This window comes from Podarcis bocagei, assembly GCF_964188305.1.
Source record: "Podarcis bocagei genome assembly, chromosome: 6".
Lineage (NCBI taxonomy): Eukaryota > Metazoa > Chordata > Lepidosauria > Squamata > Lacertidae > Podarcis > Podarcis bocagei.
Genome location: NC_138130.1, coordinates 22,669,092 through 22,740,437, shown reverse-complemented (window position 1 = coordinate 22,740,437; position 71,346 = coordinate 22,669,092). Strand labels below are relative to the sequence as shown.

The following is a 71,346-nucleotide window of genomic DNA, read 5'->3' as shown; positions in this document are numbered from 1 at the left end:
TAAAACTCATATTTTTCCCAGTGGGAGTGGCTCCATTGACTCTACTAGACCCGTTCCAGTCTAAATGGAGATTGTCGCTTTATGAAAAACTGAGGGGCCTGGGGCTTTCCCCACAAGAACTCATAGCCTCAGGTTTTGAAAAGGCTAAAATGATGGTGAGACAGCGAATAGGAGATGTAGAGCTTCAGGACCATATGAGCAAGATAGATAAATACCCAGCTATCCAAGATTATGGAAAAGGGTTTAATCTAACCCCATATTTGTTGGACCTACAAATCGCAAAATATAGGCGGGCGTTTACCCTTACCAGATTTGATGTATTGCCATCTGCCTTACTAAAGGGCAGATACGAGGGCACACCCTATGCTGAACGAGTTTGCCCATGTGGTCTGAAGGAGGTGGAAACGGCTTCACATGTGTTGTTACACTGCGACCTTTACGGGGATATCAGGTTACTGTTTATCTCCCCTATCGTTCAGAAATTTCCAGGTCGATCTGAATCTCAGCGGCTGAAAATCCTACTAGGAGATAAAAATCCAGAAGTAACACTGAAAGTGGCCAAGTTTTCTGCGGCCGCGATCAAGCGGAGGGCATTAGCTGTAAAAAAGTAAAAGATCTGACCCCTGCACAAGCCCCCCCTTTTTTTTTTTAGCCCATACATATACTGTAGTGCATATGAGTATATATATATATGTGTGTGTGTGTGTGTGTGTGTGTGTATATGTGTATTGTTTTATGTATAATTTTACAACTTTTAATTGACACCATCATTCCCTCGTAAATTATTGCTGCCTTTTATGTTTTTTTCTTTTCTTTCTGGTCTATGACCGTAATAAATTTATTCATTCATTCATTCATTCATTCATTCACCCTGTTGCGGGGATTAGAACCGCCGACCTTCTGATCGGCAAGTCCTAGGCTCTGTGGTTTAACCCACAGGGCCACCCGCGTCCCACCTTAATCAGAGTCAGTACCAAAAGCTTCTGTTGCCCATGCCAGTTGCAGCATCCAGACCAGGGTTTGCCAAACTTGGGTCTCCATCTGTTTTTTGACTACAACTCCCCCCCCCCACATCACCCCTGACCACTGGTCCTGCTAGCTAGGGGTGATGGGAGTTGTAGAAGAAGAAGAAGAGAAGGAGGAGGAGTTTGGATTTGATATCCCGCTTTATCACTACCCTAAACAGTTTCAAAGCGGCTAACAATCTCCTTTCCCTTCCTCCTCCACAACAAACACTCTGTGAGGTGAGTGAGGCTCAGAGAGAAGTGTGACTAGCTCAAGGTCACCCAGCAGCTGCATGTGAAGTCCAAAAACAGATGGAGAGCCAAGTTTGGGAAACCCTGATCTAGACTATCAGAGCGACAGAGAAGTAGAAATGTTGTGGACAGTGTTACTGCCAGTAGAACTTAACTGCCATGTATAATGAAAAGGTTAATTTGAAACCAATCTTTTTGTCAGAAAAATGCATTTGCAATTGCTAAACAGACATTCTATGCAGCCAAGTGGAAACTCACCAAAAAGGAGAAAAATGGCAGAGAAAGCTTTTCCAAGTAGGGATGTGTAAAGGAAGAAGGAAGAACTAGTAAGTGGCCCACTGTAGATCCTTAAAAGAAATGGTGGAGTTGACTTCCAATACACTATTAGGGGCTCCAACTGGGATCTGTAAAGCTGGCCAGGAAACCTAGTACAAACCCACTTCCTACAGATTTGCATGGAGGTAGAGGAACCATTAAGATAGAAGTGAAGTAAGAGCTGTGATAAAGCAAGTATTCTTGCTCTTCTCTTACAGCATAAGAACCAGCGCAGCATTAGAGTGCCAAACAAGGGCCTGAAAGAGCAGGGTTCAAATCCCCACTCAGACATGAAGTTCACAGTGTGACCCTGAGCCAGTCATTGTCTCTCAGTAACCTACCTCACAGGGATGTTATGGATCAAGGCGCACCACCTGGGAGGAAAGGGTGACATAAATGTAATGATATGAATGAATGAATGAATGAATGAATGAATGAATGAATGAATGGAGCCCTCATGGGAAGCACTGGGTGCTTCATAGAGGCAGAGACATTCTCAGGGTTGGCTCCACACTCTAAGCAGCGAATAGACATCAACATCACTTCCTATGGAAGACGTGTTTTAGATGACATACCTGTATCTTGGGAAGATGCATCAAGGAATGACCGACCCACAGCAATTGCTTCTGCCATGTAAGTATGAAGTAGAAAACAGATTGCAGAGAGGTGTAACTAGGGTCAACAGGCCAAGCTGCCCCAGAATCCTCTGCAGTGAACAGGGATTGTATAGCTGATCAGCAGACGTTTGCAGACCATTCAGAGGACAGCATGAAAGAAGGTTTCCTGGTAGTGAGAAGTAATGAAAGTGGTAAGGGCAAAAAAGTAGGAAGGAAATAAGAATTATGAAAGGGGTACTGGAGAGTGCAAAGAGTACACCTCAAAGTCTAACTATAGTATACTTATGTGCCAGTTGTATCAAAACCACAAATAAATTATATTGATTCTTATGACTACTGTATCAAGGCTGTAGGTTAGGAATAACTAAAAACCAAAAAAAGCAAGGAAATGTAAAGTTGACCAATTCCTGATTCAGTGTCCAGCACTGTATTTGCTTGCTGGGGAAAGGGTGTGTGAAGGAGGGAGAGAGAGTAAATATGTTAACAATTATGGGTGATAGAGCATCTGATATTATTATTACTGTTTTTATGCTTCTACAACATATTTTCATAGCCCGGTTTTCATAATAAAGCCTTATAGAATGACACATTTTCAAATTCAAAACAATAAAAACATTTAATATTTTAACAGCTTAAACTGTCTTTGCAATATTCAATAGACAAATTCCAGTTAATTTTGAAAGTATTCCTCAAAGCATTTAGCTATAGGTAATTATTGCTTTACTTTACCAGAAATTGTGCTGGGAGGCAAATATAAACCCACTTCTCTGCTTTGGGGGTTGGTTTGTTTTGTGTTTTTTAAGTATGAAAGTTGAATCGGAATTATGGGAGTCTGCAATTCTTAAAATAAAAGGAATATACAACATGAATAAAGTTGCTTACTAGCATAGAATGAGGTACTCCATCTATATTCACATCACTTGACAGGAAATCCCATCCATAGCCGTGAGACTAATTATTTTGGAACCTAAGGGAAATGTAGCCTAAATAAGAGAGTGATCTGCAGTTAAGGATCAGTGAGCCAGCTAATGGTCGGTTAGTCAGGAGAGAACAACTCTAGAATGTTAATAAAACATGTCTCGAACCCAGTACCTTAGGGACCAGACTGAAACACTGTGTGAGATGAATGAAAGGAAAGGTACCTGTTATAGGTGGCAGAATTATGATGCAGGCATATGAAGAAGCCTGATGATGAAAGCATACCAATAAAAGCTAAATTCTCCATAGGTGACTATACTTTTAACACCAAATTTGCAGGCACATTAGTCCAGTGTAGACTTTAATGCTGGTTCCAAGTCAAACTCAGAATCATTCGCTACCTCCCCTTCCCTCTTTCCCTCAATGAAAATTCTCTTGTAAGACCGCCCCCCCATCACAAGTGCATCAGTGCTAAGCATAGTTAATACTATTCAAATTCCCATCTTCCCAGGGTTTGTATACGCACTTCATACATTGGCTTGAAATTCTGGCTATAAGGGTTTCACTGATTAGTAGTGACCATGGTCGCTATTATAATCCCAAGCTTAACCATGTCTCTGTGTGTATCCCTCCTGGTGGTTAAATGTAAACAACTACCACGCAGATAGCTACATCTAGCCCTGCAAAACGAAGTTATTTGTTGAGCATCCACATCTCATAGGCCTCAAAGTTTTGCCTGGGGACAAGCAACTGAAAAGGTTAGCCTGTTCAATCCACTTTGAAAGTTGGGCACAACAATAATACCCAATGACAAAAGTAATAATAAAAATACTACATGGCAGGACAAAAACATTATACATACATATTCTTCCCCAGTCCCTTTCATTTCAACCCATGTGAAACACATTTTCCTATGATTCCTTCTGACATTTACCAACTCTAAATCATATGGGACTTTTAAGCCAATAGCAAATGTGTGTAGCTGAGGAGCATGTGCCCCCCCCCTAAATCAAGTAAATAAATAGAAATACTTAACTAACTGACCAGTTGTATCACAGATATATTGGTTCTGCCCCACCAACATAAAGCTTGCCCCCCTAAAATAAATCCTGACTACACCCATGAATAGCAATTAATGTCTGCAGCTTCCTCAAAGATGCTCCATCTGTATTCTATCAGGTGGAGCATTAAGGAAATGTTATATGGGCCACAAACCAATCCCCAATTTATCCAAGTAGGGTTGGGAAAGACTTCTATCAGAACCCTGGGCAGCCACTGCCAGTTAATGATAACAGCATTGGGCTGGATGGACCAATGGTCTGATTTGGTATAACTTTCTGATCTCATATAGCTACAGTGCCCTCTCTTCTCTGAGTCTTAAATGGCACTGTTCTTCTTATTGTCATAAGACTTGCATAAGCATAGGAACCATTTCCCCACTTCTCATTTCCTCACCTCTGTAAAACCTACAAGCACAAACCATCCTAGAATCACAATGCACAAAAGGAGTCTTCTTCGTTCAACTGTTGGCATAAAAGATGTCTGTCTGCCCTTCCTGTCATTGCTTGTAAGTGTTTGCCATTGTTTGTATTTTACCTAGTGCTTCAGTAATTTCAAACGTAAGGGTTACAGCTTTTGACTGGCAGATTAATCAACTTCAGTGGTACCTCGGTTTAAGAACTTGATTCATTCTGGAAGTCCGTTCTTAACCTGAAACTGTTCTTAACCTGAGGTACCACTTTAGCTAATGGGGCCTCCCGCTGCTGCCGTGCCACCGCCGCGCAATTTCTGTTCTCATCCTGAAGCAAAGTTCTTAACCCGTGGTACTATTTCTGGGTTAGCAGAGTCTGCAACCTGAAGCGTCTGTAACCCAAGGTAGCACTGTACAACTGTAACTGATTAATCAATTATAATTAATCAGTTACATTGTTAGATCCCCTTCCTCTTAGCTGTGGAGGCCCATGGCTCAATTTATAGCTTGATTAATTAGTAAAAATCACATTAATTGTGTAATATTATTTAATTAATTATAAGCTCTTGTTAATAATCACGCTCCAGCAAATGTATCTGAACTTGTGCTATCCACTGTCTAGTGCACCTCTGGGAACATACCCTTTCAAATCACAGTCAACTCCAAGCATCTTGCATTGCAGGATGTTGCCATTTCCAGTTCAAACCAAATAAATCTGCTTCCCTCTGTGGTGCCACTTGAGTTTTCTGTTCTTACAGGCGTATATAGCTACTTGTCTAAATTAGTATTCTCGCCATTTTAGAGAACTGGCACTCTAGCAAAAGGTTACGGCTCTGAAATATAGGGATGGAACTAGGGCGTCCTTCATTCATTTTCCTATTCCAACCATAGCTGACTCTTGTCTAAACAGTCTCAAGTTCACATTGGAGCACTCTTGTCTCTGTCCACTCAGCCACAGATGCTCTTTAAACTGGGTCATGACCTGACTCCTTCCTGACCTCCATTGTACTACAGGGGAAAACAGACCTCCAATGTAGTTCACTGGTCCTGAGTCAAAGATGTTAAGGCATACACTGGACTGCCTCCACCCCTTCCCTATCAAGGAAGAGTAGGTTCGAAAGTGACATTAAAGAGGAGCAGGTGAGGCACCAATCAACTGGCATTGATTGGCCTCCCTAGCCCCTAGCTATGCATCTCTTTTCATAGGTGCATTGCTAATTGCACATCTACTCTTAATAGCACCAAGGAGAATGTCTGCTATATACTCCTAGACCTGATTTTGGGGGGTTGGTTTGCACCATTGTCTGCAATGCAAACTTGCAATTCAACTCCCAAACGCCTGCCCCCTTCACAATGCTCCAGGAGTTCCACGAGTTACAATTAAATCAAAATTATATTCTTTACAACAGAAATATTACACTAACAGGGTATGATGTTCTGCTGTCTTGGTTCATGCATTTCAAATTTTAGTAGGATTTTTACAAAGCCACATGGCATCTCTGAAGTATTCCAATCTCTTACTCAGCTTTAAAAAATTAAAAACTAATCAAGCTAGTCAAATCCCTCTGCGGGATACTAAAGCAGCATTATGAATCTGCCAAAGGAAAAAATATATACTTACTCTAGCATACACGTTTTCAAATCTCACTCAGTTTATATAGTATGTGTATAAATAAAAAGACCAAACCAAAAATATCCTGTTTGTTCTTTCTCGAATTTCAGGTCAATTTTGTACCATGTTTTCTTCATTCACACACAACAACCCATTAATATGTTCCCCACTTCTGCAAGCACCAGAACAAAATGCTCTGTAAGTGAACTGAAACTTTAAAAAGACTGCTGTAGATTTGCAAACATCAGCGTGGCTGATCTATATTTGTGAAGAACTGAAAAATATTAAACGCTAATGAATAGAAATATTTTCTAGTGGGTGCAGGTGGTCAAAGTTCATCAGGTAAGCATGTTTTACATTGCGTTGCACACCAGATGGTAGCCTTATCGATTTTCACGTCTGCTGGTACACAATCTGGTGGAAAAAAACAAATGTATTGCAACAGGTATGAAATATGAGACAGCAGCCTCCTGCTATGGTCCTCACACTTCCCTTAAACCTCTTGTGTTACAGAGGATGAGAGATTACTATTATCATTTTTTTTTAGAAAAACAAGGGCTCTGGGGATTGATGACATCTTTCACCAACATCTGTGGAACTGTGGTGGTTCTGAAATAAAAGGCATACAATGAAGTGAGCTCGAGTCCACAAAACCTTATGTTGTAATAGAATTGGTTAGTCTACATTGGTACCACAAGATTCTTCTTTGTTTTTGGTGCATCAGATTAACACAGCTGCCTCTCTGAAAAATGCTGTGTTATGGTGATTATCTGTAGCATAAAGGTGTTTCCTAGAAAACTGGGTTTTGGTCCATTTAAAAGTCACACAATTAGAGAAAAGGGAGGTCCTTCTTCACAGAGCTTGTGCTCAGAAGTACCATTTCAGATGATGGTATGGTTGTGGAAGGGAAATTCTCAGCAAGGTTTTTTAAAAACCTGTTTGGAGGTATACGTGGGGCTCCTTGGAGCAAAAAGGCGATATAAAAATAAACAACAAAAATAATTCAATATTAAGTATAAAACAAAAAAGCAATGATGTTAAGAACAAAACAGTAGGGCAAGGAATGCAAATGAATCCTTTACACTCTGATATTCCTTGCCATTTTTCAAGGGTAATTTCAGCGGTGGGACTTCAAGCAGCCCCTGTTAGTGAAGTATCTGTAGCATTCTGCTTGCAATATAGGCAGCAGTCTAGACATTAATATTCAGCTTATACCACAAGCCTGCTTTATTCTCTCTGAAAGTTTGACCTTATGGCCATCAGGCTTTTTATCCTTTAGTGTGTAGCCAAGCAGGCTGTTCCAACCAGGTGAAAGAACTGCTAGAAACTTAATAGATCTCTATTCCCCAATCTGCTCCAGAAATGATGTTCCAAAGAAGTGAAAGAAATGACCCTGGAGAATGTAGAAACACAGCGATCTGGGATGCCTACAGGCAGAATCAAGAAGGGTCAGCCAAGACATATGTCCATACACTCTTGAATAACAATTAGGAAAGGGAATCAGAAACCAATGTGCTGTGCTCTGCCTTATAAGTTTAATCAGAACAAATACCTTATTAAATATTTGTGCCGTATAATGAAAATGGGGGGAGTGACGTTTGCTCCATAAAAACCCAGAGTGTGTTTTTCCCATCCATCCACCTCAAAACTGCAATCTTGCTCTCCAGGTAATGCCGGGATCGAGGGCAACCATAACTGAATTGATTTTAAAGGGTGTTAAAAGTTGTTGCAAGTGGAATGACTGCTCTGTACCTAATGCAGAGTAGAAATGAATGAGTTTCAAAAGTTTTACTGTAAAACTGTCTTAGGCTAGTTACAAAATAAAACATTGCAAAAATACAAAGTAATATATTGCAATTTAACAAACTAGCAATGTGGCCCAGTCTTCTTTTTAGTCATCATTACAGTCCAAAAACTCTCCTCTCTCTGGTCTCAGAGAGAGAGAGATCCTATCCAAGCATCTTGCTTGCTCAGGATCACTGAGATGAGCTTCTGCTGCTGCTGGCTGAAAGGACTAACTAAAACACTGAGTTCTCAAGTTTTACCTTCCTGCTGTGAGAGATCCCTTGGGTTTCCCCTGCAATCATTGATTAGCCTAAAGACTGAAACAGAAACACCAAGCTTGCCTAATGCAAACCTCTCTGCATAGCATTTTAACTTCAATGCGTACAAGCATAATATTTTAGGCATATTAAACATATGTCTTTAACAGAGGGGATGTTCTTTAGCACAGGATCTCCCAAGTCAAATGGCTGAAGCAGGGATGTACTATTTCATTAACAAAGCAAAGAGAAAAGCAGGGGCAGCCTTACCATTAAACATACAGCAGAAGCTCTAGGGCAGGAAAAGCCAACATGATGCCCTCCATATTTTGCTGGACTACAACCATTATCAATTATCATTGGACATGCTGGCTGGGACTGATGGGAGTTGGAGTCCAGTAATATCTGGAGGATATCACCATGGATAACTCTGCTGTACAGCAAGAGCTATATCTCCTACACCAGTCTGCTGCTCTCAGGTGTATGGAGGGGCACTATCCCATCACCAAATTCAACTGCCAGTCCAGTCAGTTTCTGTACATTGGGAGAGCTGTGGGAGGGGAGAACGCCATCTTGTACTTTGTCTCAGGAAGCAAAATGTAATGGGTTGGCCCTGGACAGAAGGCAAAGATTTCAGTATGTTGGGCAATGCAAAGGCTTCATACTGCCAGCCAAACATAGGGACTGATGTTATGCACCCCATTCTTTTCTGAAGAAGGATTTGAGCCATGAGCAAGCACAGCAGGTCATCTCAATAAGGTAGTAAGAAGATCCTGTTGGCCTATCTAGTCCAGCATCCTGTTCTCATGGCAGCCAACCAGATGCCTATGTGTAACCCAAATGCAATGTGTGAGGCTGTGCGAAAGGGTTGAGTACTGAAAGAGTGAAGTAGATCACTGCTAGCACTGCTATTGTAGCCTTATGAGGCTTTGCCCTCGGGTGGGAAAAATATTGCCCCCGGGAAAGGGAAGTGGGAGTCAACAGACACTCAAGGAATAGTTTCGGAGAAAAGGCTTTATTTCTACCATCCATGAACTGGTAGAAGGAGCAAGTGTGATAGTTCACAAAAACTATCACTTCCATAACCACTGATCCACAAGTGAGCATACGTTCTATAGAACTATACTTACATAGTTACTTAAATTAATATAAATGATTACATTATATTTTAAAAGTAAAAACAGAGCTATTGGAATTTTGCTGCTGCTTAACTAGATAATGGGTGTCCATTTTGTATTATGGGTGTCCATTTTGTTTGTCCTGCTCCAAAGCAGACAGATTTTTTTTTAGGGGTGGCTGGGAGTGTCACATCAGGATTGAACTTTATGCGTCACCAAGCACCCTCAATTATATATGAGCAGCATGAGAATTTTTGCTGTCTCAATTGTTACTATAGATGCAACTGGAAAGCATTACATTTCTCTGACAGCAGAGAAGATACAGATACTGAAGATACAGAATTCAATAAATGGTGACATCTTTGCTGTTTCAGAATGGACTGAATTTATTTCCAGATTTTAGATACAGTAATGTACTTCAGATGTTCCAGCCACTTCACAAACATTAACAAACTAATGCCCTGTAAGATAGGCTATATTATAGATAGAGGTAGAATCCGAGAGGTAATAGTTTGACTAAAAAGGTTGCAATCCCAGAATTACCCACATGGGACAAAGCCCCACTGAATTCAAGGATTTCCTTCTTCTGAATAAGTACCGTATTTTTCGCCCCATAAGACGCACTTTTTCCCCTCCAAAAATGAAGGGGAAATGTGCCTGCGTCTTATGGGGCGAATGCAGGCTTTCGCTGAAGCCTGGAGAGCGAGGGGGGTCGGTGCGCACCGACCCCTCTCGCTCTCCAGGCTTCAGGAAGCTCTGCGCAACCCTCGGGAGACCGGCTCCGAGGGTTGTGCAGAGCTGCCTGCAATCCCGGGTCTACGCCGCCATCCCGAGCGGTGCGCTAAGTCCTGCCCCGCTCGGGATGGCGGCACAGAGCTGCCTGCCGTCGCGGGACTGCAGGCGGGTCTACACCGCCATCCCGAGCGGTGCGCTAAGTCCCGCCCCGCTCGGGATGGCGGCACAGAGCTGCCTGCCGTCGCGGGACTGCAGGCGGGTCTACGCCGCCATCCCGAGCGGTGCGCTAAGTCCTGCCCCGCTCGGGATGGCGGCACAGAGCTGCCTGCCGTCGCGGGACTGCAGGCGGGTCTACGCCGCCATCCCGAGCGGTGCGCTAAGTCCTGCCCCGCTCGGGATGGCGGGGCAGAGCTGCCTGCCCTCCCGGGACTGCAGGCGGGTCTACGCCGCCATCCCGAGCGGTGCGCTAAGTCCTGCCCCGCTCAGGATGGCGGGGCAGAGCTGCCTGCCCTCCCGGGACTGCAGGCGGGTCTACGCCGCCATCCCGAGCGGTGCGCTAAGTCCTGCCCCGCTCGGGATGGCGGGGCAGAGCTGCCTGCCCTCCCGGGACTGCAGGCGGGTCTACGCCGCCATCCCGAGCGGTGCGCTAAGTCCTGCCCCGCTCGGGATGGCAGGGCAGAGCTGCCTGCCCTCCCGGGACTGGTGCACTTCTCCCCATCGCCAGCCCCACAAGCTCGGGGGACAGCGGGGAGGCAGAGCGTGCCTTCCCTCTGTTCCCCGACCTGGTTCTTCCAGCCCCGCACCTGGGGGGGGGGGGAAATAATTTTTTTTTTCTTTATTTCCCCCCAAAAAAACTAGGTGCGTCTTATGGGCCGGAGCGTCTTATGGGGCGCAAAATACGGTATATGCAGAAACCAGGGACTTCTTAAACGACTCTTAGCCTGCAAGCTATACCAGTTTCCTACGTATTATTTTCAGTCAACACATCAGACCAGTGCTTTTGTTAAAACCATTACATATTGTTATAGTTATACACTGGAGAGGGCAGTTACATCATCATCATCATCATCATCATCATCATTATTTCATTTATCCACATCTAGAATTATTTAACCATAATTTTAACATTTTCAACTTTGACTCCCTTCCCCCCTTTCTGCAGTTCCATACATTTCTTTTCCTCCTTTCCTGCATACTCCAAATTGTCTTAACTTACTCTTTTATTAAAATTTTCTTGGTCTATATACATTCACTACTTTAATAACTGCAGGGTAGACCCTGACAGAATATCTCATTATAATATACAGTCACCATACTCTAATCAAATGGATGCTTCTTCACCTTTTTCAGGGCAAAGTAAAGTATAAACCAAATAACCTAACTAGATACTGTACCGAGGAGGATTTCACCCTGTGGGTGATAGACATGGCAGCAGGTCAAGGCCTTCACCCCCTCTGGCCAATATTCACTCCACCTCAGACAAAGGGGGTTCTTTACCTATAATTATCTGCAACCCTACACTACTTCTCATTCTCTGTGGGCACTAGAAAAGTAGCACGCAACTCTCATAGCCTTTTCCCTGCTCTGTGTTTAATTGCCTCTTCACAGAAACAGCAAAGGCCTCACCCACCTCATAACTTCCGTAAGGCAGCAAGGCCTGTAGTATCCCCATCGCCTTTCCTCCCTGCATCCCTGCCCAGCTGCTTCTGGCTGAGATGCTCTTACCATTGCCAGGACAACTTTGGGATTTGTTGGGCCGAAGAGGATCAGCAGTTGGCTGGTCTTGTGGCTTTTCCCTGACCTTTGGCTTCTTTGTCAGGACGGCGATCCTTTATCACCCACAGTTATTGCAGATTTGGAGACCCATTGACTCTTCAGCTCAGTTGCCTTGCCAAGGATATATTTCAGGGCCTCACAGTGTGTAGGAAATCCACAGTGAACATGACTGATAAGATAACGCTTCAGCAGTTCTGGTACCTAAAGCCTTCCCCCTCCCTTTATCTGAGAGACACAGATTGCACTGTCATCATCAGGACCCACAGGAAAGGAGGCCTGTGGAAAACCCCATTAAAACGTTTTTAACAACTTCCCCACCAACAGCAACAATCAGAGGCGAGACCAGTTCCCAAAACAGATTCACTTGCCATCTCCATGACACAGCTGGGCAACAGACTTCACACTGCTTCACTCCAGAAACTGGATTTATCAAATAGTCTATGGGCCTTTTAGGGGCCCCACAACAACAGATCAAAATAATATTGATTTGATTTCGAAAGAAAATTACAAAAACTTATTAGGAGATAACTTGCAAGCCTCTCCCCGCCCCGCCCCAACATTTCAACTGCCATGGGGCTTCCACAAGGTTGAATTCAGCACTGCTGACTGTCACATATATCTACACCCATGGTTCCCAAAATGGGGCACATGCCCCACAGGGGACATTTTTATTTGGGGGGGGGGCAATTTGGAAGCTTGTTTAGACCAAGTCAAAGACCTTTTATGCTTCCTCCATGTGAATAAGAGTTCACTTTTTGAATAATATGAAGGCCCCATTAGCTAAAGTGGTGCTTCAGGTTAAGAACAGTTTCAGGTTAAGAACAGACCTCTGGAACGAATTAAGTACTTAACCCGAGGTACCACTGTATTAGGAGCAGGAGAATACATTGCAAAACAAACAAAGGGCATCTTGACTGAGCCCCTCCTCCTCACGATCACCACATACTCAGTAGCCTGTGCCTCTAGGAAAATTCCAGAAGTCAGTCTGGAAGAGGAGGAAGAGGGCCTTCTTCACAGGAGTTTGGAGGAGGCCTGGATGTTTGTTTTAAGTCTGCTTTCAATAACTGAAGATTTTTCCAAGGTTCCTGATCTACTGCACGATATTGTTACAAAATTTTAATAACCAAGAGGAAGGAGAACAGGAGGAGAGACAGAAATGGCAATGAAAATGCCTTGGACAGTAGGCCCATCCTCACAGTCAGTTTCTTTTTATAAAATGGCTCTCACAAAGCTACAAAGGCTTATCTAGGAGAGGGGCGAACTCAAGGGCTAGGCCCTAAAATGAAACCATTATTTTCCTAGATCTCCATAGGCAACACTGTTACAGGACTCGGCAGCACAGTCTTCTGCATGTCTGCTCAGAAAGGAGTCTCTTGGAGTTCCACAGAGCTTATTTCCAGGTTAAAGACTGTGGCCTTGATAACATTGGGGACTCATTAACTTCCTCATCATGAAATATTCTGTTTGCCATTGAGGGCCAGTAATGACCTTCTGCCACCTGCAAGCAAGAAACCAGTCAGTCTCCAAGCAAAATAGTAAATGGACAGAAATCTAACAATAGTGACCATATTCAGAAGCCAGTGGGAGAACATTTCAGTCTCCCAGGATATTCCGCTGATGATCTCAGAGACATTGTCCTTCAATAAAAAAAGGCTTCAGATAGGAGCTCCAGAGTGAAACGGCTGAAGCAGAATTCATTTTTGAATTATTTGCAGTTTCCAGTGGGGTACACATTGACTAGGCCCCAAGCAAGCAGGGGCCCCAGACTCTGAGCTTTCATTTAAAACAATAAATAAAATGAAGGTAAATCGAGCATTTCTAAAGAAAATTAGAAAACAAAACATGGAAGCACAGTTCCAAGATGGCAGATACGGAGAAGCTGCTGTTGCTAAGGATGCTTAATCAGTGTTGCTAAGCAATCAGAGGAAGGAATGCTGACCACCCCTCAGAAGGGAGGCCTCTTAGAGAAGCAGGAAGAAACCAGAGAAATCTTGCTGCTGCTAGCATGATGCTGGATGGAGGAGAGTCTGCCTTGCGGTATGTTTGCCTAAGCACTTTCCACCTTGTCCACATTATTTCACTCACTCCCCAAATGTGCTGCTTGGTATGCTTTACTTGGAAGTAACTCCCTTGAAATGAATGGTGCTTCCTTCCTACTGAGAAAAAATGGTGACATTTCAATGACCTGTTCCGCGCCGCCGCCGCCCCGCTCCAATTTTCATGTCCCATCCCTATCACTACTTATTTGCTTGTCATCACCAGGCTGTTATTTATTAATATACAGTAAAGCAAAAATATAAAATGCAAAATGAATAAGCAAATACAGCCAAAAAAAATTAAAAGCACCTTACAACTGCAGCAAGTTACCATAAGTGCCCTATAGGCCAACTTTAAAGCAGTGGTGCTTTTTTATTCAACAAAGAGAGCAAAATGTTGTGCGTTTGTGTTTTGCTAAGAGTTGTGAAACTGCACACTCTTAGAGTATTTATCACCTGTTGTTGTATAATTACGGTATATTTTGCTTCTCCCACTCCACAAATTCTCAAAGCTGTGTATGTTGCCTTCCCCTTCCCGCTTTTTATCTTCACAACAGCCCAGTGATGTAGACTAGGCTGATAGTTGGTATTTCTGATGCCAAAGTTGCAAATGTGCACATACTTAGAGTTTGTTTTGTTTGTTTGTTTGCTTGCTTGCTTGCTTGCTTGCTTGTTCATCAGAGTTGGTAGACTGGGGGGGGCGTATTTTGTAGTAAATTTGACTATGAAACATTGCAGTAAAAGCAAGGTGGAGCTGCTTTTCTGGCTTTGTCAGTGGCGTAGCGTGGGGGGTGCAGGGGGGCCAGCCGCACCGGGCGCAACATCTGGGGGTTAGGGTTAGGGGGCGCAAATCCACGGGTTAGGGGGCGCAAATTACTTGCCTTGCCCCGGGTGCTGACAACCCACGCTACGCCACTGGGCTTTGTGCATGTCTATTTTTCTTCACGTGATTTGTGATATAGTAGATTTGTATCCTGCCTTTCCACCCAGGAGCTCAAAACTGTGCATCTTAAATGCACCTCTCCCTTTTATATTTGCAACAGCCCTGTGAGGTAGGCTAGGTTAACTTTATTTAACCACCAGAAACAAGTATGAAAATTGCACCAGGTTCCTAGGTTCAGCCTTTCCTGAGGTAAAGCTAGATCTTGCCAATAGATTGTGGGTGGGTATATGTAGGGGGCTCAATCCATTATCAGTATACTGGGCCCAGGAAATCCTGTTGGCATTGCTGGTTGATTAATTCAGATTTAATCAGAGTTTTGGATTCTTTCCAAGCAGAATTGAGCAGTTGGTCCATAGGTAGAACTGTCTCTGTACCAGGTGTATGTAGCTCTGTTCAGGTGTCCAATATCTATGGACACCAAACACATGAAGGGGTTAATGAAAACCTGTGTTCAGCGTCAGTCTAAAGGTGGCCATGTGTTCACACGCATAGGGCTTCTTCCGTGAGAATGGGAATCCTGGTCAATCAGGGTTTCCATCCCCATGGAGGGAAGCTTATACATGTGCATGCATCTCTCTACAAACTGATACTGAACATACAGTGATTGGGGAACATGCTTGATATATGCATTGGCAGCTGAGAAAGGGGTTGGCCCATGTATTCTTCCCAGCCTCTTCACATATTTCTTATTGTCAGGGAATCATATGCCTGTGTGTTTATGTGAATAAGTACATATACATATATATCAAGAGTCGAGAACCATTCTCCACATCCTACCCCACCCCAACCGCCACCTCAGATGTTGCTGATCTACAACTTGGCCTGGGGTGATAGGCTTCATAGGTATCTGCCAAGTGAGAATAATGTTTCATGGATCTGATGAAGTCACACAGATGTTCTTGCTATAATAAATCAGTCTGTTAGTCTCTTCGCCACAAGAAGTGTTGTTTTTGCAGCAGCAGACTCACATAGCTACCCCTTTGGTGATATTATACTTCATTCTACACAGGTATTTAGCCAGCAAGCTTAATCCTTCCACAGGTATTGGTTCAAATACAATATTTTAGTACATGCATAGCTGGGTGTACTGGACGCCAATTCTCTGAAAAAGAATGTTTTTATTACTGTTGTTAGTATCATTGGCTTCGCAGAGAGACTATACAACAGCGTCTTTGTGGAACACTCAGCAGAGATATTTACTCTTCTAAGGGCTGTTTCCTGTGTGGGAGTTTTCCCAGTGCCTTAGAAAACATAATCCGGGTAAACAAAAATTAAAGAAAATTGAAGTATGAGGACTCCTTAATATTACTAAGCCCTGGAGGTTGAACATAAACATTGGAACAAGGATACTACTATTATTTGCTTGTTTACCTTTTCTTGTTTTCCCCCCTTTTCTTTTTTTGTCAAATCAAGGCCAACTTTCCCAGTCATTGAAACAAAATCAACTTGCAAGTGGAAAATGGGACGTTCCCATGGGAACTAACAACCAGCCTGATCTACAAACCAGTCATACTATGTAATAGAGTACAAACCAGTATAATATTGCTTAAGTCAATGGGACTAATTATCTGATTCCAGGATCTGCTGTGCAGGCCCGGTAGTCTATAGAATAAGACATATGGGGTGGAAGCTGAAGCCATAAATCAGGCATGGGGAAACTTTGGTCCTCCAGATGTTGCTGAACTACAATTCCCATCAGCCCCGGCAAGCATGGCCAGTGGCCAGGGATAATGGGAGCTGTAGTTCAGCAACATCTGGAGGGCCAAGGGTAAGGGTTAGAATTCCCCCCTCCCAGACTAGGTGGTAGGATAGACCTCTGTCTGAAGCCTTAGAGATCCTTTGCCAGAGCAAACAGTAGCCTAGTTGGCATACACACTATACCTTTAAAGCACATTGGAAACACATTATTTCTCTGCTTCTTAAAAGTTACCATTCCCAGCAACCCTTTACAAATTACAGTACTGAGGAGGGAAATGAGCATAGAATGTGCTTTAAAGTATAGTCTGTATGCAACCTTAGATGGACAAATACTAGTTTAAGGCAGCTTCCTTTGTTGTGCCTTAGGCACAATGCAGCAAAAACAAGTGGCTGTCCCTATCCCTGATAGCCATACTGTATAAGAATCTTTATTTTATTTGTTTGTTTGTTTATCAGATTTCTGTACCACCCTTCATCATAAGACCTCAGGGCGGTTCACAGAATAAAATACAGGATAAAAACAAGTGAATAAGTAAAACATAACAGCAAAACAAGAAGTATGCATATTAGAGCCTCGGTGACCTTTTCTGCACAACTATTCAAGGTGCAGAAGCCCTGTATTATTTTTTTATCTGACCACCAATCAAGCAGGTCTGGCCCTACCATTAGGCAGAATGAGGCAGCTGCTGGAGAAGCAGCCATTTCCCACAGCTACTTTCCGTGAGCCATTTTCATCTTCTTGATGGTGCCATTCCAATCAGATTCTTTATGTGTAATGGAGTGGAGGCCACCAACTTATCCATTACTCACACAGGAAAATGTCTTGAGCCGGTCCTGACATTAAGTCATTGTTCTGCATTGGTTTGAGTACACCAGGAGGTGTTGAGACTTCATCTCCATCCTCCCCCATTATTTAGCATCCAGGAGGTCCAAACCCAATAACAGCCTTGCTAGATCACTCTTAAGGCCCATCTGGTCCAGCATTTGGTATCCAGCAGCAGCCACCCAGGTGTCACTGGCAGCTTAGAAGCCGGGTGTGAAAGTGGTGTCCCTCCCCTGTGCTTGGCCATTACCTCAGCATTTGGCGATCTTCTTATTCCTACAGTACCGCAGCATAGTTTAGTGTGACAGCTTTCCTGAAAAGGAAGCACGGGAATCATTGTGATGCTCAAAGAGAAAAAGCATGTGAAGAATTCAAGTGACAGTTCCTAGTGAACTCATTCTCTGAGTGGGGATCCTTCTGTAGCCAAAATGGAAGCATCACACCCAAAAGCAGGGGGACACACAGATTTGTGTGATATTTGCATGTGCTAATTTATACATATGATGCAAATTGAAGACTAGTCTATAAATTTAATTAGAAATACAGTACTTTACACCATACTGGGAAAGACTTGAGATCAAAGTAATTTGTGTGCCTGCTTATTCTACTGTCCAGGTACTTACTGTTTAGATGGGCAACTTCAAGGCCCCCAAGACAGAAGTACTGTTTTTGGGGGACAGGAGGCGGGCAGGTGTGGAGGATTCCCTGGTCCTGAATGGGGTAACTGTGCCCCTGAAGGACCAGGTGCGCAGCCTGGGAGTCATTTTGGACTCACAGCTGTCCATGGAGGCACAGGTCAAATCTGTGTCCAGGGCAGCTGTTTACCAGCTCCATCTGGTACGTAGGCTGAGACCCTATCTGCCTGCGGACTGTCTCGCCAGAGTGGTGCATGCTCTGGTTATCTCCCGCTTGGACTACTGCAATGCACTCTACGTGGGGCTACCTTTGAAGGTGACTCGGAAACTACAACTAATCCAGAATGCGGCAGCTAGACTGGTGACTGGGAGCGGCCGCCGAGACCATATAACACCGGTCTTGAAAGACCTGCATTGGCTCCCAGTACGTTTCCGAGCACAATTCAAAGTGTTGGTGCTGACCTTTAAAGCCCTAAACGGCCTCGGTCCAGTATACCTGAAGGAGCGTCTCCACCCCCATCATTCTGCCCGGACGCTGAGGTCCAGCGCCGAGGGCCTTCTGGCGGTTCCCTCATTGCGAGAAGTAAAGCTACAGGGAACCAGGCAGAGGGCCTTCTCGGTAGTGGCGCCCGCCCTGTGGAACGCCCTTCCAGCATATGTCAAAGCGATAAACAACTACCTGACATTCAGGAGACATCTTAAGGCAGCCCTGTTCAGGGAAGTTTTTAACGTGTGATATTTTATTGTATTTTTGGTTTTGATGGAAGCCGCCCAGAGTGGCTGGGGAGGCCCAGCCAGATGGGCGGGGTATAAATAATAAATTATTATTATATTATTATCATTCTTGCTTCTGGTGGTTGCTCTTTATGTATAAACCAGACATGAAATAGCCCTTCAAATAAAGGAATGAGGAATGTCCTCTGTAAATCAGGACATGTGGCCACCTTACAGAAAAGGTACTCATCAGCAGGATTGGGGACAAGGTTTGCAGAAGTACAACAGATAATTGGAGGGGGGAAGCCTAAAGGGAAGGGAACCCAAAATACCCCCATGAGGAGGACTCAGCATGCTGTGTAGCCACATAATGATGAGTGCCTATTGAGGAAGGGGAATGAAACTGAATAGCTTGGAATTGGCAGAGCAGTCTGGAATAGGGAGAGCTGACTGGAAGCCTGAACAAAATCACTAGACTCGTAATCTGGGGAACCGGGTCCGCGTCTCCGCTCCTCCACATGCAGCTGCTGGGTGACCTTGGGCTAGTCACACTTCTTTGAAGTCTCTCAGCCCCACTCACCTCACAGAGTGTTTGCTGTGGAGGAGGAAGGGAAAGGAGAATGTTAGCCGCTTTGAGACTCCTTCGGGTAGTGATAAAGCGGGATATCAAATACAAACTCTTCACTCTATGCTGCAATATTCTCTCACAAGTCCCTCTTGGAGGTTAAGAATCTCCACGGTGCATCTGGGCACTCCCAAGTTTAAACTTTGGATCCATTGGTTTCACAAGTGATATTTTCCCTTTTTTCTAAAAACCTTGTCGGTCCTAGCTGCAAAGAACATCAAAGCTCGTATGACCAGTTAGTTATGTGGACTTGAGCATAGCTATTGGGTTTAGGTCTGGTGGTGCAGAATGTAGCTGCAAAGCCACATGCTCCAAAACAATGCCAGTGACTTCACTGGAACCATTCTGAATTACGTAGCTTGAGTTCTGCATCAACTGTGATTTCTAAATAGCATTCATCTTTCTGGGGTTGATTTCTCAGGCTGCTCTGATCTTAAGGTAGTGGGACCAATAGAGAGTTAACACAAAATGCAGGAGGTACTTGGGGAGGGTTGTGGCCCTGTTTAAGAGTTTCCCACAGGCATTAATCTGAAAACAGAATTATCTGCTCATATTTGGTCTGATATAGCAGCCTGTTATTAAGTTCCTATCTATCTATCTATCTATCTATCTATCTATCTATCTATCTATCATCTATCTATCTATCTATCTATCTATCTATCTATCTATCTATCGTCTATCTATATCTATCTCTACGGTATTTATAACACACCTTTAACCAAATGATTATGGTCTGACTTAGGCTGCACACACACCATACCTTTAAAGCACATTCACTCCTGGGAGCTATCGTATACTCTTAAAGGTAAAGGTAAAGGGACCCCTGACCATTAGGTCCAGTTGCGGACGACCCTGGGGTTGTAGCGCTCATCTCGCTTTATTGGCCTAGGGAGCCGGCGTACAGCTTCCGGGTCATGTGGCCAGCATGACTAAACCGCTTCTGGCAAACAAGAGCAGCGCACGGAAACGCCGTTTAACTTCCCGCCAGAGCGGTACCTATTTATCTACTTGCACTTTAACGTGCTAGGTTGGCAGGAGCAGGGACCGAGCAATGGGAGCTCACCCCGTCGCAGGGATTCAAACTGCCGACCTTCTGATCGGCAAGCCTAGGCTCTGTGGTTTAACCCACAGCACCACCCGTGTCCCCTATTGTTTACTCTTACAGAGCTACAATCCCCAATACCCTTAACAAACTACAGTTCCCAGGATTCTTTTGGGGAACCCAATTTATAGTGTGTACACAGGCATAAGGTGATTCCTACTTCTTGAAGGGGATGTCAGATGAGTGAACTCTCCCCTCCTCACGGACATGCCCTATTAATATTAGTAGTAATAGTTCAATGTGTTTTTAAGGAACATGGATGTGAAGTTACAAGAATATATGAGAAGTTGGATATATATCCCTGCTATTTATTGGTTAATTAATAATGTTTACCTACATCTTAAACAATATAATCCAAAGAAAAGGAAATGGACAGGAAAACAAAATAACTAGGGTTGTCAATGGATGTTTTGTTGATTGTTTCCTTCGTGTGCTGCAATTTTATGCAACTGTCTACTCAGAATTACGTGCACATTGTGTACTCCTAGGAAAGTAGATACGGGACGGCATCATTAGGGAACAACCCTCCAGCAAAATCTGCTGGGATGAGTTAGTTAGGATCTAGTGGATCTCCAGCTGATCCAGTAGGTTAACTTCCTCCTCCTCAGCTCAACCAGAGCTACACTAGCATATCTCCACCAAGCCCAGTTGGTGTAAATTGGTGTAAACCCTGAAAAAGGGATGATCAAGGGGACATTCCTGTTTGTGGTTGGGGCAGGATCAGAGAGGGGAGACAGACTGGATCCTAACCTGGTATAAATTAAGCCAGCAAAAAAGGATGGTGTAAGTCAAACACTATTTCAGTGGCTTGTTTTCCCTCTGCCAGGCTTAGCCTGGCTCAGAAGTCCCACTCCTGAACAGAGTTTGGATCTGGTGTGACTTTACACCAGCTTAACAACACTGGCTTGCTTCTTGCGCATAAAATTGTTCCTGTTATAGATTATCAGTTCATGAATATATAAATGCTGATTTGCACAATACCAAAACCTCAACACATATATGCCTTTCTGAGACAGTTGTGTAAGGCAACTCACAATGTAATTCAACAAAAGCTGCCAATCACTGCTTTTGTGGAAATGTGCCTCTATTACAATAACACCCCATAATTAGGAAAAATAAACCTGCACCCTTAATCCCCAGTCCCACTAATTGAACCTTCTCCGTCGGTGAAGTCAATTGTCTCTCTCCACTAAATGAGCAAATTATTTGAAAATATAATCTGAAATGGCTTTTTTAAACGGAGCACATGATGAGAGTGTGCATTTCTGAAGACACTGTGCCTCGCACAGTCAAGGCGCATGCATGCTGGTTGGTGGCAGGAACGATGCAGCCTGGGAGGAGCTAGGGATATCCTTTCCTAAGGGCACAAAAGGGCACTATGTGTGCCAAACTCCCATGGGGTGGGGGCAAGGTAAAAAATAAGTATTTTGGCTGTACTTCCATGCCACCCTACGCATCCCATGACCATGGGGGGGGGGACGGACCTAGGACTCTAGCACCTGTAGAGCCCAGAAAGTGCTCACAGGGTGAGTGACTGCTCGTTCTATATCCTTTCCGATGCTTGTGAATAAAGTCTTTCCTGGCTTATTGGCGTCTTTCCAAGGTAAGGCGCAAAGAACACGCTTTCCCCTAAGAAGGCCAACGGCAAATCCCAAACCTGGGAGGCAGCGAGCTTTCTGCAAACTGCCCTTAACTCCGCGCCCGCGCCTACTCGCGCGCTGCTCCAGCTATGCTTCTAAACTGGTTGTGCTGAATAATAATAATAATAATAATAATAATAATAATAATAATAATAATAATAATAATAATAATAATAATAATAATAATTTGCTGCTTACAAGAGAATAAACGAACAAAAATGTGTTCTGGACGCAGCGCGCTTATTTCACGTCCCCGCGTCCATAGAAGGTTTGAATTTCAGCGGGGCAGTTTTAAATACGGCGGGGAGGGGCATTTAGACCCCTTTAAGTTCGAAGGTGGAAATATTCCTGATCCGAAGTGGGTCTGGATTGCCCCCAAACTGCTTAGGATCGGAGTGCCGGTCTTTAAAAATGTATTAGTACAGAACTACCCCAAGCTTTTCAACTGCTCGGTCCACAAGCCAGTTAAACCTGAATTTTTAGATTAGAGGCCACTGTCACCCCGTCTCCTAAACACGTTCAGGCTTGAGGCAAGACTTGCGAATTTAAATTGCCCGTGTCCACGTGTCCGTTAATATGATATTTATTTTTGGCAAGCTAACATGTATTCCTTCGAAATAAGATTCTTTTTAAATTAATGTGGCGAACCTTCCGCGTAAAGGTGCTTGGAATCGGGTTGTAAACCGACAATCCCTCCAAACCGAGGTATTAAACCAGTTCAAGATGTGGCGGGAGCGTTCTCACGACACAACATTCACTTTTCCCCGTTAGCTCCTAGGACTGGAAGAATGGGTTTATTTGTAAGTGTAACCACTTCCCATTCCAATCGTCGTTCAAGATTCTTTCGAACAAAATGGTTTTTAAATCGACGTGCAGCTTGGAAACGACTCCGGAGTCACCTTCTTTGGAAAATCAGCGGCGCGCTTTCACACGTGCAGCTGAATGCGGTTTCTTGCTTCAGGGGGTCCTAATGAGGGCGCGAATAAAATGCCCATTGTCCCGGATGCGCATTCCATTCTCAAATATTTCTCTCCCCCACCCCGGCCTCGTGGACGGGATTCACACGCGTGTACAAAAAAAGAACGCGAGACAGTGGGTCAAAGACGCTTCGGGGCGTCACGTGTGAAAAGGCCCTTTAGTATTCCGGGCATGCGCCCCCACTAACTTGCCTTGACAAGGCAACAAAGCCTTTTAAAAAGCAGCCATGCAAGTTCCCTTTGCAACTTGCCGCAAGAGGCTTCTGCAGGCGAAGAAAACCCCAGCGGCTAAAACGGAGAGAGGGAGGGGGTGCATTTCCTAATCAAAACAGCTTTTCCTTTAGCTAATTAAGCCCCCTCCTCCCTCCAGATAGGGTGGGGGGCTACACGGAGTCGCCTCTCTCTCCTCCCCTCGCCAAAGTCTTCCTTCAACGGGACACCACTTGAACTTGAGACTCCATTGTTTCGGGGGATCCTGAATGTTTTTAATTAAACACAGCTCTCCCCCTTTTCTGCTCAGAAAATATCCCCATAATAGGTTTGGTTCTCTCTCCCTCTCTCTTCTTCTTGTTCTTTTTTTTTAGTTGTCCTGGCAGCTGGCGCTTGTTGGCTGTTGTGTTTGAGCAACGGACTGTTCAAGAGCGGCCCGAGAAATAGCTCCACGCAGCCTTAATAGACCTGTCGGGACAATGAAGGCACCTTGGAAAGGAAACAAGCCGAGCGCAGGGCGGCCGAGGGAGCCGTGGCCAAAGGCGCTGCAGGGGAAAGAGGAAAGGCGGGCTGGGAGGGAAGAGGGGACGTCCTTCGCCATCCTCCGAGATGGAGCGACCCGCGCGCAGCCTCCCAAGCCCAGAAACTTGGGGAGGAAGTTTCTTTGTTTTCCAGGGGGAACTGACTTCCAAGGAAGGCGGCAGCTCTCCAGCGCGCTTCCTCCGCAAAGGAGTCCCCTGGAAAAAGCCCTGCCAAGTAAAGTGAAGCTTTGGATCCTGGCCCCACGCCTTGGACGCACCTCGATCCCAAGCAGAAAGTGCCAAAACTCAATGAGCCTTTCCAACTCTCCGTGGCGTGCTGCATTTATTACGAAATAAGCCTTCCACTTCCGCAGATCCGATAAACTTAATGGGACTGACTTCTGAATAGACATATAGACACGGAGATCTGTTTGGGTGCAACCTGGGGGCGTTTTATTGGGAGTAAGCCTTACTGAACGCTATAGGACTTGCGTCCTAGTAAAAATGTATAGGGCTGCGGGGTGAAAAGGGGGACAGCTCTGAAAATAAGTTCCAAGTCGTGTAACTTCCTAGGTAATAAATTTAAACGCCGGGTCTTAATTTCAGGGAGGATGTTTCCCAAATGAGGTACAAAAAGCGTAAATGGCACTATCGTCCTAATAATTCATGTTATTGATAATGTTAATCGCGAAAAACACCATACAATATCATAAACTTTATTTCTAACTAGAAAAGAAAATCGTACAAGATCCGGGGAAAAGTGACCTTTCCTGGCCTTGTAGGATCGAGGCGCGGGTCCCATTTGATAAACCAATATAGGGGCGGTTTTCACAAGTGACTATGAGATGCGCGCCTTCACTTGTGAATGTTGTTAATGGGGACAAACGAAAGCGAGAGGTGGCCGTGGTTCCTGGTTTTTTAACCTGAAACTTAACTTATGGAGAATATAAGTTTTAGAAAGAAATTGAAGGCAGGAGAGGAAAGCGGGCCGGGAGTGCGGCACCAGAAGTGCAAATATTTGCGTGCGCTGCTTGCTTCCCCAGTTAAATCGAAAAGCCTCCGACGCAGCGCTGGAATCCGGTTTCTGAAGGCGCCCCTCATTTTACGCAGTTAAATCTTTCCCGGGTTTGGTCTTGCTTGAGTTCCGTTCTCTGTACTTTCCCTTGGAAAAGAGGATGTCCAAAATCCACGCCTCGAATATCGCTTTGCCTTTTCCACCCAGTCCACCCCTACACACACACACACACACACACACACACACACACACCCCTAGGTACGTATCCAATACTAACATACGGATTCGAACTCGCCACAAAGGTCCCATTCCGTTTCCAAAGAGTAGCTGTGTAGCACCGCTATCTCTGCCGGGTGTTTTTTTTGACGGGGAGCGTATTATACCTAGTTTTCCACGGGATTCTCTCCCGAGCAACACGCGATCCTAACCGCGTTTAGCTAGAAGCCGCCGCGCCCTTGGAGTCAGTAAGATGACAATGGTTTAGGATCGGAATGGAAAGCGCGGCCAAGAGGCCGCTGCTTGAATGAATTAGATCAACAGTCCAGGGACCCTTGGAGAGACCTCAGAACTACCGAGAGAAGGCTAATTTATTGCCGGCGTTGCCTCACTCCCGGTGGCCACATCCCCTTTTGGCTGGAGTCAGGTCAGTTGCACAAAATTTTAAAAGGAAAATAAACGTCTCTCTGTAGGTGGGGCGGAACGCTAGAAGAATATTTCTGCCAGGAAACCTCCGCCAATAATTTTTTTAAAAAAATGATTGAAGGATACTGGCCAACCTAACCAGACTCTGAGAGGTCCAAACCGCAGCCAGTGGAAACCGTTTCTGCCTCTCATCGAAGCGTTATTAGTATCAGCCCCGGCTTTTCGCGTTTGCCCTCAACACAATCCACATGGCAAGATGTCTCACTGATGCCAAGCGACTTTCTTCCTTTTATTTTTTGAGTCGAGAGGTATGTTTAGCAGACATAGCCAATGCTAGTCCTGCTCAGAGTAGACCCATTGCAGTTAATAAACACGATCAATTCAGTGGGTCAACTCTGAGTGGAACTTAGTGGATGATGATGATGATGATGATGATGATGATGATGATAGTGTGCCGCCCATCTGACTGGGCTGCCCCAGCCACTTCCAACATATATAAAAACGTAACAAAACATTAAATACTTCTGCCTTCAGATGTCTTCTAAAGGTTGTATAGTTACTTATCTCCTTGACATCTGATGGGAAGGCGCTTCTATAATCCATAAGAAGGCTCTTTCCGTGTGGAATGGTACTTAAGTAAATTTCTTCACCGTCGCTCCGGATCTAGACTTTACAGCGTATGATCCCTGAATTCAACTAAAAGAGTCTTGGCGCGATCCCATTACAGGTACTGGGAAGCAAGGCCCTCTGTCTACAAGAAGGCTTGCTCGTGGGAAAGTTTGCACAGGGTTGTTTCACCTAAAAGTGCTTTACTTGACCAAGCCCTGCTCCAGGTGAGCATTTCTCTGCTGGTGTGAGACTGCGACCCCCTAGATGTTTACTTCGAAGTGCATCACCGGGTTTTTACACAACCCGGATAGCATTGCAGCTTGTGGATGATGCCAAGTCCTCTTGTGAATGCTTGTTGGGCCTGCTGAGGGCAGTGGGTCTCTCTCTGTCTAAGATCTTTCTTCTTGCTCGGAAGTGGTCTGTTTACTTTGAGTGGTCTCGACTTCCAAGCAGGCGTGCTTTAAAGTCTCGCCTCTCCCCTCCAGTCCTAAACGGGATCTTTTGCAGCTTGATCTCAGATGAGCTTCAGTTCACCTCCGCGTTGATGATCCGGGTAGCATGATCTGGCCTGAGATGGCGGGTTTAAAAAAAAACATATAACAATCGGCAGGAGTTGATGTTTCGCAGGGCAAAAGCCGACGATCTGCGGCGTTCGTACTATTTCGAAGTGGCACGCTTACCTGGAAGTAAACGCCACTGAAAGAAATGGGGACATACCTCCAGATAAAAATCACTAGAATATGGGGTTTATCGATACTCCCATGTGAAGTATGGAGGGCCATACCATAGGCAGAAAATAAGCACATTGCCACAGGGGTCTGAAATCTATGTACTTGCAAGCCAGCGCTATTGGTTTCAGCGAAGATCGCTTCCAAACGAGGCGTTTAGGCGTGAGTGAACCAGCTCCCTTGACTTGGAAGTGCATTTACTTTCGCGTTGAGTTCAGGGTATCGCTTTTCCTCCCGAAGTATGATGAATGCACTTTGTCTAAAGTTTCTTGACGCCTCTTTAACGTGTGCCAGACGTCGAGGTCGTAATTTTTACCACGTGCCCACTTTTTGATCCTGAGTCAATTCGACTACCCATTTCCAAGGATAAGCGTCTGGAGCAAGTGGAGTGTAACGTCGATTTCAGCCGCACAGAGCCTCGATCCTGAGTCAAAGCGGGGAGGGAGGAAAGAGACACAGCAGGGCGAACTATAATAAGCCCTAACCCTGCACTGACCTGCTTTTAAAACGTGGGAAAGCGGCGCTCGGGTCAAATAAACGGTGATTCTATGTTGCCTAGAAAGGGACACCTCTCGACTTGTCTCTACGGTTGCAGCCCTAAGCACACTTACAGCGCAATCCTATACAAGTCTACCCAGAAGTAAGTCCCATTGAATGAAATGGGCCTTGTCCTCCCAGATAAGTGGGAATAGGACTGCAACCTTACTTGGTGTGTAGGTCACGTTCAGTGTAGTGACACTCAGCGAAGGAAACACTGAATATTTCTCTACATCTAAGGAAAACTGCCTAGGCGCATTCCACCAGGAATCTGAGGCGTCACTTTGGTTAAACCCCAGTTTTCTATTCCAAATCTTCTTTAGCAAGTAGGAAATGGAGGGCTTTGGAAATGATTTGTGGGCGGGGAAGGAGACAGAGAGAGTTTCAATGTGTATCAAGTGTATATTATTTGGAGGGAATGACCAGAAAGCACCCTTTGAGATGTCAGCAAAGATGGGAATGGGCAAAGGGCAGGTCAGCAGCGGCCAGCAAGGTTTATTGCAAAACTTTTCATTTCACTTCAGAATTAAAATGAAGGAAATGAAAAGGTCAGTGAAATGAATTGAGAGATGGACAGACAGCTATAGGCATACCTGCGGCGTAAGCACTGAGAACACGCGTGTACTGCATCTATTTGCATGTAATTGTACGAATCTGTCTAATTGTTCCGATACTCGTAAACAGCTCCTCGGTCTTTCGCTGTGATCGTTTTTTATGCCTCATAATAACCATAACATGGATTTAAAAACAAACACACAAGCTAAATTATCATCCTTTATCAAGCAAATGTGTCTTCAAGGCATACATTCATTTCAAGTTTTTATAATAATATGTAGTTCGGTCAGTTAGTTGGAGAGACTTAGGTGTTTCTCAGGAATAATCACGTGTTGTCTGGAATCAGCAAGGCCGATCTCCCGCTTCCCTGAGTTCAGAGCTGTGCTTTATTTCTCTTTTCTTTAAGATTTCCTCCCCACACTTTTTTTAGTTCTCTATCCCTTTTTCTTGCGGGGATGAAAGGGAAGTTTGTAGACAGTATTGTACCTCGTTGGTCAGAGGTACATTTCTAGCCTTCCGGTATTTTAGACAATGAGTGAAAAGGAATAACTGATAAGGACTTTGCAATTTTATATAGTTTCACTGTGTGTTGTTAATTCTTGGCACAATTAAGTAAGCATCTTCGACTTCCTGTATTTCCGTTCTGGCAATTTCGCTCTGGTTCATGTCTTCAGGCCTCCTTGCCAACACAAAATGCTAGAAGCCAGACGAGGCCCTGGTTGATTGAGATACAGTCCCTTTAAAAAGAGTGACTTACTAGCAGGTAAGCAAATTTAGTTGCTTGGATATGGATTGCCTGTAAATCGAACTGTTTGTATTTAAGGACGTCAAACCTGCCAGAATAACCACGAATTCTTAAGGCGGACCCACCTGTAATAAATAGAAATCCACGCCTCGCTATGGTTTTTTGGGGGAAGTTTAGGGAGAATTCGAAACCGTTCCTAAAGGCGGACTGGTCTGGGAGTCTTCATATCCCCCAAATATACGCACTTGATAGCAGAATTCTCAACAACGAATAAGACAGGGAAAGAGTCCTTAGAAGCTGGTCTTTGGAATGAAAAAAATTGTTCAATTTTTCCAAATACGGATCGCAGGAGTATACAGTCAGCCATTTATAGCAACTCCGGGTATCCAGTTTACAAGACCATAAACCCTCCCCAGCATTTATCTAGAGAAATAAAAACCCTGGAATGGTGTTTTAAAATTAAGTTGTGTTCAGCTCGCTCCAGATCCCAGTTCGGTGACTGTTCTGCTCCCCAGAACTCAAATATTTGAAGCCACTTTCTAAGGGAATTTATCTCCTTCTCCCCACCCCCACACCTTCTCGCCTTCCTCTTCAACTTGAAGGGGCAGAAAAGGTTAATAAGTTAAAGAACTGTTCTGTTCCGGATTACTTAAGTATCATGCTTCTATGAAGCTGTGATCGAATAAGAATGGGTGGAAAGAGGAATGAAGCACTTCAGGGCATATGAAATCAGGGTGGGGTTGCGACGGAGGGACCCGCGTGGATTCATACTTTTATTGAAACCAGAACTCCTGGTTTCTCCTGAAACTGTGGGGCAGTTACTTTGCCTCCCTGGTAAAAGTGATGTGTTGGTGTTTTGATACCGCAAAACTTTGCAGGATTGAGAGCTGTAAGTGTGGCCAACACCTTGGATATTCCTCAACAGCCCTTGATATTCCAAAAGGTTTGATCCACTGAGGACCTGAAGGGGTTTCACCTATGGAATAGGCTCCGGCACCAGCAAGGAACAAAACATCTCACCTGCTGAGACCTCTCTATTGAAAAGAGTCCTGTAGGGGCCTTCTGGAGATGCATTCTTGTTCCTTATTTCTGTAATGAGCCCGACTTAAATAACATACTTTCTTCCTTTCATTCTTTATTTTTTTGCGGCCTGCCTCCCAGTTTCCCTGTTTTTTTATTACATTGGGCACCGTCCGGGCACAGCTTCCCGCTGAAACCTGCTGTTGAGCGAGTGAGCAACCCTTTTGCCCTCTCTCGCAAGGACATAAACTCTACAAACGTGCTTCACTTGCCCTGGATCGAACCTGTTGTGCCAGTTGTTTTATGGTACAGTATATATCCTAAGCTGTTTCATTCCATCAAACACTTTGTGCATTTTCTAGCCTAATGTATATACTCTCTCTCTGCGTGTGTGTCTCCTTTCACAGTTCACACGCTGTATTCTATTTAATTGTACAGGATTTTTTCTCTCTCTGTCTCTCTCACACACTTCCCTGAACATTTCTTTTCTCCCCCCCCCCTTTCTTTTAAAAGATCTCCCCCATGCCTGACTTCAGTTTCCAGGGAGTCGGCTTGGGAGAAGAGATGCCAGACTAAACAGTCTCTGATTTTGCCGCCGCCATCATAGTCGGTCATTTTGCCGCCATCATAGCTGGTTATTTCAATTTTGTTTACTGGAGACGCCCCAAAAGTGCCGGGTTAATTTTTGTTTAATGGCTGGAGATGAGGGGGGCACGAAGTGCCAGCTTCGTTGGGTTAGGTTCCGTGTTTGTTTGGGGTGTTGTGCTCCCTCCCTCCCTCCCTCCCCCCCCACTACCCCCACCCCTCAAGGTCTAGTATGAGTGGACACGTCCCCGCCTTCTCAAATCCGTCGCGCTTCCTCGCTGCGCCTTTGATCCCGGAGGAGAAGGAAGCGCGCGCGGTGGAGGAATGTGCGGCGGCGGCGGCTCGGCCTGAACTTGGCGCTAGCCGCGCCTAGCAGCTGCAGGCTTGGGAAACGGGTTGCGCGGTGGAGAGAGAGAGAGAGAGAGAGAGAGAGAGAGAGAGAGAGAGAGAGAGAGAGAAGGAAGAGCGGCGGTGTCAGGCGGAGGTGTTCCGTCTAATAACTCCAGCCGTAAACTCTCCCCGTTTAAATTACTTCCATCATAAATCAGTGCGCAAATGGCGAGCGAGCGCAAAGACTTGGGGCTGGAGACCTGCTGAGAACCACGTGGGTGTGGAGTTTCTGTGTGTGTGTGTGTGTGTTTTCTACTCCCAGACGGCTCCCCCCTCCCTCTCCCAGCCATCGCCCTCCTCGAGGATTCCGGATTAACAAAGAAGTTGTTGGAAATGGGTTTGGAGCAAGAATGGTGCGTCGCTGCACGAGGCTAGGCGAGAGCAGCTGGGAGAATGGGGAAGTCCTGGCTCGCCTCCCCGCTCGCTTCCATCTATGCCAGGCAGAAATGGGCAGAGGGAGAAAAAGGCAGGCGAGGACTTACTTTCGTTTTCTTCTACCCCCCCCCACTCCCAGTGGTGCACTATGGTAATTTTAGACCCGGGACAATGGTTTTATTACTCCCCACCCACCCACCCCCCGCCGTTTAGAATGATGGCCGTGTGAAGTGCCACACTTAGTCTAATACGTGGTAAGCGCGCCCTGCTGTATCGAGGAGCCCTAAGTGGGGCCCCTGAACATCCGTCCATCAAATTCTGCCCCATGGTACCACCCTTCCTCTCCACCCTCCCCAGAGCAACCCTGCAACCTAAACGCGTAAAGAGCTCTGTTGACCAGAGGCAAGGAAACGGAACAGCTGGCGGCTGGGAAAGTGGCAACGCGTACTTGGAAGTAAGGTGTCTTGGGACAGTTTAGCTGCTGCAACCCCAGAAGTTAATCACGTGCCAGTGGGGGCTTCTCCCTTGAGTAAAGTGGTTTTCTCCGTCGCTGCGATGGGCGCTGTGAATACTTTGAGGATCCAGAGCGAGCCTAAACACGTGTATCTGGAAGTGAGTGTAGCGGCTAAATCAATTAAGCTGGCAGTCTACTAAATGTTTATTTAGGAGTAAATCTGGATTAGTTGAATGGGATTGAAGAAGGTAGCTTTACAAGAGCATGTTTACTGAGGAGGAAGTGCCACTCTAGTCGATGGGGCTTTTTCCCCAGGGGACAATGCACAGGATTACAGCCTTAATACCGCGTCTGGAGGATTGGGTTCTCCAGAGGCTGCGAGTCCAGTCGCACTTACCTGAAAGAAAGTTCTGTTCACGGGCCTTAATTTCGAGTAGACCCATTTAAGATCAGAAGTAGACAAACTTCTAGGGAAAGTTGCGATCCGGTGCTTCCTTTATCTGGGGAATAAGCAGCCTTGAGCAAGTGAGATCTCCTGCCGTAAATAACAGATGCGGAAGTCCACACTTAGAAGTAAAGCCTATTGCTTGCAGTGCAGTTTATGAGTAAGCGGGCGTCGCTTTTCTTAAGGAACCTTTGGATCGGGGCAGGCAAGCTGCGTATCACCACTGCGGGCTTGTGTATCTGAACCCGAAGCGGGCTTACTCCGAAGTAAACAACGGAAGTAAGCCCTGAAGCCTCCCATTGGTACTCCTTTCCTCTCTGACTGTAATTTGGGCCTAAAAGTCGAAATGTGGAAGGCATCTATTGTCCAAGGAAAGGTTTGTTGTTTCGTAGAATCATAGAACGGTAGAGTTGGAAGGGATCCCGAGGGTCATCCAGTCCAACTCTTTTGCCCAATGTGGGACTCGAACCCGCGATCCTATTTGTTTGTTTTCAGAAGAGGGCGGGGCCTGGAAGGACGCCTGTTTCCTCGGTGCTCGTCCGCTCCTGGCCCGGAGTAGTAGCAAGTCAGGCCGATCCTCTTTGGCAGGAGGCGTCGCCACGCGGCCAGCAGGCAGTCTCGCCTGGGCAAGACGCGCGTAAAATATTGCCGAGAGGAGGAGAAGGAGAACGAAGTGGGGGAAAGTCAAGGCTAATTAAATTCTGCAAACGGCTCTCATTAGTATGCATGACACACCGGCTTTCACGTTGATCTTTCTGGGCGGATCAATACCCCGCAGCATAAATGGGGGGGGGTGTCGCCTGGGGGTGACCTTTCCCTCTCGCCCTCCTGTCGCCCAGCTGGCCCCAATGCCACCCCCTCTGGGGTCTTCATCTCCCCACCACCGATACAACCCCGCTTCAGCCCCACGACTTCTCGGTGGAGAAGGGAAGGGGCAACAAAATCAAGCGATAGAGGAAGGAGGTGCAAGAGGAAGAACAATTCTGAGCAGGTGTCATCCTTGCCAGAGCGCCCCGCAAACCACCCCGCACGCAGCAGCCATCTGGCACGCCCAGATCCCGAGCACGTGCGCTCCGAAGGGGCGAATTCCCTTGGGATCTGAAAGGGAACCGCCTAGGCCCACAAGGCAAGCCACCTCCCCAAGGCCCTTGCTTCTCTTGCCAGGGTACCCTGCCTGGGTGCTGCTGGAAATCCTCATTTTCCACGGAGCAAGTGGAGGGGACCCTGGAGTTTTGCACCCCAGGACAAGATGTCTGGGTTGGAGGGAGGCGGCCTTCCCCCAAGAGCCGGCAGGAGAAAGCGGAGGAGATTCCTTGTGGGAAGAGGGGCCATGGAGAGAGAGAGAATTATGTTGCTGAATTATAGTTGTAGCGCTCTGAAAAATGCAGCGTGCCATCCTCGCTGAGTTGGCGGCTGTTCTTTGGATGACCTCATAAGCCAGTCGTTCCTCACAGGGTTGTTGTTGTGGGGGGGGGGCACTCCTACTGTACGCTGTCCTGACCTACTTGGAGGGGGGTAGGATCTTGTATACGTACCTAAACAATCAGCTTACTCTGAACACGACTTTGAGCTGCCTCGACTCCTGTTCCCTCACATCTATCTGCGTTTTGCTGCCTTGGAACACCCAACACCATTTAATTATGGAGTTTATAATTATAGACCATTTTGCAAGACGTCGTCGAAGCGGGGACAGCGCCAACCTCAATGTCCTGGTCGCGTGTTTAGGATCGGGTTGGTAATGGACCCCGGTGTCTTACCATGGGTGGGGGATTGAAATTCGACTCCCTGATCAAACACTGCACATTTTAAATATGCCCACCGCACCCTAGTAAACGAAAGACACCTCCCCTAATCTTCAACCCAGGAAACAATCTATATATTTTATCGATATATTTATAGGGAGATATTTCTTATCTCACTGTAGACGGATGAACAGATCACCCTATATAGTATATAAAATTATTATTTACTTATCTCCTGTGAGCTCATGTGTGTGCACGAGACCGATTCCTTGTCGCTTCTGAGAGCCATAAATTGTCGTTGCTACCAATGCTACCAATGCACTCAGTCGGTGATGGAAAAGGTCTCGTCAGTCACAGGTTTTCTGCTTGGAGTAGGGGTGGCAGAGAGAATCGGAGTCGGCCCGGTTCCCAGGCAGGAGCACCTCCAAAGGAAATAACCGGGGCCAAGGCGTTTTGTTTTGGCTTTTCCTCTCTATACTTGTGAGGCCTTTGAAGTGACTCTCTCTCTCTCTCTCTCTCTCTCTCTCTCACACACACACACACACACACACACACACACACACACACACACAACCAGTCTTCCTTCTCCAGCCCTTTTCCTGCTGTGGGCGGGGAAAACCGACCCCGTCTTTTGGGATATAGCCTTCGGCTTGCATATGAAGCGTTAAAAGCGTATTTACTGCATATTTACTCAGAAGCAAATGCTATTATTTTAAAGAAGACCGACTCCCAAGTGCGGACAGAACTGCCGCCCTGGAATCGAAACGGAGCAAGTTGCTCCACTGTCTTCCCTCTCCCACATCCCACTGGCCCAGCCTTGCAAAGCCAAACGCCCCTCTCCCCTGCCCACCAGGTATGTTGCATTTTCCGTTTGTGCAGCACCTTGGCTAAGCTCCCTCCCTCCCTCCCTACCTGGGGGTTGTGTTCCTTTGCAACCCACTTGCTAAAAAGCCCCTCTGGTTTCCAGGGGAGTTTTCTTTCCAGTTAAGTCTCAGGTTGCAGGCTGAAGTATACTTTTAATGAAGTGGAGTTTTTGGAAATCCCTTGGCAAGTATCTTCCAGTTCAGCCTCCTCTCCGAACGTCTTGTGCGCAAGCCCTTGCGAGTCTTTCCAGAGGGGCTTGCGGAGGAGAACGTCCTGGAGGGTTCGCTCTTTGGAGCACTGCCTGTGCAGCACGATTCGAGGCGCGTCTCCTCGGAAGCAAGTCGCGCTGGGAAAAGTGTAGTGGCTGGAGCGGGTTTTCGTGCCTTGACGTTGTAGCAGGAAGGAAAGCACTTTCCTCCAAAGAACCACTGAGTAACAGCCGGATCCTATGCACCCTATCTCCTTCAGTGTTTAATATCAGTGGGATTTGCTCGCAGGTAGGCGTGCCGAGGATTGCAGTCTTTAACCGAGCGAAGGAAGCCTTAAGAGAGAAGCTGCGTTAAAGCTGTTCGCCGACGTCCACTTACTTGGGAATCAACCCCTTTCATTGCTGAGGATAGGGTTGCTGTCTACTCCGGCTGACCTTGACCTCCATTTATCCTTCGCCTCTCCGTGGCTGGGCAGGGGGCAACCTCCGTCCCGAGCATCAGCGGGGAACCGACCATTAAGTAAGGTGTCCCCGGCGCGGCCCCGTCCATACAAAGCGAAGCACTTTCAAGTCCCATTGGTAACAGTGAGGCGCGTGTTGCAAAGTATCTCGATTTTCGGCTGGATCGTGCCCAACTTCCGGAGGGAAAGCTTCTGTGTCGGCAGCGCAGCTGAGCAGGACAGCCCAGGAACGACCAAGCGAGCAGTCCCAAACAGCATGTCCCCACCAAAAAGCAAGAGGAGGTTTTCTTCGACTGGCTTGAAAGGAGAGAGGTCGAGGGTGCTTCTTTGGTGGAACTCGGTCCCGCCGAAATCCACCTTCCCAAGTCAGTGTACTCAATAGCAGAAACGGATTTCCCGCAACTGATAAATTCTCCTTCCGCCTTATTGAAAAGGAGGCTGGATTGGACCCCCTTCGACGAGTTTGTCTTTAAGGTTTTCGAAGCCTGCCACCCTCTACACACTTGCTGGTGAGGGAACGGTCCCCGATGGACACAAAGGCACTCCCTCCCGAGGAAACACGCGCGGGATTGCGCTGGAAGAGAAAATGTTAAACTAAATTGTTTCAAATCAGGCCATTTAAAACTGGGATTCCGCAAATCGGTTTAAGTTATCACTGTGCCTGCTCGCCAGTTCAGGTCTGGCAAGGCGGGTAAAGTCCTCTATCCTTCGTACCTTCCTGAGAAGTTCACATACACAAACACTCACACAAACCACACACCCCTCACTGTTTTTAATCGAGCTGCCTTTCCACACACAGTTCTTTGGGGCTGCTGTGGTTTAGCAACCGGTTTCCACTGCATCGGTTACGCGCGCGCCGGTTCTTCAGGTTCCCTTTTAAAGATGAGAGCGCAAAATGCCTCTACTAGTCCTCATTCAACTACTTAAGTTGGTATTGCATACTTACAACTTACATAGTTTGACACTGCCGCATATTTACTCCTAGCACGCAAGAGCACATCGTACTAGTTGTAGCACTGCTGGGTAATCGAACACGGCGGCTGCTAGTCTAGTTAAATGTTGTTGCAATCATCACAAATCATAATTAGGAAACATAAACGAAACCAAAGGGGGGGGAAATCTTGGCAGAACCAAAGCTGAAAGACAGACTCAAACCTGGGCGATTGGGGAGAGCTGGAATAGAAGGGGAAAAGGGGGAAATGTAATAATAATAATAATAATAATAATAATAATAATAATAATAATAATAATAATAATACATAATAGTAGTGTATTCTAGTTTTGTAGTCATTTCTGGATATGCATATCCGTTTGACGACTCCGGGTCTGCAATTTTTGTAAGGACTTAGCCCTGATCTCTACCGATGTATACTCGAAAGTAAGTCTCGTTGAATCCAAGGAGACCATTTCGCAGGAGTCTGAAGGGATGGGCAACTTTCGGGGTTTCCAGCCGGACACAGTGGAGGGGGGGCTGCCTCTCTCCCTCCACCAGCTTTTTTACGCAGCTGACTTGTATTATTTATAGTGCGTTCTATTACATACATCTTAGACGTATGTTCTCTCATGCATTATACAGGAGAGATAAGTATTGTAGCTCCCTTTTGCGTGATTCATACGGGCGTCCGCCATGTATCTGTATCTGTAAACCTCCATCTCCTGGGCAGGTCTCTATTTCGCCTCGCCATCCGTTTCTAAAGCTGCCTGGGTTCCCTCCCCGTCCAAGATGCCGAGTCTTTGTGGGTGCTGGCTGGCAAGACTAGGGCGATGGTGGCAGCCAAGGCCAGCTCAAGTTCAAGTTCAAGGCTAGCCTAGGGGGAAGGGGTGGGGAGAGAACAGTCCCTCTCCCTGCCCTGCCCAGGGGCCTGAAAGGAAGAGAAGGCTGCTGATGTCAGGCAGGGACCCGGACCACTTCGTGGAGAGCGCAGTGCCCGGGCGCGCCCGAGGTTTCTCTGTTTTCTCAACCCAGCATTGCCTGCAGGTGTGGGTGGGTGCCGCGGTGGGACCCGAGGGACATCGGGGAGGCTGGGGAACGGGCGAGGACCACAAAACTGCGGCGTGTCATTTGTTGATGTGGGTTGGCCGTGATGGAAGGCGACTCGGACGGACGGCGCTTGCTTCCTCTGGGGAAAGGAGAGCCGAGGAACCCACAAGCCTAAGGCCAGCAGCACCGCCGTCTCTGGCCCGAGCCTCTTCCGGAGGGATCGAAGGGATCTTTCTCGCTGACCCTTCAGCCGGGGATCCAGGAGTCCCCTTTCTCCAGGTTCTGGGAGACACAAAAAACCAGGAACAAAGCCGTGGTCAGAAACAGAAAAGGAGGGAGCAGAGACGTTCCCAGTCTTTCCCCTGCGTTCAACTTTAAATCAGACTTAATCTGGTGGAGGCCATTGAATGGCGGGAGGGAGCGGGCGCTGAACAACGGATTCCTCTCTCTCTCTCTCTCTGTCTCTCTCTCTGTCTCTCTCTCTGTCTCTCTCTCTCTCTCTCTCTCTCTCTCTCTCTCTCTCTCTCACACACACACACACACACACACACACACGCAGCCAATTTCAATCCAGTGCTCTTTGGGGCCTCTCTTGCCATTCTTCCGACCGTGCCCTGTTGTAGTTTCCCAGCCAGCGAGATCTCTCTCTCCCAGGGATCAGCGCCATATGCTAATTCCTTTAATAAAATTGGGCTGGGTTTCTCTCTCTCTCTCTCTCTCTGGCCTAATATTATTAAGGGAGGAAAATGAGATTTTAACAGCCATTTGATTACTTCGGGGCTTTTACATTATGCAGCGGAGAATGACTGAATGAATGAATGACTACGAAGGAAGAGACCGCTCCAAGTTGGGGAGAAAAGGAAGCGTGCCAGGTTGTGTTTTTTGGACCGCAGCAAAAAAAATTTTTTTTTTTTTTAAAAAATTGCTCCCTCAAGGGCATCCTCTTCCAGGACCAAGCGCGAATCTATCGTCCCTGTTCCCCCCGCACCAAACATCAGGCGAAAAGCTTGCCCCCAAAATGAAATTTTACTCGGAAATAGGTCCTACTGTGATTAGCGGGACTTGCTCCCGAGGAGTTGGGCCTAGGACTACAGTCCAAGGCTCTTCTCTTCCCTGCCAAAGAGGGATAGTGTTGCTAACATAAATTCCAAACAGGGTGGGGGGTTTGGATGGAATGCAATGAAAACAAGCGACTGGGCTGGAGAGGCAAATGTATCGTTTGAGCGGTTTTTGGCTGGCGCTGCGGAGTTTTGTGAGAGGAGTGCCAGGAGCACACTTGCACGGGGCTTGGAAAAAGGGGGGAAGGATGCGTGCCTCTTTTGGGTGCCCAGGTGGCTGGCACTGGATTTTGGGCAAATGCCAGGCTTTCGAAGGTTTTTTTGTAGGCTTCACAGTTCAATTCCACATCCTGGTTACTAGAAAGTGGCTCATAAAATCAAAGCATGTCCAAAGCACTGATTCTGGGTTGAAGTCAAGAGGATGGAGGAGAATCTACAATCTTGCAGACAAGCAAAAGTTAATTTAGGTCATCATTCTTAATTATATACCTATTTACTCATGTAGAATATTATTTTAAATTATACACACATACACCAACCAACAAACACACACGCACACTGGTAAATTTGGGGTGGGGAGAATAATTTTGTTAAAGCCATATCCAGCAAATTACACAGGCCCTAAATTTTTTGTTTTCTTAAACATTGCATCTTTAACACATACTGTCACACACCAAAGTCATGGTTGTACAGTTCCCCAGCACTACAAAGAAAAGAAAAGAAAGGGGGGGAATACTACTTTTTTAAAGCCTATCTGATTCATCTCTTTTTTCCTCATCTTTGGTGGAGGGGGAAAAATATATATTAGTACAGATAAATGTGCAAAATAAAAAGCATAAGAACTATTCTAAACAAGGGAAGAAGTGTTTCCAACTTTTAAGGAATCCAGATTTTATGGAGAAGGATTTGGGAACTACTCCTAGATTTAAAAATAAATAAATTGTAAAGCATGTGAACAGTGCTTAAAAAAGAAACTTAACATAAGTACCAAAAAAATCCAGATTAAAAATGGGACCTTTCATAAAAGTAAAAAAGAAGGATAAGGGCAAACTACAAGCAATAAAGGTTTTGACAGTCTATAAGGGTAGAAAATTGACTTGAAATATAGGAGACTGGCAGAATTTGGAAGACTTTTGTTTTTTATAGGGAAAAAGGTGAAACATATGCTTAATTCTTCCACTGAAATGGCCCTTAAAACTACTAATCTTTGACAAGATCCAGCCCTAGAGTTGCAAAGCCCTGTGTAGTTAAATTCCACACATATTTACCCACTAATGTCTTCAATTACGGTAAATTTACTCCAAGGTAAAAATGCACAGGAGTGCAGCCTAGGAGTATCATTTTTGGTATGATATTGGCTTTGCAAACCCAGTATATTAAGATAGGATGTAGATTTGTTTTAAATACTTAAACTAATAAAACTTAAGTTTTTGTATAAGTTGTGCCCTCATGTGATTTTAATCACATATCTAAAACATTTTGCAGCGTATAGCGAATCTGGCCTTTCTTAAGGCACACTCTAATCAACATAAGAAAACCCTTGACATACCAAGAAAGAAAGGAAAGGAAAGAAAGAGGGAGGGGAATGTCAGTCACTGCAGTTTCAACACATTTTATTATATTTCTGTATGCATTACTCTCAAAAAAAAACAAACATATCACAAGAAATGATGAAACCACATGAACCTTCAAATAAAAAAATTCTGAAACAGTTTATGCTCACAATTGTACATATTTATAGTTAAGAAACATTCTTTATAAATACTGTTTCCTCTGTAGCAAGTTAATACCATAATTTAATTACAAATGGATAAATATGGCAACAGCTATTTACACAAGGAAGGGTGTTATTACGGAAAAAAAAATCCCTAACGGCACTACGTTTATTTCCCCCTCCCCACAAACTTCCAAACAGGAACTAACAAATAGAACTTGCAAAATGCACTAAAACATCACATGTAAATCCAGCTAACAGAAAATACATTCACAAGCATTGGAAGAGGAGGAGGAATCAATCTGGGTTTGTTTCGAAGAACGGCATGGAGACTTTGGCACGTGTGTTTTTTGTTTGTTTTAAAATCTTTCCAGTCTATAGCTGAATGAAGTTTACAATCAAAGTTGCCTCTTTTTTTTTTAAAAAAAGAACACAATATTCAATACCACAATTACAAAAGAAACCATTTTGCTTCCACTTTACTTTTCCCCCTTTCCCTTTAAAAATGGGTGAATTTAAAAAAGAGAGAAGGAAAGAGAAAGAGAAGGTGGGGGAGCTAACAAGAGAGAGAGGACAGGAGGCAGAGAGAGAGCGAGAGAGCATCACTTCTGGGGGAGAGAGAGAGAGAAAGCGCGGGGCGGGAGGGAAGAACCAAATCCATAGTTCACAAAGTGGACCAATTTCTATACACCGAGAAAACTTTATGATTACCACCTCCTTGGCGGAAGGAGCGAAGACTCCTCTATGTACACAGAGAGTCCGAGGGGGATGGAGGCGGTGGTTGGGGGCCGGCTGGTCCCAGGACCGACGGGTCCTCCCTCCTTGTGTCTGATCTTTTGTTCCCAAGGCGCTGGAGGCAGGAGGGGCGGCAGGGGTCCCCCCCCTCGCCGGCAGAACTGAATGTCCGCAAGGCTCAGGAGGCAGCGGGTGTCCCGTGGCGGGTAGAACCGCTTGGGCTGCTTTTAATCCTTCCTTTTCTTTCTTTCTTTCTTTCTCTTTCTTTCTTTCAATAGATTTTATTTTCTCTCTCTCTTTCTCTCCCTTCTGCTGCTTCAAGATGTCCCAGTCCAAACAAAAGGGGGCGGCGGGGTGGAGAAAGAGAGAGAGGGAAGGCGGAGAGCGACTTCGACGGCGGCTTCCTTCCTTCCTTCCTGCTTTCCTTCCTTCATTTTCGAGGCATCTGGCTGGAGCGGCGGCGGCGGCGGCGGGGCCAGGAGGCCTCTTCAGACGTACCACTCGTTGAAGTTGGACGTGAGGCCGCCGTGGCTGGCGCTGGCTCCGCCGCTGCCCGCTCCTCCGCCGCCGCCGCTGCCCCCTCCGCCGCCGCCCGAGCTGCCCCCGCCGCCGCCTCCTCCTCCCGCCCCGCCGTTGCTGCTCCGGTGCACCGCCGAGACTGCGGCCGCAGCAGCGGCGGCGGCGGCAGCAGCCGCGGCGGCCGCTGCAGAGGACAGGTTGCTGGCGGCTGTGCTTTGGGTCTCTGCGCTGGGGGACACCAAGCCCGGCGGAGTGGACGACTCGTAGCCGGAGCTGGCCGCGGGCGACGACTCGGAGCCTTGCGGGGAGGATTCGTGGACCTGCCGGGCCAACAGCGAGAAAGCAAACTAAGCAACTTGCGTTGAAAGGACACAGAAAAGGCTCCCAGATCTCTCCCACCCGTTTCCTTTCCTTCAAGACGCTCAGTAAGGCTCAGCACCGCCGCCGACCCTTCCCCCAGTGCTGAAATCCTACATTTAGTAAGGTTGCATAAATCCCCCTGAGTTACTAGCAGATCAGGAGCTGGGTTGGAGCCCAAAAGGTCCCTCTCTTCCGGCTATACACAACATTTTCTTTGGAATTTGGTTTGAAGCATGTTTATTGGGAAACCACTCCGGTTTGAGCGGGACTTGCTTCCCAATAACTCTGCAGCCTGGGGCTACAGGAACAGTAGCCCCGTCCTGTGTGTGTCGCCCCCAGCCTCCCCCGTCCTGTGTGTGGCCCCGTCCTCTGCACCCCCTTCCCAGGCCCTGTCGCGCTTCTCCGGCTTACCTTCATGTGTTTCCGCAGGGAGCTGGGGTGGGTGTAGGATTTGTCGCACATCTTGCAGAGATAGGGCTTGTCCGAAGTGTGGACGTGCATGTGCTTCTTTCGGTCGCTGCTGTTGGCGAAGCGTCGGTCGCAGCCCTCGAATTCGCACTGGAAGGGCTTCTCGCCTGCAAAGGAGGAGAAGGGGGAAAGGCCAATTCGGCGTAAGCGCGTGCGAACGAGTCGCCCGGCTGGCTTCTGTTCCAACCCACTTAGCAGCTAAAAAGCGACCTTTTACCAAGAACTATACAGTAAAACAAACAGTGCGTGGCTGTGAGATCTTGGAAGAAACTTGAACATCCTCGGAGGTTTTTTTTGGTCAGCTAAAGGAAAGCGATCTCCTTTTCGTATGTGCCTCTTTTCATTGGCATCTGATCTTTAAATGTTCGTCTGAGAATTCCGCAGGAGCTCAGTCGAATTTAGGATGTGAGGGAAATGAGTTGGGTGAGTTGTGCATGGGATTACGCAGCTTCGGAAAGAAATACCGGGCCAGGGTCCCAGCTAATACAAGGAAAACAGGGGAATTCAAGAAAGTCCTCAGGTCTGTGGTCATTGTTTTTAAAAGCGCGATTCCCCAAGGAACCCAATAAAGAGATTTGTGTGTCTCTTTCGGGATCTCTTTCTTTTGTTTTCATTCCCACTGGTGTTTCATTTAAAAGCCAGGCCAAGGAGCCTTTTCCAGTTCGTGCATTTAAAAACAGCCACCGGACCAGAACCAAACCCCCTCCCCCAGTTTAAACAGCGTCAAGCCGCAAACGACTCCAGATCTGAGCAGGCTGCTGTAGTATTTTTCTCCCCTTTCATGCTAGGACATTGGAAGTCAGTTCTCTAAATATCCGCTGGGGATGATGGGGGGGGGGGGCGAAGAGGGCGAGAGAAACCGAAGCAAAAAACACATCCACAACCCTCCCTTGGAATTTTCCTAGAGCTTCTTCGCCCCTTCGCCAGATTTCCGAGCAATTTGCAGGTGTGAGAACTCAAACACAGCCACCGCCGGATCCTTCCCCCGCCCTTGAAATCGGAGGTGGGAGAGACGCGCAATTTAACGCGAAATTCCATTAGCACCTAAATTGTTCCTTAAAGACATCCGCTCAGAGCCCCCCCTCCCCGCAAAACGCGGCCATCTCCATGCAAATCAACGTCTCGGATTTGCTAAACCTTGTTAAAGCCCGTCTCGCACCTAAACCCGTTCTTAGCACTTCAGCAACACAGCCAGAAAGGCTCACAGAGCTTTGCTCCTTTCTCTCAGTCAACACTGATGCCCGGAAATTGCTCAAATATTTGCTGGTCTTCTTTTTTTCCCGGGGCAGGGTAGGGTGCGGAACCCCCAAAATAAAAATAAAAATGCTCCAGTAGAAATCTGGCCGGCTGAAGTAGAATTATCTAGGAGCCTGGGAAACGCAGTTGTTTGATTCCACTACCTGGACTCACACGATTTCTATCACCCAGAAACGCGGCCTCCTTTCTCCCCCATTAGTCCTCATTTTGGGGTGGCAGCGTTAGGAGCGGGGGGAAATCCTACCCCCGGAAGTTTATCAACCTTAAATCCTCTGTTGTTTATTACATGTTGCTTTAACAAAAATAATAAACTAGTGGAAAACCGTCTTCCGACGCCCCAAGTCAGACTTTCAAAACACTTTTGCAAATGAGAAAATTTTATGGTCCCGCCTCACTCCATTTCCATTTAATGGAAAGCAGTCCCTGAAAAGCGCGGTGAAATGACCAGGGGGGCGGAGAAAGGAAAAGAGCTCCCCCTTCCCTCTGAAGGGTAGTTTTTCTAGAATGTCTAAACCAAACCAAACCAAATGTCTAAAATACAAAATGTAAAATTCAGCTCTGTTTTAGATTCCTACCATCACATTTATAAAACGGCACAACTATGCCTTTTTAAACTACCCACTTATTTACCCATTTTCTGGAAACGCGGCGTTCATTGCAGGAGCTCCTCAGACCTGAGTATATTTGGAAATGAAGCCGGTGGATTTCAAAGGAAGAGATTTCCTAGTCAGCTGCTCAGCTTTACAGATTTCCTTAAAAGTAGACCATGCCGACAGGAACAACACTCGCTTCTCTTCAGGATTAACCTGTAAGGTCCCTTCGTATATTTCCAGTTATCTGCTCGGGCGGTTTTTGCTTCTTTGAAGGGAGCCGTCCCACTCTGAAGGAGTGACTCCCTTGGCAACTCTGACTGATGCCAATGTATTTTACTTTCCTCTAAGTATCTGATCCCATTGCATTTCCCCTAAGTATCCCGAGGAGCCCGGCCCAGTTCAGGCAGCCTTAAGAGAAGGCAGACATTTGGAAGCAATTTTATTTTACTTTTTACGTGTTTATTTTTTACGACCAAATAAAGCATCACTTCCTTTAAAGGGTTTGGACAAAATTAAACACCTTTCCGAGTAAGCAGATTCGTGTGCGGGAGCATGCAGGGGGAGGTTTCTGGGGAAAGGATTCTCCTGCTTTGCATTTGTGTCGCAATGCCCCCTTCCCTTCCCCACAGTCTCACACCCACCAACCACCCTTTCCGACCCGGCAAAGAGCGTGAAATCCCTCGTGGACTGACCTGTGTGCGTCCTTTTGTGGATCTTGAGGTTCTCGGAGCGCGCGAAGACCTTCCCGCAGCCGGGGAAGGGGCACGGGAAGGGCTTCTCGCCCGTGTGCACGCGGATGTGGTTGACCAGCTTGTACTTGGCCTTGAAGGGCTTCCCTTCGCGGGGACACTCCTCCCAGAAGCAGATGTGATTGCTCTGCTCGGGCCCGCCGACGTGCTCCACGGAGACGTGAGTGACCAGCTCGTGCATGGTGCTGAAAGTTTTGTTGCAGCTCTTCTTGGGGCTGCTCAGCTGCTCCGGGTCGATCCACTTGCAGATGAGCTCCTGCTTGATGCACTGCTGGCGCATGTAGCGGAAGAAGGCCCCCGGGTGGTGGTGGTGATGGTGGTGGTGCGGGTGGGCATGGTGCGGGTGGGCATGGTGCGGGTGGTGCGCGTGGTGCGCCGCCATGTTCATGCCCATGTTCATGTTCATGGGCCCGTACTGGCCGTGCAGCTGCGCCGCCGAGTAAGGGTCCGCGCGCGGGCTGGACACCTGGCGGTACTGGTCCGAGCGGCCGAAGACTTCTCCGGGCAAGCCCAGGCGCATCTGCCCGTTGAGCACGTTGGGCGAGCCCGGCGCGCCGTGCTGCTCGCCGATGCCCGGGAACAGCAGGTGGCTCTGCGCCTCGGCGTGCGGGTGGTGCAGGCTGCCCGTGGCCGCCGCCGCCGCCGCCGCGGCCCCGAAGAGCCCGTGCTGGCCGCCGCCGGCCGCCGCCGCCGCGTCGCCGAAGCCCCGGCTCCGAAACAAGAAGTCCCTGGGGGAGTTGAAGGGCGGCGCGGAGTAGGAGCCCACATGCGCCGCGTGCGGGTAAGCGGGCGCCTGCGAGCTGAAGGCCGAGCCCTGGCCCGGAGACAGCTCGTGCGCCGCCGCCGCAGCCGCCGCCGCGTTGAGCTTGAAGGCGCCCAGGTGCGCCGCCGCCGCCGCTGCCGCCGAGTCCACGAAGCTGTTCTGCAGGCTCAGCTCGCGCTCCTGCATCTCGGCCGCCGACGGAGGAGGAGGGTGCCGGGCGAACGAGCCCACGCCCAGCGCCGGGAACTGCGGCCCCGCATCCAGAAGCATGCCGCCCAGGAGCCCCCGGGGGCGAGGGTCCGAGCGAGGGGCTCTCTGTCTTCTTGCTCTTCTTCTTCTGCCTCTTCTTCTGCTGTTGCCGCTGCGCGAGCGGGAGAAAGAGCCGCGCGCCGACGACGAGAGTTCAGGCGCAGGCGGCCAGCCGAAGGGTATTAAAGCAGCTGAGGCGAGGGCGGGCGGGCAGCTCTGAGGGAAGAAGGCACAGAGAGGGGAGCGGGCGGAGGGGAGGGAGAGAGAGAGGGAGCCGAGGAGGGAGGGAAGAGGAGAGGGGCGGTGGGGGGGGGAGAGGGAGGGACGCAGAGGGGACTCGCCTTTCCCTGAGAAGGGGGGGGGGAGAAATGGGGGGGAAAGAGCTACCCACAACAACAACAACAGTACCACACACACAAGCCCGCTGGCGAAGAGATGTCACACCGCCACAGCCACACCGACAGCCTCTCTCTCTCTCACAAACAGGCGAGGAGATATATAGGCACACTCCCTCGTGCGCGCGCGCTCACGCACACGCCGGGGCGCGCGCGAGTGGCCGGCTCTCCGCTCGCGCGCTACGCACACTCTCCGCTCAGAAAACAAACACACGGTTCTCCGCTGCGCTACTACCCCGCCCCGGTGCCCCCCTCCCCGCCTTCTCCAGCCCCTCCTCTCAAATATTCGGGTTTCCCCCTCTTCTAACTACCCCTTGTTGCTGTTTTTTAATATATATATATAAAACACATATGTGTGTGTATATAGATATATTATTCCCGTTCTTCTTCTTCTTCTCCTCCGCTGCTGCCGCTGCCGCCACCTCCTCCGCCTCCCGCTCTGCCCGCCATTCGGTTCCGCCTCACGGGCTCCAAAGTTGCCGCCGCCGCCGCCGCTGTTCTCCTCACGAGAGGGAGGAATCGGGCGCCTCTTCCCTCGCCACAACCTCGCTCGCTTTAAGTTGGGGAGGAGGAGGAGGGGACGAGATTGAGGGGGGGAAAGAGGAGGGGAGGGGGAGAGATGCGGATTTGTAAAAGAAAAAAAAGAGAGCGAGAGAGAGGCAGCCCAGAACAATAACACAGGCGGAGGGGCGGAGGGGGGAGTGGAGCGCCCAAGGTCCGTCCCTCAGCCCGGGCGCGGGTCCCACTCAGGCACCGCCGCCAGCGCCCGCCATGGAGATGCTCCAGCCGTGAGATGCGGTCCTTCCTCCTCCTCTTTTTGGGCGGGGGGGGGGGCGGGTCGGTCCTCCTCCCTGGGCGCTGGCCGGCTTCTCCCTCTGCTCGCCTCTCGCCTCCGTCTGCTGGTTGCGGTGGGCGCCGCTGCTGTGGCTGCTTTTTATCCCCCCCTCCTCGCCACCCCCTTCTCTTCCTCCTCCTCCTCCTCCCAGCCTCTCCCGCTAGTTCCTAGGCTGGACTGGCAGCTCCTCTCCCACCGCCCCCTTTAACAGCAGCCAGGCCGATCTCCTGGCGCCGTCTCATTGGTCGGCCCGGCCCCATCAATCCAAGCCTTCCCCCCAAGGCGGGCTAATAGCCACTCGCGCGTCCCCTGGTCCGACCCGCCTCCCCTCCCCTCCGCTCCCCCTCCCCTCCGCTCCCGCCCCGGGCAGAGGCGAGAGAGGGGCAGCGCTCGGATCATAGGGCAGCCAGAGGGTGGGTTGGGGGAGGGGGGCGCGGTGGGGAGGGGGCGGGATCGGTTCCCAACGAGATCCAGTTTACCTCTCGGGTGCGTTTCTCGCGGGGAAACCGGACCAAAAGGACCCTTTGGGGTGGCGAGAGAGCGAGAAAGAGAGAGCAAGGCATGTTTTTTTGTTTGTTTTTTTTTAAGAGAGAGATTGGGCGAGGGGGTGTCAAAGGAGAGGGAAAACACAGCAGATGAGAATATCTGGGATGGAGAATATCTGCGTGTGCGTTTTGTGAAAGATGCCGAGCGAAGGTGCCATTCAGATCCGCTAAAAACCGACGGGAGTTTCCCTCCCATCGATTCCAACAGGATATGGACTTCGCTGGGAGGCGGCTGACACGGGTGTAAATAGAGATGTCTCGGAGTAGTGTAAAAGAAAAGAGCGGGTTAGTGGGCGGTTGTCAGGAGGGGGCATGGGAGCGAGCTGCATAGCGGGGAAGGGGTGTTGAAAAAAGCAACAACCCGTGATTGCAACCTTTTGCCGCTGCGTTTGTGTGTGTTTGTAACAAATCACATCGCAAAGCCTCACGAACGGAAATTTGCAAACTAGATTCCAAGATTGCTAACTGAAAATACACATTACACACTCCTGCCAGGACAGATCTGTTTCCTGAATGAGCTTGTTTAGATTAAAAAAAATAAAAAACCACCCAAACCTGCAATCCGAAGCAAATTTGCTGAGGAAATAAAAAGGGCAGTATCCAGAAATATTTCCCCGTCTTTTTAGGAAAAATAACGGCGGCCTTTCTTTTTCCCATTTAGGAATACAAATGATCTCTGTGGTCTTATGAGAATGGAAACTAGAAAAGGAAATGGGGTTGCTCCTGGGTTGGGGGTGTGTTCTATTCCCCCCCTTAGGCCATATTAGCATAAGACAAAACCTTTTTACGCTTTCTGCTGTATTCTTTTGCACCTGCACAGGCCCATTTTCAAACCGATTTTGCGTCCTTGTAGGGGAAGGAAGGAATGAGATACAGGTACAGAGAGCTATTTAGATGTACCACGCACATACATAATGCGCACATATAAATAGTACATCACCCATTATTTCCTTCCTTGATTAAATTACATTTTTATTTTGGCACGAAGATGCATTTTAGTCCATTGAAAATGCTGCATGAACGGACTCTATTCTTTCTAGCTTCCTGGTATAGCTTTAGGAGTGGATCTAGGTGCTGAAAGAGCCGTTTTTTGCTGTTCTCAGAACGAGCGTGAGCCTTGCACACCTCACGGCTGCGTGGCTCTTCCTTCCTCCAAATCGCAAACTGTCTCCATCCCTTCCTTGTCCGCAGCCCTCAGCCAGCTCCCTCAGTGCCCCTTGCCAGCTTGCAGGATGGAGGTGGTGGGGCGCTTCTCTCTCTACCCCCCCGCCCTTCTCTTGACCCAACCAGCCTGCGTTTCTCTCGGCCTGACTTTCCAACACACCCACCCACCTACCTATTTCTCTCCAGGGTTTGAACGATGGCAAAGAGAAGCGGAGCTAAAAAGGTCCCCCGCACCTTCCGACACCCAGAGACCTTGGAGGAGCAAGATAAACACCACGGAGCCTTGTGCGCAGTTCCTTTAGGCCCTGGTAAATCCTATCGGCTTTATAGTGGAACACTTTCAAGGAACTGTGACAAGGCTCCTAGAATATTTTTCTACAGAAGGGGGAAATCTCTCTCTCTCTCTCTCTCTCTCTCTCTCTCTCTCACTCACTCACACACACACACACACACACGCGCGCACACAAAATCCATGGCTAAAACAGTTTTTGAATGTAGCCTCAAGTCTCATTCACACATCCACCCACCCACACGTTTCTTTCTCTCGCCTTTCCTTTCTCTCAGATCCCTCCCCCGCTGTCTAACGGTCTCGGCGGCTTGTTCAGGACACTTTTGGGAGGTAAATTCGTAAATTCCGGCCGGAGTCCCCCGCAGGCTGGACGCCGCTTTTCTTTCAAACTTTCCCATTTCTCCCCTCCCGGTAGGAAACAGAGGAGCTGATCCAAGTTCAAAGCTAGATCGCCGTCCTTCCACCCCCTCCCCAGAAGTGCTTTATTTCTCTCCAAACAGCCAAAAAAAAAGCCTCCTTTTCTCCCCCCCCCCCAATGTCACGGGGGTGAGAAGGAAAGGAAGGGAGTGGGGGGAGAAGAGGAGCCAAGAAAGAAACCTGCCGTCCCTTTCATGGGCCATTGGCCGGAGTACAGCCTTTAAAGCTCATTCTTTGCGAGGGAAGAAAGCGGCCAGCAGTCAAAATCCCTTCGGGAAGTGGGTTAGCAGGGCGAAGGGAAGGAGAGAAGGGATCGGATTCCTCCTCAGCCAGAGTAGCTTTCTTGGGGGGCCCGGCCTACAGCCTGCTAGATACGTGACCGGTCTGTCACCATCGCCACCAGCTCTTGGGGAAACATGGCCCCCTGGTCTGTAAGTTTCCTTCCACGCTTATGCCGTTTTCTTTTTGCTTTCTCCAAGCCTAGAACGAAGGAAAGGCAGCTTCACTCAGTGTCGCTCGCTGTCTTCGTTATTTTGCAATGATCTGCGCTTCTGAGCTACCGTCCCCCTGCAAATGGCATCTGGGGGGGTGTGGGGTGGGGAACTCCACGGTATCCGTTTATCTCTAGTGCTGCGCCTTTGCTGGGTCTCCTTGATGGAGCTTATTTAGCTGTGGCTTGGCTTTCCTTTGACCCGAGGACAGGGCTGTCTCTGTGTAAGGTGACTGTATAAGAATTATATTTGCAAAGGAAAGCTTGCTTCCACACAAATCCCATTGACTTCAGCTCCCCCAGCCAAAATGCGTCTAGAATCCAGCCTCCCCGTGTAGCCCGATCCTATGCACGTTTACTTCGGAGGTCCCACTGTGCTCAGTCAAATTTACTGGCAAAATTATGCACTTCTAATTCAGCTTGAGTCGAAAATACTTTCGTGCGAAGTCAATGGGATTTACTCCCAAGCAAACAGGCAGAAGCCAACCAAGCGCAATGAGTTCTGAAACTGCATGCTTAGGAGTTAATATGCAAGTGATTTAGCATCTTACTCCCGAGTAAGTATGCGTAGGGTCAGGTTGTTCCGTCCCTTGATTTCAAGCTATGAATGGTTTTTCACCCCTACTGAAATCAAACTTTGGCTGGATCTGATCCAATACGGTTGTTAGGCTTCTATGCTTCCTTTACTTCTTACTGAAATCAGTTAGATTTGTTTCCTAGCAAATATGGTGCTGGCTTCTGGTGGTGTTGTTGCTGTTGTTGTTAAATTGTACAAGACAGAAATGTGTGCAGAAGAGGGGGCTGATTTCTCCTGTAAAATCCAAATCTTAACAGAGAAATCCTGTCAGGCCCAGCCTCCTCTGCTTCACCCGAAAAGACTGGGAGGTGGACAAGCTCTCTTCGGTGGCTCCTCACTTGCCCACGATTGTTGTCTGTATCACAGACACTCGTAAATTCAACAGGCTCATCAACAGGATATTAAGTTGCAGGTCACCTTTGATATCCCCTCGCTCAGCCACTTCTAGGCCATTCGACCTCTGACCTCTGAAGACGGCATGTGCTGCTAGAGCGGGAAGAGCAGGGGGCAGAGAGCCTCCTTCTGTAAAGGACATGTTGGAATAAGTTTTCTTTTTTCTTTTCTTTTTTGTAAACGCTTTGTCAGGTTTTAGTCTACAAGAAGCCAAATATACAAGCAAAGTGGGAAGTCAATGAAAGTCTCAGCCAAAGTTGTAACTTTTAAATGCCTGGGTTTTTTTGGTTTTGGATTTTTTTTTAAAAAAAACAACAACCCAGGCTCACTACAACGCCTAGGGTGTCCACAGAGAAATACAGCGAAATGCCCTCCCACTATTAAAATTTATTATTCCCCGCCTTGGCCGGCGGTTTCAGTGTTATGCAGCAGCGGTGGGTTTTGGGGAGAGAGGAGTCTCAAGGAAGATAAGGCCTGCTTTGTGTTGGTTTTGCTAAGACCCGCATAATCCGCAAGACAAACCTCTCTGCCTGGTGCGGGTGTTTTAACCGCGGGCCACGATCCCGGCAAAAGTAACCATTCATTTCAATGGGAGAGAGTTGAATCAGTGCTGAACTCCGCCTTTGAAACAGAAGACATGTGGAATGAATGGAATGAATGCTCCATTTTAGCAAAATCGAGCTTAGGTGGTTCTTTGTTTTTTTGTTTGCTTGTCTTTTGGTCGCTAGTTTTGGATTTATTATTTTCATTTTATTTTTTTTAGAGGACGCTTCACTGATGACTTTGCTCCATTTACCTTGCCCTATCCTTTTTCGGCTCCTCTCGGTTTCAATGGGAGGCTGCCGCTGCGGGTTAGGGGAAGCAGGGCAAGTTGTCCGTAAGTAAAGCGCTCTCCTTTCCCGCTCTCGAGCGAATATGTAATACACTTTCTGCTGTCATTCATAAATAACGGGGCCATATGGGAACCATATTGCTTATACAAGGCCAGCCGTCAAAGTGTCACCGTTTGATTTATCGGAACAGCTTCTTCCAATCGTTGACCGTGGGGGGAAAAATAGAGGGAAACCGGAAGGATGCGCCTATATAGGCTTATAGATACACATGTGTATCCGCACACACGTATTGAATTTCTCCCTCGTTTTCCCTCCTAAAAGTAGATGTGCACACTACGCATTATTTTAAAAGGGGGGAGGGAGGAACTATGGGATAGCGAGACTATCAGAAATAGCATTATCAACTCATCAATGGCCCTCCTGTACCCCCTTGAGCGTGACAGCTTTGTTTCGGTTCTCTAAGGCTGCAGTCCTTTAGACACTTGCCGATGATGAGCAAGACCCACTGAATAGAGGGGGAATTATTTCTCAGTAAACGTGAAGTAGTAGATCAAGCAGTTGTTGCTCTATGATCGCATCAGCTTTATAATGCACTTTTTAAAAAAAAGTGATTAAAAGCTGATCAATATGGCGCAGTTCCTTCCAGTAGCTGAGAATGATGGCACTGCAGTTTGGCTGCCAATTTTGGAAGATGCAGTTTAAGGAATCTCAGCTTTTAGTCTCCCACTTTATCTCCCTTTACCTGAGAGTAAGCCCCGTTGAACTCCATTCCGCCCGTCGTGAGTAGAGGCTGTGTAGGACTGTTAACTGGGTAAGTCCACCATGCCAGTGCAACTTACTTCCAGGCAAACGTGCATAGGAGTTGTGCTGCCCGAGGATCTTCTAAAATAGTTTCCAAACCGAGCAAGCTTCCAAGCACATTTACACAGAATTAAATTCCATCGGGTTCAGTGGAAGTTATGATATGTTTACAAACGTTTGCAGTCTCAGTGTTGTAATTTCCCCAGCCAAAGGAAAAATCGTTATTAATCAAATAACATAGAACAGAAAACCACTAAAGTACTCGGGACCTGCAGGAAGGGCCAAAAGTCCATAGTCCAGCCTCCAACATCTCGCCATGACAGGGCTCCGAAAGACTCCCTATCTGAAACCCTGGAGAGCACCTGCTGGTTCGTGTTTTAGGCAATATCGAGTTACATGAACCGATTATCTGACCCTGTGTAAGGCAACTTCTTCTGTTTAAGTTGGTGTGCTTGTGATTTCTCTAAAAACCTTCGCATTTCTATACTCCATAAAATGTCCTCAGATCTCTGGTTCCACGTCAGCATTCGGAGGCAATGTTGGGGGACAAAAGGAAAGGAGCGGGATGACGTTCCCCACGGGTAAATCATCCAGATGGTTGATATCTGTCATAGGACATTTTATATATACATACACCAACCATCAGAAATACTTATTATATGCCCTCCTTTATGTCATCCCACTTCCCAAGTATGTAAGGAAGATCACAAGCCTATGCATGTTTACTTGGAAGTCTCGCGGGTTTAAATGGGGCTTACTTCTAAGTAAGTGCATGCAGGATTGCAGCCTTGATCTTGAAACTTGGCTGCGTATGCCCGCCAGACTAAAGCAGGACATTCCCCACAACATACAGGGGTCATTTTAGTATGCAATCCTACACCCACTTACCTGGGAGTAAGCCCCATTGAACGGAATAGCACGTCCTTCTGAGCAGAGTTGTGGACATGTATAGGCTTGCACTCTTGTTGGTGATGTTGCTTTGTTTTTATTTAACAAAATTCACACCGCTTGGTTGTAACAGGACCTCTAAGCGGTTTCCAAAAAATAAAAAGGAACATTAAAATTGTCGATAAAAGACATGAGTTAGAGTCATTTGTTTGGTGTGGATGTATGCACTGGCGAAGGAAGAGGAGTGCCACTGGATCTGTGGAGCCCCTCTTTAGCAAGGCAGAACAAGTCACCTCTGGCACTGAAACAACCAGCTATGTTTTGCCAGGCTAGGCACAAATATGCAATGGTAAGAGGCACAGACAGCAATTGTGTATGTGTGGAGGGGGTGAAGGGGTGTGTGGGTGTTGTAAGCAAACCCCTTAATATGTCACAGGGAGAGAGAGGGTTCATTGAAAGGAAACCACTCTCCCCCACCCTTTAAAAATGATTTGTTTCCAAGGTAGTTTAATCGATCTAGGAATTAAACAACATTTTTGGGCAGATTTGCTTCTGTGTGCCAGTAAATTTTCATATGGAAAAACGCATTCCCTTGGCAAGTTGCTTATCACCCACTTTTCCGTGGAAATCACTTCTGAGAAAAACTCACTCGCGTCTCAGGCTGCGCCCCCGAGACCCCACTTTTGATCAAGGCAGAAGGGCCCGCGGGCCCTGTAGGAAGCCTTGAACTAGTCCCTTGACGAGGCAAGAGCCCTACTGAAGAAGGAACACTTTTAACCCGTTCCTGTCTCCTCTCCAATGGTGCGCTTTCCTCCCCCTCTTTCTGCTGCCCTTCTCCAGAGCGCTTTGTGCAAGTGCTTGGGCCTGTCGCCGAAAGCCAGCTTGGCAGCCACCAGGCACACCTGACAGGTCGGGTCATGTTAAGTGGCAGAGGTGGAGAGAGGGAGAGAGAGAGGGAACCGAACAAACAGAGTGGTTAGACAAGCCACGAATAGTCCGTGACTCAGCTCCCTGAGTGTATTACTGGTTTCATTTAGGGATGTTGGGTAGCTGGTTGGGGCGAGGGGTGTCCAGCTTTTCCTTTACGCGCAGCGCCATCAAGGACGGGGCGAGGGTGGTGGTGGCGGATAAGAGGGGAGAGGATCCAAGCGCAGCCAGCAGACTCCGAGGGTGCTGGCGGGGGAGGAAAATGGGTGGCGCCCTCCCCTCCAGCTACCCTCGACGAGACCTGCCTTTCCTAAACAAAGCTGTGCTGGCTTCCATGAACGCTACGTCTAAGTAAGTACAACGCAGAGCTGACCTCTGCGTCGTCTCGTGGGTAGGAATCCAAGGCGCGCGTCCCGAGGAGAATCCGCGCCTTCGCCAGAACAGCTTAGCAGGTTTGCGCGGAAGTTAAGTCCAAAGCTATACAACAGGAATTACTCCTGTGCAAGTGTGCGCGCAGGATTTTTCAAGAGTGTGTGTGTCTGTGTTTGTTTTGTCTGCCTGAAGAATCCCGTGCCTCTACTGCCTGCACGGCTGTTTTTCTTTTCTTTTCTTTTTAAAAAAAGATCTTCTTGAGAAGAGCTGTTAATTGCTCTCTCGTTTTAATTGTTCCCCAGAAGGCATTTTCCCTCTTCTGGAATATCGCCCCCCCTCCCGCTAAATATCAATAACATGTGTGCACTAAAGACAACTACTTGCAAATGGGCTTCGTGATCATTAGCATATATTTGCATAATGCCGCCGTCAAACAAATGCCGTAAGCAGCAAGCAAACAAAAACACGAACTCTGGAGAGCTGATTTGCTAAACGTGCCGTGGACTGAAATTAATAAAGAAAGAAAAGAAAAGAAAAGGGGGGAAGTAAGGAAGCGGGAGAGGAAGGGGGGACAGCAAAAAAAGTGAGAAGAGATTCCAGATTTAATAGATTGACGGTTTAGAATCAAATAGCGTGTTTGTACGCTTAATTGGAATAACATACATTTCGGAATTACGGTGCACATCTCTGCCTTGACCAGGAAGAGACTTACAGCAATCTTAAAATCTCTGGCATCCCCAGGAAGGGCCAGGAGAGACCCCTGTCTGAAATCCTGGAGAGCCTGCCAGTCAGTGTAGGCAATACTGAGATAGATAGACCTGGCTCGGTATAAGGCTGCGTCCCTTATTCAGAGGCCAGAATGGTCCACAGTGCCCTTTCTATCTGCATGGAACATTTGCGGCACCACCCAGCCAGCGCGAATTGCTCATAAGGCCCATTGGCTTCAATGGGAAGATTGCTGAACAAAGTGCTTAAGTTTTCCTGGACCGTGCCTCTTGTTTGTAACGTGCACGGTTTCTCCCGTGCGTGCCCTCGCAGTGCAGCTGACAGTATGCAAATTTCATGCAAGAAACAGCATGCTTCTTCAGAAGTTGCCTTATTGCAAAGATAACCTTTTCACTGATAGCAGCTGGGGAAAATCATAGGTTTGAATTAATCTGCCTGCAAGTCCACTACAACTTTCACTATATAACCCACGATTAAAAAGCCTTATTCGCTACCTGCCATCCATGTTTGTCTGTCCACCCAGCCATCTCTCCGCTGTTTATAGTCCCCACAAACAAGGGAATTGATCAGCGACATATATTTGAATTAAGACGCACTAAATCGATGACAGATCCATATCACGCTGCGTTTAACAAGAGTTGTACACGGAGGCCAGGACATAACTCCCAAACTATTATTCAGGTTTGGAACTCCCCCTCCCCGCGCCCCATTTAAGTCATTACATTTCGGAAATTCAGTTATAACTCAATATATTTTTCATACTTAAAAAAACCCAAATCCTGTTTCGAAAGAAATTTGCATTTCATTCGAAAACTATCTATCAGGCAACCCTTTTTTTAAAAAAAGACCCCCATACTGTAGCCTTCCCCAAAAAAATATAAATTGATGAGCAATCAAGCTTCAAAATGAATTTGGAAACACGTTGATGCCCTGCGGAGCCGGCTTTGGGGGCAAAATAATAATAATAGTGAGTTGCATCACACTGGTATGTTTATGTTTGTGTTTGAACTTTGTACGGTGTCTGTAAAGCTGCAATCCTAAACACACTAGGGAGTAAGACCCATTGAAGGCAGTGGGTCTTACTCCAGAGAAAACAGGCGCGAGGTTGCACGAGGCGAAAAGAGGACGTGAAGCTCGCATGTTAATAGTTGGGTTGCAAGATCTCTTTATGGAAACCCCTGAAATAATGTATCAAACGCCTGACCGCCTGCGCGATGCGCTAACTCGGCGACCTAAAGGCTAGTTGGAGAGCTGTTGGCGATTTCCACGTGGTCCCTAACAGAAAGATTTCCCCCCTCTCTCATATTCTCCATCTCTCTCTCTCTCTCTCTCTTTTAACTTAAAAATGGGGAATGCGTCTGACTGCATGTACTCCGAGGGCTGAAATTGGCTCACCTCGTCTCCGCCTGTTTCAAATTAGGCGCAGAACTACTGGAAAGACGCGTTGCCAAAAAGTCAGCCTTTACCATGCAGTGCGGCGTGTTGAACCAAGTGCTAGCGCCGCCCCAAGAGCTTTTCGGTGCTATTTCAGGCGCTGCTACTTTGCATTATGGAAATACTACTGCCTATTTCTGTTCCAGGACTTGCTCCCGCTGCGGCGACTAAGTTTTGTTCAGCTTTGCCGGTCGCGAAAAGAAGGAAGGCGACGTCCCTCCTCCTTTATTTTCAGAGCTGAAAGCTCAGTCCCACCCACACCCCGCTTTTCTGGCGCATTTGATTCTTTTTTTTTTAAAAAAAAGGAAATGTGCAGCTGTTTGCCGCTCCATTCGTAAATTCAGTTAATTTGTAATAGGTCCCCAAGTTTTCAAGAGAATCCACACATCTATTTAAATTAATGGACTTGTACCAAATGAGGAGGGGTGGGGAAAACGCACGGATTCGGATCGGGGCGCCAACCTCTACCCCTGCTCCGGTTCGATCCGCAAGTGTACATTTCTCAGCATCCTACAGACCCAGCCGGCATCCTCGCAGGAAACGTCCACGCGAAATTTCCCCCGAGGACTGTACACCTGTTCCTCAAATAAGTCCCAGCAGCTCAAAGGCAGGCTTTCCTCCCAGAGCGCTGGCGTGCAGGAGCGTACACCGGGATTTAGGGTTTTCCTGTGTAAACAAGACGGAAAGTTCAGGAAAACGGTGGAGGCGGGAGTGTTGGAAGGAGAGAGAAGAATCCTACAAAAGTAAGGATGGCGCATCCTGAGGATTCATTCTATCAGCCACGTTTTTAAAAAGAGAACGAACTGACTGATCTATTTTTAGGCTTCATTGAGATGGAGAAGCGGATCTGACGTCTCCTGCGAGACTCAGCCGTTTGAAATGAGCCCCCCCCCCAACTAATTCTTTTTACACCAGCTTATGGGAGCAGTTATTTCTATTACTTAGGGAAATGAATCGTTGTAGTTCTTTCTACACAGTCGCGAAGAAACTCTCATGAAGCATTTCTTGCGTATCTTGACTACCGCAGTCGTGTCTCGGCGTTTAAGGAAACAGCTTATTTTCACATCTATTCTGAAGCCAGTAATAATTGTAACTGCACCAAAATATCTCCTTCCAATCGACGCTTCGGTCCTAAGCACATGTGCTGGAGAGGAAGAGTCAATGAAAGCAACGGGACTTTCATATGCGCTTGTATATGAATTACACAGCTCCCCCTCCACTTGTTGAGTTTGTATTTATTTGTGCGATTTACTTCCATACAATTCATTTAGGGTACATTTATTTTAGGGCGTTTAGGACGCTCGCCTTGCATACTGAGTCTACCTATAAATAGTTACAAACAAGCTTACAGTCTGGTGGGTGCCATCGCAGCCCTAGGCTCCAAGTCCTAAACATAGACACATAGAATCATAGCGTTGGAAGGGACCCCAGGGTCATCTAGTCCAACCCTCGGCTATACAGGAATGTCAACTCGATTCTACACGGCAGACGGCCATCCAACCTTTGCTTAAAAGCCTCCCAAGTGCCTTATGTCCTTCTCACGGAGGTGTAAAGTATGTCATTACCAATTATCATGGGTTGTTGTACCAAGGATTCTTTTTCACACGAGCAAATGCCCTCCCGGTGTGTTTTTAAGTTCGGGCGCAAACACTCTTTAAAACTTGCAGCTGATGTGCCCGCAAGAACAAAGTTATGCCGACTCGCAGTAGGCAGTGGAAGCCTCGTTTGCAAAGCGGTTTCAGGCTGGGCAAAAAGTTGCGGCAGCTCCTCACTGAACAGCTCACTCTTAATCTCAGGGTCGTGAGTTCGAGTCCCACGCTGGGCGAAAGATTCCTGCGTTTCAGGGGGGGGGGGTTGGACTAGATGACCCTGGGGTCCCTTCCAACTCTACAATTCTATCCCAGGTGACTGGGAAGCAGCAACTCTCCTCTGCGCGCCCGAGCGAGATCCGGGCTGCCTTCCCTGACAGTTTCCAAGCAAGCGTGCCGCCGCGTGTTTCCCCCTGGCACGCCGCTCGCTTGGCACTCCCTCTGCGGCTGGGCGCTAACTTTTTTCCCTTCTTCCTTCCTTTCAGCAAGTGCAACTTTTTTGGGGGGGGAGGGAGAAACGCGCGCGAGAGCGAGAAAAGGGGCGTCGGGGGGTGGGGAGAGCGAGCGAGAGCGCGAAAGCAGACAAGAGCGCGAGGGCGGTTCCCCGCTGAGCGCCCGGCCTGAATGGGAGCCAATCGCGCTGGCCTGGCCTCTGCCAATCACCGGCCTCCCTCCAATCCCACCCGCGCACATTTCCAAACTCTGGTTCCCAACCGCGCCGCTCAAATGTGCCGAGCGCTCTGCCAATCGCTGGAGGCCAGAGCGGGGAGAGGATGGCAGCAGCAGCCGAGTTGGGAAACGGAGCAGACAAAAGAAGTTAAAGAGCCGCTTAATCGCTCCATGTTTGGCAAGGCGGCGGCGCTGGCCACGGCGGCAGCAACAGCCTCGGCGGCGGCGGCAAGCAGGGGGAGGAAGGCCACCGCCCCCTCGGGGCCGGCCCAGGCGACCCCCTCGCGCCTGGATGGGCCCCGGGGCTGCGGCGCCATGGAGCCCGCGCTGAGTTGCAAGAGGAGCCCCAGCCTGCGCTTGGCCGACCTGGCCGCATTGCATGGCGTCGGCGTCGGAGGAGGCAGCAGCGCCACCAGCGGTGGCGGCTTCCAGCCCTTGCACCCGGGGGACCTGGGCTCCTCGGACCCGGCTGCCGCGGCCCCCTTCGGGCCGGAGCACGTGGCGTCGGGGGCGCTCAAGTTGAGCCCGGCCGGCGCCGAGGCCGCCTTCGCCTCGTCGTCGCAGGCGGGCGCCAACGGCGCGGCCGGCAGCCCCTCGTACGCGGCGCCGCGGCGGGCCGAGCGGCCTCTGCAGCAGCACCCGGCCAGCTCGCCCATGTTCATCTCGTCGGCGGGCACCTACGGCGCCGGCGGCGAGCAGCCTCACGCCGCCGCCTTCCCGGGGCTGCACGACCACCCGGCGGGCCCGTCCGGAGGCCACCACCCGCTCAACGGGCAGATGCGGCTGGGGCTGGCCGTGGCTGCGGCTGCCGCGGCGGCTGCCGAGTTCTACGGGCGCGTGGAGCCCTTCCGCCCTTCGTCCGTGGCGGCCGCCGCCGCGGCCTCCGAAGCATCCTACGGCGCCGCGCCGCAAGGCTACCCGGTCAACTTGGCGGCGGCCGTCCTGCAACAGGCGCCAGCGCCTCCCGCACATGCGCACCACGCGCCTCCCCACCATCACCACCCTGCGGGCGCCTCCTCCGCCGCTGCCGCCGCAGCCTTCCTGCGCTACATGCGGCAGCCCATCAAGCAAGAGCTGATCTGCAAGTGGATCGAGGCCGAGGCGGCCGCGCCGCCCTGCTCGCAGACCTACAGCACCATGCACGAGCTGGTCAATCACGTCACGGTGGAGCACGTCGGCGGGCCCGAGCAGAGCAGCCACGTGTGCTTCTGGGAGGAGTGTCCCCGCGAAGGGAAGCCCTTCAAGGCCAAGTACAAGCTCATCAACCACATCCGCGTGCACACGGGCGAGAAGCCCTTCCCGTGCCCCTTCCCCGGCTGCGGGAAGGTCTTCGCGCGCTCCGAGAACCTCAAGATCCACAAAAGGACGCACACAGGTGGGTGGCACGACAGGAGCGCGCGCCTTTCTCCGGCGCGCGGTTCTGGCATCTTTTCTCTACCCCCTCCTTCCTCTATCTCCTACGTACCCTCAGACGTGTGACGTTTGTCATGAATAAGTAATTCCACCAGCTCTTTGGGGCTGCAGCGGGAGAGAGAGGTCTTCCTTGATATGTCTGAGTTGTCTGTGTATGCGTGGTTTGGGAATGGCTGGCGGGTCTTCTGCGTTGTGCCCGCCGCGGTTTTGTTGAGAGTGAGGAAGGCTTCCTAGCGCCACAGAATTCCTCAGCAGGCAAACTCAGAGCTCTGTGGATAGCTAGGAGCTCCCACGAAAGCGGGAAGAACGGAGGAGTCCCACGAAGGCCTGCGGTGTGCCCAGCAGGAGTGCCAGTTTGGCCCCGCGACCGTGGTCCTGGCGACGAAATCTATGGGTGCCAGGCCAGGCCCCTTCATGGTGAATTTTGTGGGTGCTCGGGCACCAGGGGCCCAGGGAGCCGGCACCTAAGGTGGCCAGTACTCCTCCTCTTAGGAAGTGGAAAGAAAGGGCAACCCCCAAACTTTATTCTGGTCAATTCACTTTTCAAAAAGTTTCTCCTATGGTTTTATTTGTTCTGGTTTTTATATATATATATATATATGAAGGAGAGGGTCAGGGGATTTGATCATGTTGTTTCTCAAGAGGGGGTACTTTTCAAATGAGACCACCAATATTTTACTTTCCCTGGGGGGAGTTTTTCTCCCTTAGTTGTTTTGGGGGAAGTGATAGGCAAGGGATTTTAAAAGATATGTTGTTGGTTTAAAGGTGTGTTTCGATGGAGGGAGCGCTGCTATAGCGATTCGGAATAGTGCTTTTGAGAACAAATGGGAAGGGAAGGCGACGCGGGTGTGCCTTTGTGCGTGTCTCCGCCAGACTAGCCATTTCAATGAAGTTCCGTTTATGGCGCTGTATCTTTTACAGCTTGGTTTTGATTTGCCCCTGGCCTTTTGGCTTCACTTAAAAGGCGGTTGGGATTTATAGTTGCGTGTAGACAGATATTATCCACCGGAGGCTGCTTATAGGGAAGGGGGGGCAAAGGCCGGAGGGGGCTCCACCTAATTGTTTTCATGATTTATTGTGTGTTGTTGCAAAAAAAAAAAAAAAAGGAAAAGGAAAGGGGGGTGGCGAGGCGGACAAGGTGCAACGCGCTGTTCAAACTCCCATGCAAATAGCCCCTGGCGGCAAAAGCTATCGATTTTTAGATGGTGAATCCGCAGGGTTGAGCCCATCTGTGCGAGCCCTGAACACCCCCCTCCCACGCAGCCCCGGGGAGTGGGGGGGTGGATCTGTCCTGTCCTGCAAGCGAAGAGGAGCGCGGTGCTTTTAGGCCTTGGAGGCCGCGTCTGCTGTGGAAGGGCCTTACTGGGAATTTTGCAGCCTCTCCTAAAGATGCTTGCAACTTGCAAGGGCTGGTTCGCCTGCAGTGGTCGTAGGGCAGCTGCTCCCGCACGGGGGAAATCCTGCTGGTGCTCTGGGAGGAGGGGCAAGAAGAAAGCCTCGCGAGGGCTTTCCAGCTCGTCCTTCCATTCACACAGCTCCTTTTCCAGCTGAAGAACTCCGATGTTCGGCTCATCTCGCCCTCGCCCGCTTGAGGCTGCCCACATAGTGCCCTTGCTACTGCCGCTGGGAAGAAGATCCGAATTTGGTTCCTTTTGGCCGAGGCTCCTGCAGGTGGGGGAATAGCTGGACCCCCAACGCCCCTCCTGACTGGTGCCCGTCGGTCGGATGGGGATCCGAAGCCAGCCCGATCCCCACCGCCTGTTGCAGACAAAAGACCCACGACTGAAGATCCGGAGGGGCCGAGGAGCACCGCAGAAAGCTGCTCGGTGTTTTTTCTGCAGTATTGCAGGGGCACATGGTTGCAAAACGCTTCTGCACGGTTTGCAAGATCCGGGCCCGGTAGGGAACTCTTTCCACGGCCACGTGCTGGCACGGAAGCCCTGGCCAGGGAACTCGAGTTGACTGTACCATAAGCATCTCCATTGCCCGTTAACAGCCCCATTTTCCCCTCTTGCGGGCGAGGGCAAAACGACTCCCCGGAAGCCGTGGAGAGCGGTTTCAGGAGCCCTTTCCCCTTCTCTCCAGGAGGTTCCTCCTGCCCAACCGAGGGGTCCCTGATTCCCAGGCCCGGGAGGAAAAATGTTCCGCCTCCCGCTTCATTTGGCGCAGCCGAACAAGACGCTCCGGAGCAACCTCGGCATTTCTGTGCGTAATTTTGCAATCTCGCGCCCTTGGTTTCTTCTCGCTCTCCTACAGGCTTCTCCTCTAAGACCGGAATAGGTTCGTTAACGTAGGAAATCTGAAGTGTGAACCGGAGTTTCAAGATCAAGGATCGTATGTTTGGGTTTAAGAAGCAAATGAGTTTTCCTCTTCCCCCCCTTTTTTTGTTCTGTTTGGTTGAGAACGAGTTGAGCTCCCAATTGGGGGGGGGGATCTCCCTGCGCTTGGCTTTCGTGTGGTTGGTTTTGTTTTTAAAGATAGCCGGCGGCTTGTCTCTTGATCGATCCCGCAAGTTGTTGCCTCCATGAGCCCTGATCCGCTTGCGCGGTTTGTGGAAACGGGCCGCCGACCTCGCTTCGAATTAGTAGGTGGTGAAGTTTCCTTTCTCGGCGCGCGAAAGGGAGCGAGCAACCTTTTCCTCAGCAAGAACCGTTGCTTTTCGACTGCGCATCTCTGGGCTTAAAACCGAGATAATCTGCAAATGGTTAAACTCTGACGTGAACCTTTCGTCAGAGACAAGACCAAAATAAACATCAGGATGGCATGGGCATCTCGCTTCGGGATGTATGAGCATAGCAACCATGGCAACCCTTGAAAATCGGTCCTCTTCCCAAAACCTAGTGCTGCTGGCCTTAATTAAATATATATATTAAAAAATAGAGTCGACCCAAGTTAAAAGCAGACAAATCTGGTTAGCGATTGCTGAAACAGGTTCTAGACAGACAAACGCACATGCAAACCCAATTATGCCATATTTTGAAGAGCAAGAAATAAGACACATTTTCTGGCTTCTACTTTTAACTATGGACACCTATGACCACTATCATTTTTAAAAAGAGAATGTGTCCTGGAAAAAGAGGACATATAGTAACCCTAAAATGCTTTCCTTAAATAAATAGCAAAACCCCAACCTTCTGTCTCAGGATATTTCAGCTGAAAGGACAACACTGGGCTATGTTGACCAGAATGATCCAAAACACAGTTACTTGGAAGTAACTGAGCTCAGTGGCCTTACTTGCTGTGGAGTGAATAGGCTTGGCACTGAGGTTTTGATCTTTTACCTTTTTCATGTACACAGAATCTTTATCCCATTTTATAACAACAACATTTAGTTGGAAATGCTTTTGAGACTTCTGAAAGGCTGTATAATTTCTGTTCAGTTGCCACATATCACCAGGAGACATTTTCTGGTTGAAATAATGCATTTGTGATTGAAGTTGGGATCTGTCTGTATTTACACAGGAAAAGGAATGCCATAAATTAAACCTTCTGCCTTTCCCAAAAAGGAGAAGATAGATGCTGTTTTCACCAGTAAAACAACAAAGGTCAATATCCTACATGTGCTTACCTAGAAGCCAAGTGGAACTGTGTAGTATTTCTGAGTAAACACGCTCAAGATTTAGTTGGATGAAAATACTGAATTACCTTGTTGACTAGGAAACACGTATTAATATTGGGGTGCACTCCTGATGTCTTATTTGAGAGTCTATAAATAAAATCCATATTTTTGCATATTTTTGGCTCCATGTATGGATGGGATTATTATTTTTTTAAATCCCTTTTTGAAATAAAGTAACGCTAAACCCATGTCCACTTGTGGCAGCAGAAATTATTCCTGCCTTTTTGCTTCCAGAACCTTGGAAAATAATTGTAAACCTAGAATTGCATTACACCTTGGAGCCAGTGAGATATGCCAGAAGGAAAGGCCCTGAGGATGGCTTTCGCAACCACCCTTAAGGTGCACATTAAACCTATTTAAACAGATTCACCATCTTATTTCGAAGCATAAACTAGTCCTAGGTAAAGAGATCTTGGCCAGCTCACTGCTCATGGAGTGGGTAGCTTTCTCAATAATGAGCAAGCTGTAAAAAGCTAAGAATGTCGGAGAAGGGAGGGGAAGAGAGGGTGGCCCTCTTTGAGAGCCTGATCTGTTGACAATGGTTTAAAAAAAAGGAAAAGAGAGCAATGCATTTAAACAGGTGCTACTTTTATTTTAGAAAAAGGGGGATCTCCTCTTGCAAACCACAAGGGAAGGGATTAGGACAATATGGGTTTGTCTGGAGATAAAGCCATATCCGTGTATGGACGTGTAAGCCCCTACTTTAATCCATCATTTAAATTTTTCATTTGCAAGAGAAATATGGGCATGGAATAAGGAGAGACATTCCCATTGTCCTGGATATGTTTATCTGAATGTCATGATCACAGTTTAGAAAATATTCTTTAACATTGTGGACTACATTTTTGAGCAAATGTAAACCTGCTCACTCTCTTTGTGTAGTAATAATAATAATAATAATGATTGAAAAGTTAAGCTATTGGAGGGATGGTAAAGACTGGAGTCAAATTTATCTGCTGAGTCTTTGTTTTGCAATCCTCTCTAGTCCCTGTCTCCCCTGTTCCTGTGTTTGGTTTGACATGTAAATTCAAAGTTTGGGGATTTCTTCCTTTCCTTTCACAAAGAGGTCCATTATGGATGTTTTTCTCTTTCAGGAGAGAAGCCTTTTAAATGTGAATTTGATGGCTGCGACAGGAAGTTTGCCAATAGCAGTGACAGAAAGAAACACTCTCATGTCCACACCAGTGACAAGCCATATTTCTGCAAAGTCAGAGGCTGTGACAAGTCTTACACACATCCGAGCTCCTTGCGCAAGCACATGAAGATCCATTGCAAATCCCCGCCGCCTTCTCCTACCCCAGGATCTCATGGCTACCAACCCACGGGGACACCACTGGGTGCCCCTCTGTCCCCTCTCCAGGACTCTGGCAGGGGCCGCCCTGTCAACCTTTCTCCTCAGGTCACCAATCTCAATGAATGGTATGTGTGCCAGGCCACTGGGGCCCCAAACCACCTCCATACGCCATCCAGTAATGCCACATCTTCTGAGGAGGAAGAGAACGAGGAAGAAATTTATAGGAACTCTGAGACAAGAACTATTCATTAGAACTGGGAGGGAGGCAGAACTTTGAAGATGGCACGATCATGCCATCTTGGTTAATTTGGGCTATTTATTCAGTATTATGAAACCCTATGGTGTTTGTAACATGTAACTAATTTAATTAAGACATTGGACTTGTGTGTGTCTCTCTTTTTTAATTAAAAAGAATAATCTTTTTTAAAAAAGCAAACCACCAAGCCGGACTGTAACAGTAATCCATTGTGCATCCCTACCCTACCCTATGTTTATGGAAGACGTCAGAGGAGTTCGTCTTTGTGTTGCTTGATCTTCAGTGTATGCACTGCCAGGTTGACAGTTCTGTGTGATAGTTTTCCCAAAATAAAAGCAGGAGGAATGTGGCTTATGAATGTAACTGGGAAGCTAATGGGCTTTCTCTGTGCCAGGAGTGGATTCCTTAAGCTTGTCCACCAATTTTTGAAAAGGCACGTTCTTCAATCTAGGCCTCTATCCCACAGCCATCACCTCTGAAACTGCCAACTGGTTTCTTGCATCCAAGTACTGTATATGTACGTGTACGATAATGTATAGGTACAGTTCACTGCCTCTGAAATCTTAAGTCCTCAAAATCTCAAAACGGAATGCTGAAACGTAGACCTTGGGTTGCAGTTTGCATCGCGCTAAAACCAATGTTGAAATTCACCATCACAAGATTCAAGGTGGCACCTTTACAGAGCAGTGCTAAATTTGCTTATATGGAAGATCAGTCCATTGTTTTAAATGGAACTCGCTTCCAAGTAAATACGCTGGGTGGGTGAGAGAGGAGTCACAATCCTAGTTGTGTAGGATTTCACAAATGCTATTGAGCAAGGGGGGTTGGGTTTTGTTAGGTTTTATTTCTTTAGCCATCTTATCCTAAACATGCTTACTCGGAAGAAAGTTGCACTGAAGGGGCTTACTTCCAATAAGAATACTTAAGAACAGTACTGTTAGGCAGTATCTTATACACACTGGTGTGACTGTAAGTCCCATTGAATTCAATAGGACTTCTGAGTAGACCTCCACATGATTGCACTGTTAATGTCTCAATTATTTTAATTTTCCTTTCCTTTCCTTTTTTTTAATGTCTTTCTAAGCTCTAACCCTGAAAGGGGAGGGAATTAAATCAGTTGCTATGATTATTGTTGTTTAACACATTCAACGAATTGTGCTCTAAAGACATTTGTCCCACTGGTTTCAGTGTTACTTATTAGTATGTGTCTTAGCAGGACTGTTTAATGGTTTTTCCTTGTCATAGGAGTGTCGCTAAATGAGATCTATCTTTATATGCGATATAGCAGAGGCCATGAGTCTAAACACGCTTCCTTGCAAGCCAGTCACATTGAATCAGAGTAAATTGGATTTATGAGTAAGCATATTTGGGAATGAAGCCCAGCCTATAGTGTTAGGTCAAAAGTGCTGTGAACTTCACAGCTGTTACTATGTCAAAGTCTCCCTGTTGAAAGAGTTATGATGCTAAGAGTGACACATGACTTTCTGGAAGATACTATATTTTACTGATCCAGCTTAACACCCTTGCATGCGCAAAAGGTTTCATAAATTACTTCTCTCTATATTTTTTTCAGCATCTGCAATCCTGTTTCTTATGCGGTGTGCCATTGACCAAAGTGCACTGGGGAAAGCAAATTGTCATAAATGTAAAAATGGAGGGAGGGGGATGCTGAGTAGATTACCTTTGGCCTAGCTGCCAAGCTATTATAGAGTGAGGTCATGGAATGCTGACAATTTCTGATGCAGTTGGTACGACATATTTCACGTGTAAAATGCTGGTTCATCATAAACACCCTACAGATAATCTAAAGAGCACTAATTTATCCTCTGAGACCACTGAATAAGTAACCAGTCACCAACCCATTACCAGGGCTTGTAGAAATGTGTGGGGATTTTTTGTGTCTTGTGTGCTGTGATACATAGTCTTGTCATTGTTATAACTTGTATGTGGAAGTCATCTATTTTGTACAGCGGAATTAATTTATTTTTTTATTTTTAGATATCAACTTCTTTCTTATTTCTTTTTAAAGAGTACAGAGCACACCAAAGAAGAATATTATTAATTTTGGTGATAGGTTGTCTATGATTCTGTGGTTGTTTTTCTGGGGGGTGGGGGAAAGTCCTTATATTTTCAAGTTACTTGAATGAACAATGTAATGTGAAAACAGGTCCTTCCTGCATGTCTCCTGTGCAGTGTGTTGGTGATTCAATATAGTTTATAGAGATATTTGTTTCTTAGTACAGTGCATGGTGCTGTCCATCTGGAAGCCTTTAAATGTCCTGATCATATTGTTACATGAACAGAAAAAGGACATTCATTTTAATATCTATATCTATAAATATATAAATGAGAACTTGAATACAAACCACTTCTTAAAATTGTTTATTTGAATTGCATTCCTTTTCTCCTTCAAAACCCATTTGAATAATAAGGAAAAACTATCATGAAGTAAGACATGGACTTTTAAAGGATAATTTATGTTTTGGTGAGCTTTTTTATAAAAAAAATTCCTGAATTAAAAAAATGTTTAATTTATACACTTTGTTCCCCTCCTACCAAATAGATTGCACTATCCATTACTACAGCTTCATGTTTTGTTTAATGTGGAATTAATGCCTTCACGGAAATGCATTTGCTGGGAAGTAAGTATTTGGTTTCAATAGACTTACTTCCATGTAAATGGGATTTTCATTTTGGAGTACCAGGAGCAACATACTGTTTGTCTGCTGTGCCACTGCTTTTCCTCATATTTTTAAAACATGCAATACCTCCTTCATATCTGTAAACCTGGTCATAAGAAAGCAAGAATGGTTAAAGTAAAATTTTAAAAAAATATCTTATTTTTTACTTGTGCTTTATTGTTGGGGGACAAATTATGATAACAGAGTGGCTTACAGAGTGCTCAGTTAGGAATTCAGTGATTGCCCCATCTTTGAAAGAAAAATAATTGTAACGGAAATCATTAAGTACAAAACAACCTTCTCACTTATTTTATAGGTGTGCTTATATATTGCATGAGAAATTTGGTACAAATGGTTTTGCTCATCCAAATCATGTTTAGTGGAAGTTGGTCTTGCTTGTAAGCAGTCTAAAGAAATCTACCAGAATCTGAAGACTAGTCTCCTTATTGATAAATTATAGGACATGGTTAAACCACATACATGAGGGTGTGGCAAAGTTCATTCATGTGAATTGATTCATTTGTATATGGATTTAAACAGTTTTATTTTTCTAGAAAAAAGGGGCTGGGACTTGCCATAAATGCCTCCCTTGTTCTCTTAGAATGAAAATGGTGCCCATCTGAGAGGTGCAGGAAGTTGGGGGGAAAGCTTTGGATTTTAATGGGGATCATAACAGTTTGGGTGGATGGAGAACAGGCTTCTGTCTTATATATTGACACACAATAGAAGAGGGAAGTTAGTATTACTGAGGTGTCTCTTAAAGCACTTGGACACTTCGTCAATGTGGCCTACATACCTTAAATCTAAACATTCAAACAGTGGACAGTGTGCCACTCTCAACAAAAGTGCTATTAAAACCAACTGGAAATAGTGCTGATGAAATCAAAGTAATGTAGATGGGACAAGATAGCATGTGGGAGCTGCAAAATGCTAGCCATAGAGTGAACAGGAAGTTCTGCTGAACCTTAATACAACACCTATCCTTTAGATTTGTATCTTAACCATGTCCACATTACTGTTCACGTGTTGAGTTCCTCAATAGGATTTCCCACACCCAATGTTGGGGTTGATTTTGGCCTCAGGTGGCGAAGGTGCAACCGGTTGCAAAGAGTTGCTTAGACTCCATGAGGAATGAGGACCTTTCAGACTGGGGAAAGGGTGGACTCAACGGAGTTTCTGGTGAAAAGGAGGGCAACACACAAAGCCCACCCCGCACCCTACTCCAAGGCATGAATCATTCATGGGAAATATATCAGAGATAAAAGATAGCTGACAATGAGGAGCCTAAAACAAGTTTTCCCCTTCTTGTTTTCTGCCTTCCAACGCCCCATCTCTCCCTCTCCCCTCGGTCTATAGAGCTGAAATTGACCACTGCACGTCTTGCGCCACTTCAAAGTAATTTGCGCCAGAACGGAAGGCTCGGCGCTTGGGCAATCTTCATGGTGCGTTAAGATTTCTATGGCAATTGGCAAGCAAGACTTTTCCCATCTGAATATGGCTCAAAGAAAAGGCATTTATTGACACGAAGTTGGCCATCTTCAAAGACTTCATCTCTTCTAAGCAGGGGGAAAATGTGCTCTCACACAAACAAGGCTTTAAATCAGCCGTGATCCACTTTTGTCTTAGTTACCGGTGGGGGTGGAGAAGGGAGGGAAGCATCGCGCTCGAAGGTTATGATCTCCGGAGTCTGAATTCATTTTGAGTTGATTTGTTTTGGGCTTTTTTTTTTTTAACCCCCAGCTCATTCTTCATCTTCTTGGCAAATTTTATTTTTAAAGTAGCAACGACCGACAAACCACGCCCATAGGAGGAAAAAAGTTATTGGAGCTGGAGTAAATTGGCGGTTTTGCATTTCACCCACGCTGACTTGAGCGCGTTTATTTACTTAAGCTCCATTGATCTCGCTTACTTCCAAGTAACGCCCCAACTCGGCTAAGCTCTTTTACTTGAAATGAATCCCATTGACTTCTATGGGATTTGTGCTTCTCAATATAGACAGGCGAATAAAGATGCACACGTGTCGACTTGTGCCATTCAGACGAAGGGTTTCTTGACACGAGCTGGTTGCTTGCTTGATTACTTGCACGTGTGAAGGGGGCCATGAAAAGATACAGCGTGACAGAAAGAGCCGTCGCGTCTTACAGCACTTCCAAGGCAGAGTTTGTCAGTGAAGTCGACTGACATTTAGCTACCCAGCTTCACACGTTCATTTTTACCGCAGGGTAACTGCAGCAACGACAGCCTTGCACGTGTGAACACTCTGTTCATGTGGTTTTACCACCACATGAATTTCCTACCTACCGGCATGCAATGTTTTTAAACCGAGTGTGTTCTTTCGGATGCAGAAAAACTCACCCTTCAGGAACCAGCCCTGAATTTAGGTAACCTTTTCCACGTCCACATCAGAGACACTTTACGCACCTAGGTATTGGGGAGGACAGGTTCACAACGCTATTTCTCAGTACTTGTTGACTTACCGCTGAACGTCTGAAGGAACTCCACGGCAAATAATTGTGATGTAGGTAATATGAAACCTCTACCTGTGGGTTTGTTTCCTTTTAAGAATTATTTACTCTGAATGCCTGCCTCAGGGGTCGGTAGGAGGAGGTACACCAGCCTCGGCTGGTCGATCTCTCGGTGATTTGCAGTATTTGGGCGAAGGCTTTTAACTCCCGATTGCTCAACAACAGCAACAACAAAACGACTTTTCCTACCTGAAAGTAGGCTGCGGAAATGAAGGAACCAGGAGGGGGCTTTTGTGTGAAAGAACCGTGAGCTGAGATCTTGGTACCGAAAACAAATCCCTGGGCTCAGAATATGCTCACTTTCCTTATAGTCTATGACTCTGCATTGGTAGATCTTGGGCTCCTAGAAGAAGCGGGGTAGGGGTGGGGGGAGCAAAGTAGATCTGACAAACCTGAACTCTGCCCATCCCTGGGCTTACATCACAGTGTCTCGCTGTTGTTCAGGCGATGAACTCAAAAGAACAGAGGTGACACACACGCTACAGAAGAAGGGAAGAACAATAGACTTGGAGTGTACAGACAGCTAGAGGTGTACATTTGGCTGAAAAGTAGGACGAGGGTTGATATTTTGAACGGTATACGTGCGAGGGAATCCCAAACAGCAAGTGA

The 71,346-nt window shown here is 47.4% G+C and overlaps 2 protein-coding genes across 2 annotated transcripts; one reads left to right on the top strand and one right to left on the bottom strand.

The window, feature by feature from the left end:
• Nucleotides 1–40,871: 40,871 nt before the first annotated feature.
• Nucleotides 40,872–45,774, bottom strand: ZIC2 (Zic family member 2). Its single transcript, XM_081196963.1, has 3 exons — nucleotides 44,537–45,774; nucleotides 41,938–42,101; nucleotides 40,872–41,486 (listed from the first exon to the last, which is right to left on the bottom strand). The coding sequence occupies exons 1-3, from the start codon at nucleotides 45,624–45,626 to the stop codon at nucleotides 41,136–41,138; spliced, it is 1,605 nt and encodes a 534-aa protein (XP_081053089.1). The 5' UTR covers nucleotides 45,627–45,774; the 3' UTR covers nucleotides 40,872–41,135.
• Nucleotides 45,775–58,904: 13,130 nt separating this feature from the next.
• On the top strand, nucleotides 58,905–68,536 carry ZIC5 (Zic family member 5; the record flags this gene model as incomplete). The annotated part of the gene is made up of 2 exons (XM_081198404.1): nucleotides 58,905–60,324; nucleotides 65,076–68,536. The coding sequence occupies 2 exons, from the start codon at nucleotides 58,905–58,907 to the stop codon at nucleotides 65,525–65,527; spliced, it is 1,872 nt and encodes a 623-aa protein (XP_081054530.1). The 3' UTR covers nucleotides 65,528–68,536.
• Nucleotides 68,537–71,346: the final 2,810 nt, after the last annotated feature.

Bases quoted from the DNA above. Each gene is read 5' to 3' on its own strand.
- ZIC2 (XM_081196963.1), bottom strand. From the start codon at position 45,626: ATGCTTCTGGATGCGGGGCCGCAGTTCCCGGCGCTGGGCGTGGGCTCG. The intron at 42,102-44,536 runs GTCAGTCCACGA...CCTCCTTTGCAG, and splicing joins CCACAAAAGGACGCACACAG to GCGAGAAGCCCTTCCAGTGC. The intron at 41,487-41,937 runs GTAAGCCGGAGA...TTGGCCCGGCAG, and splicing joins CCCTGCGGAAACACATGAAG to GTCCACGAATCCTCCCCGCA.